Source organism: Cynocephalus volans, chromosome 3 (genome assembly GCF_027409185.1).
Source record: "Cynocephalus volans isolate mCynVol1 chromosome 3, mCynVol1.pri, whole genome shotgun sequence".
NCBI lineage: Eukaryota > Metazoa > Chordata > Mammalia > Dermoptera > Cynocephalidae > Cynocephalus > Cynocephalus volans.
Window position 1 is genome coordinate 4,463,249 of NC_084462.1, and position 67,276 is coordinate 4,530,524.

General features: G+C 40.9%; 1 protein-coding gene across 1 annotated transcript; it reads right to left on the minus strand.

Annotated features, from left to right (window-relative positions):
* Nucleotides 1-27,975: 27,975 nt before the first annotated feature.
* On the minus strand, nt 27,976-58,603 carry LOC134371887 (zinc finger protein OZF-like). The gene is made up of 7 exons (XM_063088799.1): nt 58,590-58,603; nt 50,811-50,935; nt 50,421-50,513; nt 48,784-49,484; nt 48,337-48,510; nt 39,665-39,766; nt 27,976-28,077 (listed from the first exon to the last, which is right to left on the minus strand). The coding sequence occupies exons 1-7, from the start codon at nt 58,601-58,603 to the stop codon at nt 27,976-27,978; spliced, it is 1,311 nt and encodes a 436-aa protein (XP_062944869.1).
* Nucleotides 58,604-67,276: the final 8,673 nt, after the last annotated feature.

A 67,276-nucleotide genomic window follows, 5' to 3' on the forward strand; every position in this document is an offset into this window, starting at 1 on the left:
AACTCGGGGCACAAAAGAAAGATGGCTGGTATGTTATTTCTGGTCATTATACTCTCCCTGAGACACAAGCAAAACAAATCCTCTTAGATTTCCATAATACTATTCACATAGGCCATGAACCCCTGTCACACCTCCTCCAGCCTTTATACTATTACCCCCACATGACCAAATTACTTAAACAAATCACCAAAAACTGCCCCATTTGTTCCGTTGCTCCAATCAGGGTGGCCTCCAGATCCAATCCTTTCCCACCAATCAGGCTAGAGGCTGTACTCCTGGCCAAGATTGGCAAATTGATTTTACCCACAGGCCTCCACACAAGAAAATGCACTACCTCTTAACCTTAGTAGATACCTTCACAGAATGGGTAGAATCCTTCCCTTCCATTTTTGAGGATGCAGCCACAGTGACACAAGCTCTCACCTCAGAACTCATGCCCCATTTTGGCCTACCCACCAGCCTGTAGTCAGACAATGGCCTGGCATTCATTTCCCAAGTCACACAACTCACAGCCCAAGCCCTAAACATCAAGTGGAACTTTCACATACCATATTGGCCTCAGTCGTCTGGCAAAGTAGAAAAGGCTAGTCATCTTATTAAAACACACCTCACCAAATTGTCCGTGGAGCTTCATCTTCCCTGGACACAGCTTCTCCCTTTGGCACTAGCTTACTTATGGGCTGCCCCTCGTAAACCCACTGGCTTCAGCCCATTTGGACTCATGCATGGCAGGCCCTCCACCCTTATGCCATTACCTGCTAGCCCATCAACCTTAGGCCAGTATCTCCCTACTCTTTTGCTTATTAGGAACTTTTTTCATGAACAAGCTTTTACTACCTCATCCTTTCCATACTGCTCCCTCAAATTTAAAACTGAGCCCGGGACAACAAGTATACATTAAAACCCAGACCCCAAAGCTCCTCTCACCGTGCTGGGGGGGGGGCCTTATACAGTACTTCTCACCGCCTCCATGGCAGTAAAGGTACTAGGAAAGACCTCTTGGTATCACCTATCTTTGGTAAAGCTACCACCTGAGGCTCCACCAAATGAATCTATGCACACCAACCCAGAGGGGTCCCTCTGCTCAACCCCTAACCCAACATTTCTTTATACTTCATCTATCTTAGGACCTACAAAATTAAAAATTCCCAGGACCTTCACTCTACCCTCAATTCCAGAGGAGAAATAATCTCCCTTCCTGGCAATCATTCCCTTGCATTTACAGGCCTGCTCTACCTCGCATATACAAGAGCCACTCCAAGACTGATCCCAACCTGCTATAGTGAGTTTGCCATCATGGGACATAAGTATATGCCACCCTGTGTCTCTAACCTTTATTGTGCTGCTTGTCCTGACACTGGCTATAGGCTTGGTGTCCGCCACCCCAAGAGATTGCAACACCACAGAAAAAATTCTCCTGGCACTCCTATACCTCCTGTCAGTAGGATGTTTATTAACAATCTCGCTGAGTCAATGAACCTTTTAAATTAACTCTTTCTGCCCCAGTCCCAATAGAGATGATATTTCCCCCAGCAATTATCCTTTCAGTCTTACAGGCCCGCTTCACATCCTTTATTCAGGATCTAAACTGAGACAGATCCCAGCCTGCCTCCTTTGATGTAGATAGCATCCTTGACTGGGTGACTGAGCTAGCCTGGCAGGGCATCCTCTGTGATTACTCCCCCTACAAATTTGCCTTGTACCCTTTTTTCTATTATGTGTTCTCTCAGCCCCCCCACCTTCATATTTTTCTTCCTTCTGTTTATGCAGCTCTTGCTGTTGACACAGGTATCTGCTTCACCATGCACATAGTGCATTTCCCAGGTCAGAGTCTTTGGGTCGGGATGGATGATTGGTGAACAGGCACTGGCTAGACTTGGGCATGGGACTGTTAAAATTAGGTTCACAGCTATTACACATCTTCCTGCCCCCTGCTGTGATAGGTCCACAGCCACATCATGTTCCCATGAGAAAATAGACTATTGGATGGCTCTTTCCAAGGGGGATTCTGCTGGAACCCAATGCCCTCCAAGAGGCAAATATGTGTGCTTCACTAAAACTACACACCTAGGTTACAGCGATAGGGGAGGGCTCCAGGATGAAACACCTCAAAAACAAATTAAACAAGTCAATAAAATCTTACTCCCACCCAGCCAAGCCGACGTCCTCTTCGGCTCCCTCGACCCTGACGTCCATCCCAAATGGACCCCAAAGTTATACAGCTCCTCAATGCCACCCATCACTTGCTTAATTATACATCCCCCTCATTAGCAGGGGGGTGCTGGCTCTGCCTGCGATCGACCCTTCCCCAATATGAGGCTACACCCCTGTCTAACTTCAATCTGTCTAATTGGCCTACAGATAATCCTACATCAGTCCTCTTGGGGGTGGTGACCACCCACATCACTTTAACTCAGCCAGCAGGGTATTGGCTAACAAATCTTACTGGCAATATAGAGGTGGGCAATCTCACAGTAAAAGATTGCAACCAAACTATTCTGAAGGACAACACATCACCTGTAGCTCCTGGAAGGGGGTGTACTTTGTTTGTGGGCCATTTTCATACCTTCCACAGAACTGGATGGCAACTTGTGCCTTAGCAATTTTAACACCCCAAATTAACATTGTCCCTGGCAACCAGATCCTAGAAATCCCTCTGGTGGCTCATACTCAGGTGAAACGAGCTATTCAGGTTATTCCCCTGCTCCTTGGGCTCAGCATAGCAGCAGGAGTGGGAACAGGAGTGGGAGGCATAGCTAACTCAATAACTTACTATCATAAAGTAACCCAAGAGCTAGCTGATGGAATTGAACAGGTAGCCCAAACTATGATAGCCCTCCAAGACCAATTAGATTCCCTAGCAGAAGTTGTTTTACAAAACAAGTGAGGACTAGACCTGTTGACAGCAGAGAAGGGAGGTCTCTGTCTATTCTTAGAAGAAGAATGCTGCTTTTATACCAGTAAATCTGGCATCATTAGAAATATAGCCCAACAACTCTGTGACCAAATGGCGAAAAGGAGACAGGCTGCCACTGATTCTTGGGAAGGGTGGAGCAAGCTATGGAAATGGACCCCTTGGCTGATGCCCCTACTGGGACCCCTTACCAAAGAACCCTTCCCCTCTCGCCTAGAGATACCTCCCATCTTGAATATGTCACCCCTACCCACAACACCTGCACCAATAGTTGACCTGTTCCCACACACCAGCACTCCCTCCCCCTCCCTGCCTGCATTTTTTGCACCCACTAACCTGTATAAGTGTATGTACTCCTCCTAGCCCTACCCCCGCCATTTTGAGCACAGCCCAGCAGGTTTTTCCTCCTTTAATAAAGCCTGAATGGTGCCCAGCATTTTGGCTCTTTTTTTTCATATACCCCATATCAAAATTTGTGGGATTCTGCAAAAGCAGTACTAAGAGGGAAATTTATTGCAGTAAATGCTTATATCAAAAAAAATGGAAAGACTCCAAATAAATGACCTAATGCTATGCCTCAAAGAACTTGAAAAACAACAATTCAAACCTAAAGGCAGTAGATGGAAAGAAATAATTAAGATCAGAGCAGAACTAAATGAAATAGAGACCCAAAATCAATAGAAAAGATCAACAAAACTAAAAGTTTGTTTTACAAGAAGATGAACAAAATGGACACAACATTAGCTACATTAAAAAAAAAAGGAGAGAGAAGACCCAAATAACAAAAATCAGAAATGAAAAGAGACATTACAATTGACACCACAGAAATATAAAGAATGCTTAGAGACTATTAGAAAAAAACTGTATGACAACAAATTTGAAAATCTGGAAGATATGGGTAAGTTTTTAGACACATGTAAATTACCAAGATTGAACCAAGAAGAGATAGAAAACCTGAACAGACCAATAACAAGAAAGGAGATTGAAACAGTAATTAGCAATCTTGCAACAAAAAAAGCCTGGGTCTGGATGGCTTTACAGCTGAATTCTATCAAACTTTTAAAGAGGAGTTAATAACAATTCTCCTCAAACTATTCCAGAAACTTGAAACAGATGCTACTCTCCCAAACTCATTCTATGAGGCCCATATAACTCTGATACCAAAACCAGGTAAAGACACAACAGAAAAAGAAAATGACAGGCCAATATCCTTGATGAACCTAGATGCTAAAATCCTCAACAAAATATTAGCAATTAGAATACAGCAACATACTTAAAAAATTATATACTATGATCAAGTGGGATTCATCACAGGGATGCAAGGATGGTTCAACATACTAAAGTCAATAAATGTGATACATCACATCAGTAAGCTCAAGGACAAAGACCATATGATCATCTCAATAGATGCTGAAAAAGCATTTGACAAAATTCAACATTCCTTCATGGTAAAGACTTTCAACAAATTAAGTATAGAAGGAAAATATCTTAACACAATAAAAGTCATTTATGACAAGCCCACCGCCAGTATTATTCTGAATGGGGAAAAATTGAAGGCCTTCCCCTTAAGAACAGGAAAAAGACAAGGATATCCACTCTCACCACTTCTATTCAACATAGTCCTGGAGGTACTAGCTAGAGAAATCAGGCAAAAGAAAGAAATAAAGGGAATCCAGATTGGAAAGGATGAAGTCAAACTTTCCCTATTTGCAGATGAAATGATACTATATATAGAAAAACCTAAAGACTATCAAAAAACTCCTGGAGCTGGTTAATAACTTTAGTAATGTTGCAGGATACAAAATAAATGCCCCCAAATTGGTAGCATTTATATACTCAAATAATGAATTAACAGAAAGAGAAATAAAGAAAGTAAGCCCATTTACAGTTGTCACCAAAAAAATATGATACCTAGGGATCAATTTAACCAAGGAGGTGAAAGACCTCTACAATGAGAATTACAAACCACTTTTGAAAGAAATTAAAGAAGACACAAAAAGATGGAAAGATATTCCAAGCTCTTGGATTGGAAGAATTAACATTGTGAAAATGTCTATTCTACCCAAAGTGATCTACAGATTCAATGCAATCCCCATCAAAATACCAATGACATTCTTCACAGAAATGGACAGACCATTAGCATGGCTAACTGAAAAAAGAAGAGAGAAGACTCAAATAACAAAATTAGAAATGAAAAAAGGATGATATTAAAACTGATATATTTGAAATACAAGGAATCATTAGAGACTACTATAAACAACTATATGCCAACAAATGTAAAAAAGTGGAGGAAATGGATAAATTTCTGGCCACACACAAACTACCAAAACTGAGCCAAGATTATGTAGAAAATCTGAACAGAAAAATAACAATAAAAGAGATTGATGCTGTTATCAGAAGGCTCCCCAAAAAGAAAAGCCCAGGACCAGATGGATTCACAGCAGAATTCTACCAAACATTCAAAGAGGAATTAACACCAATTCTCTACAAACTATTCCAAACTATGCCAAACTATTGGCAATTCTCCCAAACTCATTCTATAAAGCAAACATCACCCTGTTAACAAAACCAGGTAAAGATACAACTAAAAAAGAAAACTACAGGCCAATATCCTTGATGAATATAGACGCAAATTCCTCAATAAAATACTAGCTAACAGAATACAGCAACACATATGCAAAATTATACACCACGATCAAGTGGGATTCATCCCAGGGATGCAAGGTTGGTTCAACAAATGCAAATCAATAAACGTGATACGCCGTATCAATAAAATCAAACACAAGGACCATTTGATCATCTCTATAAATGCTGAAAAAGCATTTGATAAAATTCAACACTTGTTCATAGTAAAGACCCTCTACAAGTTAGGTATAGATGGAAATTATCTCAACATAATTAAAGCCATATATGATAAACCCACTGCCAATATCATCCTGAATGGGGAAAAGATGAAAGCTTTTCCGTTAAGAACAGGAACTAGACAAGGATGCCCACTCTCACCACTCCTGTTCAACATAGTGTTGGAAGTACTAGCCAGAGCAGTCAGAGAAGGAAATAAAGGGCATCCAGATTGGAAAAAATGAGGTCAAACTGTCCCTGTTTGCAGGTGACATGATCCTATATATCAAACAGCCTGAAGCCTCTACAAAAAAACTCTTGGAGTTGATAAATGATTTCAGCAAAGTTGCAGGATACAAAATCTACACATAAAAATCAGTAGCATTTCTATTCTCTAAAAGTGAACATGCAGAAAGGGAAATCAACAAAGCTTACCCATTTACAATAGCCACCAAAAAAATAAAATACTTAGGAATAGAGTTAACCAAGGATGTGGAAAAATCTCTATAATGAGAACTACAAACCACTGCTGAGAGAAGTTAAAGAGGACACAAAAAGATAGAAAGATATCCCATGCTCTTGGACTGGAAGAATAAACATTGTGAAAATGTCCATACTACATAAAGTGATACACAAATTCAATGCAATCCACATCAAAATTCCAATTACATTTTTCTCACAAATGAACCAAAAATAAACTAGAAGGCCTTACAGGTCAGCAGCCTGCAAGGTATTCCTGATGCCATAAAATAAATTGTGTCTTTCTTCATTTCCCACCATCTCCCCTTGGGGTACTGGTCGATGACAGCTTCATGGTAATCCACCACCTAGAAACTTATACACCTTTTGGAAACATAAATAAAGTTTTGCTTGGCTAGTGTTATAGAACCAAAGAATTAACTGGACTGATCATCTAAACAATAACTACATCAATGTTTATAAGTTAGGTCTTCAGATCCAACAGGTTAGAATTGTGAGATCAGAGCTATCATATGGGGTATCTCTCTGTTCAGCATAAAAATTGCTTTGTCTGTCATTCATGGACTGGAGAGAGCCAAAGGAAAACATAGTAATATTAACTTTTAAAAAATGCTTCCTTGCCCTCAAACCAGACTGGCAAGCAGAAGATAGACTTTTTAATTAAAATTCAAGGCCATTTAGAGATTTTTTTCTTATACAATTCAGCCAGTCCTAGTTAAAATGTGAACACTTGAAAATTTAATCTCAAACTCATTTGAAACGAAATATGAAAGAAAACAAAAGGTACAAAGCTTTTATTTAAAAGTCAAACTGGTATAAAAACTGCTTCACCCAAAATCTTATGCAAAAGCCTTCATTAGATTACCCATGGGGCAAATAAAGTTTAGCCATTTTGTCAGAAATATACTTTAGATCCAGCTGTCTTTCATAAACTGGTGAATTTACATTACTATTCATGACTAAATTTCTAAAATTCTAAAATGAAAGTTATATTTGTGTGTGTACATGTTTAGTTGTGTTTACTCATATGTACATGTATTAGGTTGTATGTTGTGTCTACATGGTAAACTCTGGTGTAGCTGGCCAAAAATCCCTTTAAAATCCTGTTTTGATTGGATAAGTTAAGCAAGTTTATATAAATATACAGTAATTAACCCAAATGTATTTAGTTTATGTAACTTAATTAAACATTTAATATAGAAGTGGGTTTTAAATTTTTTAAAAAATAAAAATAGAAATGTCAAAAAAAAAAAGAAATTCATTAAAAGTTCAGTGCCTGGAAATATTTACTTCTCTATGGAAATGATCTGCTTTCTTGGTATGGAAATGCAAATCATGTAAAAATTTGTGCTTTTCTTGCTAAAAATCAGGTGCCAAACATATTGGACATAATCTGGTAGTTCAACATAAATGACCCATAAGGCCTTAGTTTTTTATTAATATTCCAAATATTAAAATTCTGAGCAGATTCTGACCTATACATTTTCCATTCCAAGTTTGCCTTGGTATTGACATTATTCTTGATATTTGTTTTCTTCAGATTCAGGCTTTAATCAATGTATACTTTTCCAATTGATCAAACCAATTCAAATCCAATAGGAAAGAAAAGGGGGAATAAACAAGCATATAAAACCTCAGTTTTCAGCCTTCAATAACATAAATTAAAGAAAAAAAGAAAGAATTCACCGGAACCTTGGTCATTTTCGACTGCTCTTAGAAAATGTCCAGTAACTAGGATCTGTGTCTTTTGACTCATTCAGATTGTCACTCAAATTCTGGTCAGAGATCTCAAGTCTCGAGTCAACTGTGTCCCCAGAAATGATGATCTCTTGATCCTGGAACTTTTTTCTCCTTACTTTACTCGATTTAAGGACTCAAAAGCAAATTCACCTTAAGTGGTATATTCCCCTGAGCCAAACACCTTGTCGATGTTGCTATGGATTCTGGGGTAAACAGAATAATACTCCACCTCCTCTGAGATAACCACATTCCAATCCCCAGAATCTGAGGATAGGTAACCTTACATGGCAAAGGCAAATTAAAGCGGCTGATGAAAATATGGTTGCTAATCAACCAACGATAAAATAGGGAGATTATCCTGGATTATCTGGGTGGGCCAAGCATAGTCACAAGTGTCATTATAAATGAAAGAGAGCGGTAGATGAGGAGGTCAGAGAAATGTGATGTGAGAAGGACTCCACCCACCATTGCTGGCATTAAAGACAGAAGAAGGAGGCCACGAGCAAAGGAGTGTGGGGGGCCTCTAGAAGGTGGACAAGGCAAAGGAACTGATTCTCCCCCAGATCCCCCAGAAAAGAACTCACTGCTGCTGACACCTTGATTTGAGCCTGGTGAGAACCACGTTGAACTTCTGTGGAACTGTACTATAAACTTGTGCTGTTTAAGCCACTAAATTTGGTAATTTCTTAACAGAAACAATAGAAAAATTACATGGCATCTTATAAACATAAAATGCCAATATTTAAAAGTTTCCTTTTGTTTAGCAAGCCACAATGTTTATTTATTTAATTATCTATTTATTAATTTCAGCAGCTGGCCAGCATGGGGATCAAAACCCGGGCCTTGGCGTAATCAACACCACGCTCTAACCCAGCTACCTGGACAGCCTCAAACCACAATGTTTACATCTCAAGGCAGTGCAACAGTACAAAGATTGAAGTGCTAAGCAAATGATAAGCATTTTCCTTTTTAATCCTCACCATTAACCTAGCAGTACCACTTCATTAGATCCCATTTAAACAATGGGAGTCAGGGCTGTTTCTTGTCCAGGGTCACACACTTTCTAAGAGACAGAGCTGGAATTCAAACCCAATTGTTTTTCTCTCCAAAGCTCACAACCTTAATGACTGTTGGATTTTCTTAGCCAGACCCCTCACATTAAAAGTTTAGTTCTTTGCAAAACTGCCTGAAAGGGGTTTACTACCCATGAGATCAGACTGCAAGTACTAGGAAGCAATAGTATATGAACTGAATTTCTGAAAACATTTCTTAGAACACTCAATGCATGCACACAGCCACCTTCTTCCACAAACACTGGAATGGAAAAGGAGCATGCCCCAACACTAACCACAAAACAGCAGATCAAAGAAAAGACAAGTTATAAAGACACAGTTTATGATCAACAACTCAGTGGAGTTACCTTCAATTTTTGACTCCACTCCGAGCCACAAATCTTTCTAAGACAATTTCCCAGTAGCTTTCCTAAAACCTCAAAGCCACAGAACCCTGCACCAACTGTTCTTTGACCCCTGGGTACATACAGTACCACACTATCTCCAACCCTAGGATCACTTCACTCTGAGCACCAAGAATACAAGATCTGCCTCCTGCTAGCAGTAGCCCAAGAAAAAAGGTATAAAATTTGAAGGAAGGACTATTCATGGGTAGGAGGATGTGAATGTAACATCTTGGTCCCAACCAAATTTCAAAACTCCCTGTCCAAGAGCCTTCATAGCCTCCCACATAGGAATGGGTAGAAAGAATTTTCTGCTGATTTCTTGGCATTATGCACATTCACTTCAATGTAATCATTCCTGTTGCCCTAGAAGGGCCAACTGCCTTTCCAGAATATACATATGTGCAAATATAAAAACATGGAACTCTACAGGGTTAAAGAGGACATAGAAGGAAATTTCCACAAATTCTAAAAATTAACATTGAAGGAGTTTGTTCGTTGACATCAATGACCAAATTAGAAATCAACGGTAATGAGAAACTCATCAAATTGAAATAGGACCAAAACCCTACGATCTACAAAAAAAAGAAAAACGTTTTCCACAACCTTTCAATTAAAAAGGCAATAAAATTGAAAACTTTGAATCATTTAAGTTTTAAATGATAATGACAGCATAATACATGAAAACCTGTGTTATACAGAAGTATGAGAAGAAATTCAACTTTTGAATATTCATTAGAGATAATTATGGAGAAACTGGATAATCAAAATATCATAATGTGTTACTGAAAAGTGTAATTGAATATATGGTGTAAATCAATCCTATTTAGTTAATGCACATATTTAACGTGACTCTAGTCACCTTGCCATATGTTCAACCACCTGATGTGACACTATTGTAGACATGAAGAAAATCTGTAATTATTTTGTACTATGGAAATGTTTTAAATTAGAAAGTAAGTGACGAAATCAAATGATACCTATGCTTATACAGGTTATCCCAAATGTGAAGATAGCGCAAAAATTTAAAACAAACAAACACGGAATGGTTTTCACTGGGAATCAGATTTTAGGGTAATGAAAATGTTGTTGCTTGTGTCCGAATGAACCTGAAAGGAAATATCCAAAAAAACTGTGCAGTAAACCTGGAGGCAAGAACAAAAAACACATCTTTTATACTAACACGTCACTAGATCATATTTAACTACTTCGTTTGTTAGCTAAATCATAACAGTGGTTACATAGGAAGAAAAAAGAGTTTTAAATTGGTACCTCGAGGAAAACACGGACTGAAAGGAGTTGGACTTGGATCTGCTGGGCGAATATATCATCAAGCCTGTTCCCAGTAGTCAAAATTTGAGCCTCAACCCATCTACTCTCCAGCCGCACACCTCTCCACACACACACAGGCCTCTCCCAAAACCAAGAGAACAAAAGCACCGACTCCAAGTTGCATGTGGAAGACGAACCAGAAACCCCGATTCCTGCCACCCCTTCCTTTCCCGCGCTTCTCCATTCCTGAGCTCCACAGATCGCGAAGCTGGAGGCGACACCGCGTTCACTGATAACAAACGCTCCACCCCAGTTCTCTAATGGCTCAGCTCCATGAGCAGAATCATTCACACGGACACCAGGCCCTGACAGACCCGCGGCCTTTCATCTCTTCAGACCGTTTTAACCACCGACCGCCGAAGGGCCCGTCACTAAAGCCAGGACCGCCTCGGGACTGAACGTAAGAAATCCCCAGAACATGGTCTTCACACACGACCCTCACCGCATCCAAACCCAGAATCCGGCTCACCAGATCCCGCGCTCTCAAGACTCTACCGGCAGCTACCAAAGGCTGGATCCTCCTCCAGAACGACTCCTAATTCCGGTGCTCTTGCAGCTTAGGCCCCGCTCGCTGTCGCTAGGGACGCTGAGGAGCCGCGTGCACCTCTGGGCGTTTCCGGTGTTTGAGCTCGGGACGTCACCAGGACTTTGTGACGTAACGTGGTCACGCCCACCTTGGCATTCCTGACCGGAGGCGCCATAAGGGCTTCTCCGCCATGGCTCAGAGCGGTGAAGTGAAATTGAATCTCAGCACCCGATGGGCTTTGCCTCCTCCTTGTCGGTCTACAGCGCTGTACCGAGTAAGTTTTCAGAGGCCAGAGCTCATCCAGGCAAAACAGAAAGACAGCAATCCTTGAACCTTAGCCATGAACCTCACGGGTGCAGCCATCCTGCAGGAAGTCTGATGTCTGTTCGGCAGAGAAGACCCCAGAAAGCTTCTCGGTGGAGGCATGTCAGGAAGGCCTGGTGAGGTTGGGAAATGCAGCATGGGTGGGAAAGAGTCAGGTGGATCTGGATGAGGTTAGTCAGAGATCTGTTGAAGGGAGGGAAACAGTGGTGGGGATGGGGCTGTATAAAATGCCTACTGGGGCCTGACAATGTAGCTACCTCTAATATGTTAGGCAAAGGTGTGAGGCTTCAGATATACGCACAGATTTCCTTCAAAAACAAAGAGTATTTGAGAGTGATTAAACAAGATGCTATTATCTCGTTTTGCATCATTCCCAAATGAAAACATAAACAGCACACTTAAGAAATGTTAGCTATCCAGTGACAGAGGGTCTACCTAAAAAAAAAAAAAAGAAATTTAGCTATGATTTTATATGGGCAAGAGAGGTGGGATTTTACAGGATATAATTTATGCATCCTTTTTGGAGGACAATTTAGAATTATCTGTATGATTTACATTTATCATTCTTTTTGATCCAGCAATTCTAAGGATTTATTTAAAACTTATATTAACCACAGCAGTTTTGGTAATTTAAAAAAAAAAGTGAACATCCTGAATGTACATCAGTAGGTTAATAGTTTGACATAATGCACATCCCTGCAAAACAACGTTATATAGGAGCCACAGGACCCAAGCTATGCAATCATATGCCCTGCCCACAGCCACCCAGCAGAGGGGTTCACAGGCCCTGCTGAACCTCCCACAGCACAGGTGAGCATGCACAGAGCCCAAGCACTGACCAAAGAGGAGCCAAGGCAGCCCAAAGCACACTCAACTGCAGTGACAGAAGAAGAGAACCTACAAACAGAGGAGGAAGTCTTCTGCCTCCTAACCCACTCCAGAGTGATAGAATTAAGTGTCCTACCAGATGACCAATATCAGTGTAAAAATACTAGATCTACAAATAAACAAGAAGACATGACACCACCAAACGAATATGGTACTTCTCAAGTTCCAAACTACAGAGAGCAAGAAATCCTAGAGATGTCTAAAAAGGAATTCTGAGCACTGATTTTAAGAAACCTCCACTTATTGTAGTCTTCTTTCTTTCTTTCCTTCATTCCTTCCTTCCCCACTCTCTCCCTTCCTCCCTCCCTTCCTTCCTTTCTAGCAGCCAGTTATGAATGAGAACATGCAGCATCTGGTTCTTTGTTTGGCTCTTTCAGAAGAGAGAACAAACCTAAGGCTGTAGATGGCAGGAGGCAGGGACGGAGTTTGGGAAGTGATAGATGGGGCAAAGGGTATAAAGAAATATCAGTATTTGTTAGAATGAATATGCTAATAATAGATTAAAATTTTTAAATAAAAAAAGAAAATGCCAAGAAATAAGAATCAATTAGAGAATACAATGAAAAGAGAAAAACTATCCAGGATATGAAGGAGGAAATTTACAAAGAGATTAATAACTTTAAAAAGAATGTAACAGAATTCCTGGAAATAAAGGATTCTCTCAATGAAATGAAAAACAGAACAGAAAGCTTGAGCAGCAGGTTAGAGCAAGCACAAGAAAGAATCTTAGAACTTGAAGGTGGTCTTTTTGAAATAACCCAGGCAGACAAGAAAAAGGAAAAAGGAATTTTTTTATTTTTATTTTTTTTTAATTTTATTTTGTCGATATACATTGTGGCTGAATATTGCTCCCCATCACCAAAACCTCCCTCCCTCCCCTCTCCCCCCTCCCCCCAACAATGTCCTTTCTGTTTGCTTGTCGTATCAACTTCAAGTAATTGTGGTTGTTATATCTTCTCCCCCCCCCCCCCCGGTTTTGTGTGTGTGTGTGTGTGAGTGTGTGTGTGTGTGAATTTATATATTAATTTTTAGCTCCCACCAATAAGTGAGAACATGTGGTATTTCTCTTTCTGTGCCTGACTTGTTTCACTTAATATAATTCTCTCGAGGTCCATCCATGTTGTTGCAAATGGCAGTATTTCATTCGTTTTTATAGCTGAGTAGTATTCCATTGTGTAGATGTACCACATTTTCCGTATCCACTCATCTGATGATGGACATTTGGGCTGGTTCCAACTCTTGGCTATTGTAAAGAGTGCTGCGATGAACATTGGGGAACAGGTATACCTTCGACTTGATGATTTCCATTCCTCTGGGTATATTCCGAACAGTGGGATAGCTGGGTCGTATGGTAGATCTATCTGCAATTGTTTGAGGAACCTCCATACCATTTTCCATAGAGGCTGCACCATTTTGCAGTCCCACCAACAATGTATGAGAGTTCCTTTTTCTCCACAACCTCGCCAGCATTTATCGTTCAGAGTCTTTTGGATTTTGCCATCCTAACTGGGGTTAGATGGTATCTCAGTGTGGTTTTGATTTGCATTTCCCGGATGCTGAGTGATGTTGAGCATTTTTTCATATGTCTGTTGGCCATTTGTATATCTTCCTTAGAGAAATGCCTACATAGCTCTTTTGCCCATTTTTTAATTGGGTTGCTTGTTTTCTTCTTGTAAAGTTGTTTGAGTTCCTTATATATTCTGGATATTAATCCTTTGTCAGATGTATATTTTGCAAATATTTTCTCCTACTCTGTTGGTTGTCTTTTAACTCTGTTGATTGTTTCTCTTGCTGTGCAGAAGCTTTTTAGTTTGATATAATCCCATTTGTTTATTTTTCCTTTGGTTGCCCGTGCTTTTGGGGTCGTATTCATGAAGTCTGTTCCCAGTCCTATGTCCTGAAGTGTTTCTCCTATGTTTTCCCTAAGAAGTTTTATTGTTTCAGGGTGTATATTTAAATCCTTAATCCATTTTGAGTTAATTTTAGTATACGGTGAGAGGTATGGATCTAGTTTCATTCTCCTGCATATGGATATCCAGTTATCCCAGCACCATTTGCTGAAGAGGCAGTCCCTTCCCCAGTGAATAGGCTTGGTGCCTTTGTCAAAGATCAGATGGCAGTAAGTGTGTGGGTTGATTTCTGGATTCTCTATTCTATTCCATTGGTCAGTGTGACTGTTTTTATGCCAGTACCATACTGTTTTGGTTATTATACCTTTGTAGTATAGCTTAAAGCCCGGTAGTGTTATGCCTCCAGCTTTATTTTTTTTGCTCATCATTGCTTTGGCTATGCGTGGTCTTTTATTGTTCCATATAAATGTCTGGATAGTTTTTTCCATTTCTGAGAAAAATGTCTTTGGAATTTTGATGGGCATTGCATTGAATTTGTATATCACTTTGGGTAGTATGGACATTTTCACTATGTTGATTCTTCCAATCCACGAGCATGGGATATCTTTCCATCTTGTATCCTCTCTAATTTCTCTCAGCAGTGGTTTGTAGTTCTCATTATAAAGATTTTTCACCTCCTTGGTTAACTCAGTTCCTAAGTATTTTATTTTTTTGGTGGCTATTGTAAATGGGCAGGCTTTATTGATTTCTCGTTCTGCATGTTCACTATTGGAGAAAAGAAATGCTACTGATTTTTGTGTGTTGATTTTGTATCCTGCTACTGTGCTGAAATCCTTTATCAATTCCAAGAGTTTTTTTGTAGAGTTTTTAGGCTGTTCGATATATAGGATCATGTCATCTGCAAACAGGGACAGTTTGACTTCCTCTTTTCCAATCTGAATGCCCTTTATTTCCTTCTCTTCTCTGATTGCTCTGGCTAGTACTTCCCACACTATGTTGAATAGGAGTGGTGAGAGTGGGCATCCTTGTCTAGTTCCTGTTCTTAAAGGAAAAGCTTTCAGCTTTTCTCCATTCAGGATGATATTGGCAGTGGGTTTGGCATATATGGCTTTAATTATGTTGAGATACTTTCCGTCTATACCTAACTTATACAGGGTCTTTGTCATGAATGAGTGCTGAACTTTATCAAATGCTTTTTCAGCATCTATAGAGATGATCATATGGTCCTTGTGTTTGAGTTTATTAATATGGTGTATCACATTTATTGATTTGCGTATGTTGAACCAACCTTGCATCCCTGGGATGAATCCCACATGATCGTGATGAATAATTTTACGTATGTGTTGCTGTATTCTGTTTGCTAGTATTTTACTGAGGATTTTTGCATCTATATTCATCAAGGATATCGGCCTGTAGTTTCCTTTTTTGTTTATATCTTTACTTGGTTTTGGTATCAGGATGATGTTTGCTTCATAGAATGAGTTTGGGAGATTTGCGTCCGTTTCAATCTTTTGGAATAGTTTGTAAAGAATCGGTGTCAATTCCTCTTTGAATGTTTGGTAAAATTCTGCTGTGAATCCATCTGGTCCGGGGCTTTTCTTTGTTGGGAGCCTTCTGATAACAGCTTCAATCTCCTTTATTGTTATTGGTCTGTTCAAATTTTCTACGTCTTCATGGTTCAGTTTTGGGAGCTTGTGTGTGTCCAGAAATTTATCCATTTCCTCCAGATTTTCAAATTTGTTGGCGTATAGTTGTTTATAGTAGTCTCGAATGATTCCTTGTCTTTCAGATGAATCAGTTGTAATATCGCCTTTTTCATTTCTAATTTTTGTTATTTGAGTCTTCTCTCTTCTTTTTTTTTGTTAGCCATGCTAATGGTTTGTCAATTTTATTTATCTTTTCAAAAAACCAACTTTTTAATTTTTTGATCTTTTGAATTGTTTTTTGGATTTCAATTTCATTCAGTTCTGCTCTGATCTTAATGATTTCTTTCCGTCTGCTAACTTTAGGTTTGGATTCTTCTTGTTTTTCTAGTTCTTTAAGGTGAAGTGTTAGGTTGTTCACTTGCCATCTTTCCATTCTTCTGAAGTGAGCGTTTAATGCAATAAATTTTCCCCTCAATACTGCTTTTGCAGTATCCCACAGGTTTTGGTATTATGTATCATTGTTTTCATTAGTTTCAATAAATTTTTTGATTTCCTGCTTGATTTCTTCTTGGACCCATATGTCATTAAGTAGAATGCTGTTTAATTTCCATGTGTTTGTACAGTTCCCAGAGTTTCGTTTGTTATTAATTTCTAGTTTTAATCCATTGTGGTCTTAGAAAATACATGGGATAATTCCAATTTTTTTGAATTTATTGAGACTTGATTTGTGACCTAATATGTGATCTATCCTGTAGAATGATCCATGTGCTGATGAGAAGAATGAATATTCTGAGGTTGTTGGATGGAATGTTCTGTAGATATCTGCCAATTCCAATTGGTCTAGAGTCTTGTTTAGATCTTGTGTTTCTCTACTGATTCTTTGCCTAGATGATCTGTCTAATATTGACAGCGGGGTGTTCAGGTCCTCTGCTATTATGGTATTAGTGTCTATTTCCTTCTTTAGGTCTACTAGAGTTTGTTTTATAAATCTGGCTCCTCCAACATTGGGTGCGTACATATTTATGATTGTTATGTCTTCTTGATGGATCAGTCCTTTTATCATTAAGTAGTGTCCCTCATTGTCTCTTTTTATGTTTTTTTGTTTAAAGTCTATTTTGTCAGATATAAGAATAGCTACTCCAGCTCGTTTTTCTTTTCTGTTTGCATGGTAAATCTTTTTCCATCGTTTCACTCTTAGTCTGTGTGAATCTTTATGGGTGAGGTGGGTCTCTTGTAGGCAGCATATAGTTGGGTCCTCCTTTTTGATCCAGTCAGCCAGTCTGTGTCTTTTGATTGGGGAGTTTAAGCCTTTTACATTAAGTGTTGTTATTGAAAGGTGTTGATTTATTCCTAGCATTTTATTGGTTGTTTGGTTGTCTTAGGTGTCTTTTCTTCCTTGCTTTCTGATTTACTGTTTGGTTTCTGTGTTTGTTGGTTCCTTAGGTTGTAGATAGCGTTTTTGTTTGCTTGTTTTCTCTTCATGAATGCCATTTTTATTATACTAGTGGGTATTGATTTTTCTTGGTTTTTTATGGCAGTGGTAGTTTTCTTTCAGGAACCAAACCCAGTACTCCCTAGAGGATTTCTTGTAAGGGTGGTCGTGTGGTAGTGAACTCTCGCAGTTTTTGTTTGTCTGAGAAATATACTGTTTGCCCTTCATTTTGGAAGGATAGCCTTGCAGTGTACAGTATTCTAGGCTGGCAATCTTTGTCTTTTAGTATTTTGACTATATCATCCCATTCCTTTCTATCTTTTAGGGTTTGTGATGAAAAGTCTGATATTAGCCTGATTGGGGCTCCCTTATAGATGATTTGATGCTTCTCTCTTGCAGCTTTTAAGATTCTCTCTTTGTCTATGAGTTTTGCCAATTTGACTATGACATGTCTTGGAGAAGGCCTTTTTGGGTTGAATACATTTGGAGATCGTTGAGCTTCCTGGATCTGAAGATCTGTGATTTTTCCTATACCTGGGAAGTTTTCTGCCACTGTTTTGTTGAATATGTTTTCAATGCAATCTCCATTTTCTTCCCCTTCTGGAATACCCATGACTCGGATATTTGAGCTCTTAAAGTTGTCTGATATCTCTCTCAGATTTTCTTCAATGTCCTTGATTCTTTTTTCTTTCTTTTTGTCTGCTTGTGTTATTTCAAACAGCCCATCTTCAAGTTCAGAGGTTCTCTCTTCAACTTCGACAAGCCTGCTGGTTAAACTCTCCATTGTGTTTTTTATTTCGCTGAATAACTTCTTCAGTTCAGCAAGTTCTGCTACATTTTTCTTCAGGACATTGATTTCTTTGTACATTTCCTCTTTCAGATCCTGTATACTTTTCCTCATTTCATCATGATATCTAGCTGTGTTTTCTTGTGTCTCATTCAGTTTCCTTAGAATTATCACTCGAAATTCCTTGTCAGTCATTTCAAGGGCTTCTTGTTCTATAGGATCTAGAGTTTGAGATTTATTAACTTTTGGTGGTGTACTTTCTTGATTTTTTGTATTTCTGGTATCTTTTTTTTGGTGTTTATTCATTGTGGGCGGGGGTTTCACAGTTCACCGGTTTGAGACTAATGACTAACTAGGATGTTGCTGTGGTTGCCAATTTGGTATGGCTGCCTCCGTGGCTGCTCAGTTGGCCTCTAGTGCCTTGTGTGTGTGGTTGCCTTGGGTCTTGGACTTCTCCAGGGATCCACCTTTCTGGTCAGCTTGGACTCTGCTGGGCTGGTGGATCATGTACCACTGGGTGTGTGATCGCTGTTGAGCTTTCACTTCCTGTGCAGGACTTCTCCCTGTTCCGTGTGCTCTGGCCCAGGCTGTTGGATCGTGCAGTGGCGACCCCACAGGGTTTGTGGTTTCTGTCAAGTTTCCACCTCCCTGGCCGCACATCTCCCCACTCTGTGCACTCTGTGCTGGGATGGGGTGTGTCTTCTGCAACCCTCGTCTATCAGCTGGGTCTTCAAGACACTGCTCGGCACTGCCTCGCCCAAGAAGTCTACCAGGTTTCTGCTAGGCACAGACGACCGGTCGCTCTGGGTGCCTTTGTAGCACTGTGTACATCTTTCTCAGGACTTGTTCACCTTTGTATCCCCCCAGTATAAACCGAGTCTAGTGCCCGCCTGCAGCCAGCTCTACAGCAGGTTCAAGCAGACCTGGGAACTTTCCTACCACACTATTCCCAACTAGAAATTGGTTAGGCTTTTTTTTCCAAACTGGTGGCCGCAGAGATGGTAGCTTCCTCCCAGTAACAGGAAGTTTACCGGGGGCTGGAGTCCAGGGTGTGGTGGAGTGACAGTCGGCGCACCCGTACTTCCTTGCCCTCCCGACACTGGTCGGGGATGCCCCATGCCACCAACCCACCAGAGAACGGTGGAAGGAGTGGGAGGGGAGGCCGGCCCACAGGCTCTGGAAAGCCCCGCGCCAGGCCAAGCAAGTGGGAAGGCTCAGTGGCAGCCGAGCCGGGCGGAGCTGCTAGCACCTGGGAAAATGAAGGCAGCACCGGGGCGGTGAGTGACCTGGTGATGCAGGCAGGAGGTGGGTGGGTGACAGCCCCCCAAACAGGGCTGGTCCAGGGGTCACTCACAGGGTTGTGCCAGGTCGGGTGCTCACTCTCTGTCTCTGGTTTGTTTCCTTCCCTGTTCTCGGCCGCTGCCGCCTCAGGCTATTCAGTCGCGGCGTGGCTCGGGCGCTCCCAGGAATCTTCTTTAATGCCGGCCTGAAACCTCAAATCCTGAATAGGGCAGCTGGCCACCTTCAGCGCGGCCCCGGCCTCCGGGATCCTGTCTGTATCCACAGCAGCCCTGCCGCCATGTTCCCTGTTTCGAGACTCGCTTTTGCAGCTACGAAACCGTTCTTTTCCTGCTCCACACTTCAATGCTGTTGCCTGTAAATGAGGCAGCCTCTCCTGCCGGGGACAAAGTGGCGTTCACCCCCCACAACTGGCCACCAGCAGCAGTCCTCCCTTAAGGGATGGCAAGAGGAAGGTCCACAAGTTTCCCAGCTGCCAGAGGCCCAGTGGCCGCCTTTTCCACCTCAGCTACTCCGCGGCAAGCGCCGCAGCCACCGCCATCTTGAAACCAGGAACCGAAAGTTCATTTTAAGATACCTAATTCTTCCTCCTTAGGATGCTTTTTCTGAAGTATGGCTGGCTGAACCTTGATTTTAAGATGTATAACAATTCTTCTTCCTTTTAAAGATTTTTTTTCTTAAGGATGGCTGGCTGCACAGACTTGCGGAGACAGGGCGGCTGCGTCACTGCTACAGATGCTCACCCAGCAGGACCCCAATGGCCACTGTGACGCTTACACGCACACCTCTGTCACATAGGGGGATCAAAAAGAATTTCTTTTTTTTTAATGAAGAAAATTTAAGACTGCAAGGAGACAACTTCAAACATACAAACATCCTAATCATGGTACACCAGAAGGGGAGGAAAAAGGAAAAGGCATTGAAAACTTATTCAAGGAAGTAATAACAGAAAACTTCCTAGGTACAGGGAGGTGTGAAGTTCATTCCAAGTGTCAACTTGGTTAGATGAAGGAATGCTGAGAAACCTGGTAACACTATCTTTTTAGGTGTGTCTGTGAGGGTGTTTCCAGCAGAGATTAGTATGACAGTCTGAGTGGACTTTGTGGAAAAGTCCCACCCTCATTGTGGGTGGGAACCATCCAATACACTGGGGGTCTGGAGAGAACAAAATACAGAGGAAAGAGGTGAAGCCCTCTCCCAATCTGCCGGAGCTGGGATACACTCTTCTCTCCTGTCCATGGACATCAAAGCTTGAGACTCTTCAGCTTCTGGGTTACAGAAGTTATACCAAGGACACCATCAGCTTCCCAGGTCTTGAAGGCTTTGTACTTGGACTGAGCCATTCTACTGGCATCCAGTTTATAGACGACCTATCATTGGACTTTTCTTCATAGTCATGTAAGCTATTTCCCCTAATTGATCCCTCTCATATAATTATAACCTATCCTATTGATTCTGTGTCTCTGGAGAGCCCTGACTGATACAGGAGAAATGCAGACCTTCAGATCCAGAAAGCCCAAGGATCCCCAAACAAATTCAATCCAAAAAGATCCTCTACAAGACACATGATAGTCAAACTGGCAAAACTCAGAGACAGAGAATTGTAAAATCAGCAAGAGAAAAGCCCCAAGTCACCTGTAATGGAATCCACAGCAGACAAACAGCAGACTTCTCTACTGAAACCTCATGTAAATGAAGAAAATGGTTAGATATATTTAAAATAATAAAAACAAACAAAAAAATTGCCAGCCATGAATTCTATACCCAGCAAGGCTATGCTTCAGAAATGGGGGGGGGGGAAATAGTGTATTTCCCAGGCCAAAAAAATTATGGGAGTTCACTACCACACGACCAGCCCTGCAAGAAATACTCAAAGGAGTCCTGCATCCAGAATCTGAAAAACAATAACCAATATCACGGATTCATAAGAAAGAGCAAAACCCACCATTAAAACCAAAATGCAAATAAGAAACAGAAAGAAGCTAAATCATGTCACCTCAAATATTTCACTAACACTGAAGATGAAAAATTAAAGGGGACAAAAAGGACAAATGATGTTTAAAACATCTAAACAAAAAGCAACATAATGACAGGAGTACAACAATATTTATAAATAATAACTCTAAATATAAATTGATTAACCTCCCCATTCAAAAGACAAAAACTGACTGATTGGATTAACAAAGCTAGACCCAACTATATGCTGTCTTTAAGAGACCCACCTCACCTATAAAGACAAACACAGACTAAAAGTGAAGGGATGGCAAAAGATATACCATGCAAATGGGAACCAATAATGAGCAGGGGAAGCTATTCTTATATCAGAGAAAATAGGCTTCAAACCAAAAACCATAAAAGAGATAAAGAAGAACCTTATATAATGATAAAGGGATCTATCCAGTTAGAGGACATAACAATCATAAATATGTATGCACCCAACAGAGGATCACCTAGATATGTAAAGCAAACACTAGACATAAAAAAGGAGACAGATCCAAATACAATAATAGTGGGTGACCTGAACACCCCTCTCTCAGCATGAGTCAGATCTTTTACACAACAAACAACAAAGAAACACAGGATTTAAAGTACAACTTAGATCAATTGGATTTTGCAGACACCTACAGATCATTCCATTCAACAACTAGAAAATATACATTCTTCTCATCAGCACATGGAACATTCTTCAGAATAGACCACATACAAGGTCACAAATCAAATCTTAGCAAATTTTAAAAGACTGAAGTCATCCAAGAATCTTTTCAGATCATGAGGGTTTAAAACTGGAAATCAATAATGAGACAAATTCTGGAAACTACTCAAGTGCATATAAACTGAACAACAGACTACTGAATGGCCTATGGATCCAAGAAGAAATTAAGCAGAAAATCAAAATATTTCTTGAAACTAATGAAAATAAAGATACATCAGACCAAAACCTATTGGATACTGCAAAAGCAGTGCTGAGGGAAACTTATTGCAGTAAATGCTCACATCAAAAGAATGGAAATATTTCAAATAAGTGACCTAACACTACACCTCAAGGAACTAGAAAACCAACAACAATCCAAACCCCAAAGTAGTAGACAGAATTAAATTATCAAGATCAGGGAAGAACTAAATGCATTACAGACCCAACAAATGACACCAAGGACCAATGAAGCTAAAAGTTGGTTTTTTGAGAGGATAAATAAAATAGATGAACCATTTCCTAGGGTAACAAAAAGAAGAGAGAAGTTCCAAATAACAAAAATCAGAAATGAAAAGGGAGACATTTTAACTGATACCACAGAAATACAAAGAATCATTAGAGATTATTATAAACAATGGTACACAAACAAATACGAAAACCTGGAGGAAATGGATAAATTTCTGGACACATACAAACTACCAAAACTAAAAGAAGAAGAAATAGAAAACCTGAACAGACCAATAAAAAGCAATGAGATTGAGGCAGTAATCAGAAATCTTCCAGTAAAGCAAAGCTCAGGACCTGGTGGCTTTACAGCTGAATTCTACTGAACCTTTAAAGAATTAATATCACTTCTCTTCAAACTTTTCCAAAAAATTGAAAGAGAAACCATTCTCCCAAAATTATTCTATGAGGCCAGCATCACCATGATACCAAAGCCAGATAAAAACACAACACAAATGAAAACTACAGGCCAATATCCTTGATGAACAAAGACACAAAAATCTTCAACAACATACTAGCAATCAGATTACAGCAACACATCAAAAAAAAATTATATGCCATGATCAAGTGGGATTCATCTCAGGGATGCAAGGTTGGTTCAACATACACAAGTCAATAAATGTGATGCACCACATTAACAAAACGAAGGACAAAAAACATATGATTATCTCAATTGATGCAGAAAAGGCATTCAGCAAAATTTAAAACCACTTCATGATTAAGACTCTCAGCAAATTAAGTACAGAAGGAAATTATCTCAATACAATAAAAGCCATTTATGACAAACCAATTGCCAATATCATACTGAATTGGGAATAGCTGAAAGAACAGGAATAAGACAAAGATGCCCACTCTCACCACTCCTATTTAACATAGTATTGGAAGTAGTAGCCCAATCAGACAAGAGAAAAATAAAGGGCATCAAGATTGGAAAGGACAAGGTCAAACTGTCCTTTTTAGCTGATGACAGGATCTTACACATAGAAAAACCTATAGAGTCTACCAAAAACTCTTAGAGCTGATTAACAATTTCAGTAATATTTCAGGATACAAAATCAACACCCCAAAATCAATATTGCTTTTATACTCCAATAACAAACTAGCAGAAAATGAAATCAAGAAAGCAATCCTATTTACAATAGTCACCAAAAGAATAAAATACCTAGGTATCAATTTAACCAAGGAGGTGAAATATCTCTACAATGAGAACTAATAAAACTATGGAAAGAAATTAAACAGGACACAAAAAAGTGGAAAGACATACCATGCTCTTGGATGGGAAGAATTAGCATCATGAAAATGTCCTCTCTACACATAGCAATCTAGAGATTAAATGCAATCCCCCTCAAAATACCAATGACATTCTTCAAAGAAATAGAAAAAGCAATCCAAACATTCATATGGAACAACAAAAGACCCTGAATAACCTAAAAGCAATCCTAAGCAAAAAATAAAATAAATAAAACCAGAGGCATAACACTACCCAATTTTAAATTATATTAGAAAGCTGTTGTAACCAGAACAGCATGGTACTGGCAAAAAAACAGATCCTTGGATCAATGGAACAGAATGGAAATCTCAGAAATCAACCCACATACTTACAGCCAACTGATCTTTGACAAAGGCAGCAAGAACATACATTGGGGGAAAGACAGCTGGGAAAATTGGACATCCATATGAAGAAAAATGAAACTGGACCAGTACCTCTTACCATATATCAAAGTCAAATACAAATGGATTAAAGATATACCTATAAGACCTGAAACCATAAAATTACTATAGGAGAATATAGAGGGAACAGTCCACATAATAGGACTGGGCAAACACTTATGAATAAGACCCCAAAAGCACAATCAACAGAAGAAAAAATAAATAAATGGGATTATATCAAACTATAAAGCTTCTTCACAGCAAACAGAACAATCAACAGAGTGGAAACACAACCTATGGAATGGGAGAAAATAATTACAAACTATACATTTGACAAGGTATTAATATCCAGAATATACAAAGAACTCAAATAACTATACAGTAAAAAAACAAATAATCCAATTTAAAAATGGGCAAAGGAGATGAATGGACATTTTTCAAAGGAAGAAATACAAATGGCCAACAGGTACATGAAAATATGCTCAGCATCACTAGTCATCAGAATTATGCAAATCAAAACCACATTGAGATATCCTCTCACTCCAGTTAGACTGGCCATTATGAAAAAAACCTTGAATAACAAATGCTGGCATGGATGTGGGGAAAGGGGAACGCTTCTACGCTATTGGTGGGACTTTAAATTAGCACAGCCATTATGGAAAACAGTATGGAGTTTTCTCAAACAATTACAGTTAGAGCTACCATATGATACAGCATTCTCACTACTGGATATGTATCCAAAGGAATGGAAATCATCATGTCGAAGGGATATCTGCACTCCCATGTTCATTGCAGCTCTATTTACAATAGCCAAAATATGGAACCAATCTAAGTATCCATTGATGAATGACTGGGTAAAGAAAACATGGTATATATACACAATGGAATAGTACTCAACTGTAAAAAAGAATGAAATTCTGCCATTTGCAACAACATGGATGAGTCTGGAGAAAATTATGTTGTGAAGTAAACCAGACAAAGAAACAGAAATACCACATGTTCTCACTCATAAGTGGCTGCTAGGAAGGGAGGGAAGTAGGGAGGGAGGCAGAGAAGGAGGGAATAAGGAAGGAATGAAGGAAGAAAAGACCACAACAATATGTTGAATTTTCAGAAAGAGAGAACAAACCTAAGGATAGTAGAGAATAGCAGGGAGGGAGAGGGTTTAGGAAGTGATAGGTCGGGTAAAAGAAATAAAGAAATACCACAATTTTAAAGAATGAATATGTTAATAATAAATTTAAAAATGTAAAATACATTTTATTTTGCTCTCTAAGAAAAACAGTATATAGCTGTTAAAAAGCTAATAGAATTATCAGTATTTTTTTTTAAAGGATGAATGTTATTTAGAAGATGAAAGATTGATCTCCAGAGTAGTAGTTATAATCCTCTCATGGGCAAAATTCTTAAGCATGTATGTGTTTCAAAATTTTTTCCAATAGAGTGAAACCTTTAATTTTTATTATATTTGGAGTCTGGACTTAGGGATGGAATCTTCTCTAAGTATAAATTCACTAAACTCTGATTAAAAGTATTTATTAATAGAGCATCAAAATGTTCTGCTCTTCACTCCAACTGAACCTCAACCTCAGTAACTCTATAATGCAAGTCCTTTTCACATGCAGTTCTAGTTTCAGAAAATTTAAAATAAAATAGCAAAATAGAATATATAAAATAAAATAAATAAATTGCATGTCCTTTTTTCCTCCAAATTTACTTCTCCCTTATTCTGCTTCTCATCCAGGACACAGATGTGGGAGTTATCTGCATTATAAGTTACTGGAGCTTGAAGTAAAAAGTCCAAAAAATTAACCTAAAATACAACCATGTGCCATCCTCACACTCATCACATGTTCCTGATGATGCTGTCTCAAAAATACCTCCTTCACTTTCTCTACTCCCACCTCATTGCTTTAGTCCAGTTTCTGAGTTAGCAATGCAATTACCATCTCACTGATCCTATAAGCAGGTGGTTCTCCATCACTTCATTTTTCCACACCACAAAACATCTTTATTATCATACCCTCTGTAAAACCCTGAATTAGTTTACTAACTACAGGCTAAAGCAAGATCGCAGAATGCTTTTAAGGCTGTACACAAGCAAACACCAGATTCTTCATTAACATCTTCCACTACTCCCTGCCTTACATTTGATCCTTAATTTATTCTGCTCTTTCCCAAATGCCTTGTCTCCCATGCTACCAGTGATTGCATATTCTTTTCCCTTCTTGTGCAGTGCTTGGCACAAAGGAAGGAATGAAGCAGTTGTAGTTACTGTTATCTCACGAGTCATTTTAGATGTCACTTCTTCAGACAGCAGTCTGGGATGCCACTCGGGTTGGTCTCAATTACAATAATGCAATTCGTAAATATTAAGTTGCAACTCTATTAAGTGGTGCTAAGGAAAGTAACTATGGAGGGCATCAAAGAGGAGAATAGAGGAAGAATCTCTCTGTAAGGAATGATTGAAGTTTATTTTTCTGGTCATCATCATCTGCTTACTTGACTGATGTCTGAAATGGACCGTGAGTTCTTCCAAGACAGAAATCTAATATTTTTGTATCCCCAGAGCTCAGAAAACAACTGGAACATACCACTTCAATAATGGACTGTTAGACGAATAACTGAATGTGGCTTACAGAATAGTCTTCCCTTCCTCCCTTCCGCTCTAGGTGCTATGCTGCTGCTCAGTAATAATCAAATACAGAAAAGATGCAAAGGATGTATATACAGTATGAGGTTTTTTGAGAAGGGACAAATAATATATACCTGCTTCTACTTATAAAAAGAGCCCTAGAAGGATTCATAACATGTTTACCTGTAGGAGGCAGAAGGTCAAGGGAAAACTAGGACTGAGAACAGGGTAAGAGTGAGATTTGTAAATGTATCTTTTTTACATAGTCCTATGTTTTGAACCATGTGACGGTGTGACCTATTGAAACAATTTCGGTCAGAGTAAAAATAAATAACAAATAGAGACTCTTTTCCCCTAGGAGTAAGAGCCAATCAAAGGATAGCCTAAGAGTGAGATTTTAAAACAAAAACAAAAAACCTCCAAACAAACAAAACAGTTTTAAAAGCCAGAAAATATTCTAATTTAGGTTCTGCCACTTGGTCGCTAAGTAGCATGGGACAAGCAGTTCAAGCTGTCTGAGCTTTAGTCCCTAATTCAACTAAACACTATCTTAACATCTGTGAGGTGCCTGGTAATAGTGCTGTGTTGGAGGTGAAATGATTAGGAAAAATAGGTCTGTTCTGTGCCTTCAGAAAGTTTAGAATCCAGACAGGGAATACACATGTAAATCCAGTGACTGTAAAACTGCAAGTCTCCTAAGTGCTAGGAAAGAAAGCAACATGATTGTGTGGAGGGCCAGAAATGGGAAGTTTGCCTGGTGAACTGCTCTGAAAAAGTGATGTTTGAAGATCATGAAGGATGAGGGAGACCAAGAAGATGGGAGCAAAGAGGAGTTCAAGCAGAGGAAAGAGCATGCACAGAAGCCAGGAAGTAATGAGATGAAGTAATATATGTGGCCAGTGTGTAGGGAACAGGGAGAGGAAGTGGGGAGCACTGGAGAGGAAAGAAAGGGCCAGAACATGCAGACATGACAGCCATTTCAAGGACTTTTGTCATTGTCCAAACTCTGAGCAGAACAGTCATTGCAGGTTTCAAAGTTTAAAGCAACAGAGAGTTTGATGATCAAATACTTCTTCGAAACCTAAAAGAATCACAGGTCTATTAAAATTAAAGGTATGCTACGTGAGAAATCCTTGGCATGGCAAGCCTTTTTGTCATCAAGCAACACTAAGGTCAGACACACCTGCATTCTTGATTCCTCCTCTTGCCCTCACTAGGACTAATAACAATACTTTTATTAATTGTCTTTGCTAAGGCACTATTTTAAGTACTTTCCATCTACTTCTCAAAACAAACCTGGAGCAGATATTATTTTAAAAATAAAATTAAGATGTAGGTATGTTACTTGCTCAAAAGTATACAGCTTGGGCATGGCAGGGCAGGATTCAAAGCAGGCAGTGCAACTTCAGGACTCATTCCTAACCACTATGCGAGACTGCCTCTCACAGCAGGGACTGAGGTTATGGGACCAGATGAAAGGTGATCTTCATAGCAGACAATGCGTACCAAGCTTAGGTGTGCACTGGGCCTCTTTCATCTGGGATGTCAAGAGCTGAAAGGTGAGTTCAGCACCTGGTCCACCGAGCTCAGGGCAGGCCTGGCCAACCCACCCTCAGACCCTGACTGATCAGTTCAGAGAGTGAGTGACCTGACCTCACCATGGCATGATGTGCAGATTCACAGAAAGAGGTGGATGGGATCCGAGGCCCTGGATGGTGAAATACCTATTTCTGGGTTTTTTGCCCAATCCATCTCATTACAATGTGCATGTGTCGGGTGGGGATGGGCAAAGGGGTAATGAGGGCACTAATTCCAGGAGTTACAACAAAGACGTTCAAAATTAAGTGTGTACCAGAAAGCCCTTGTTAGAAATGCAGAGTCCTGGGCCCCAGATCCGAGGTTCTGGCTTAGGAGGTTTGGAGTGACTCAGGAATTCTTGTAAATTTCTTTTAAATTTCTGAGACTTTTGAGCTGGAAGCCCACAGACAAGTAGAAACAGTCCTGGAGTACTCTCTACCCAATGAGTATTAGGATGCCTGGGCCTCTCAGTTTACTTAGGTCTTCACTCAAACTACATCTATCCAAAAAAGCCCTACCTGGGAGAAGGGGGAGGGCATTACTACCTATATATTATTATCTATTATTTGGCTTTTTCTTCTTCCTGACATTATAGAATCCATTTTACTGTTTCATAAGTTCCATAAAGGCTATTCCTTGGACTGTTGCGTTCACTGCCTACCCCTGGTGTGTAAAACAGTGCCCTGCACACTGATGGTACTTTAAAATATTCCTGAAAGAGTGAATTACCCAATATCCCAGCATTTGGATTGAATTTTGAGACAGCCACAGCATGGCAAATTTCCACTTCTTTTGCTATGGGCAGATCTCACTGTTTGTAATATAGATAGTGCATCATCATGGGACAAAGGTGAAGAACTCTGAATAAAGGAAAAGGCTAAGTAAAAGGTCCACTCCCAGAAAAGTGAGAAGGAATGATGAAAAAAAACCATGTCTCAATTCAGCATGTCCCAGAGGAACTGGGAACTTTAAATAGCAACTCCAGTGGGTGACAGCCCTGTGGACAAATATGAATCGTCGTCTCAGAGACAATAAAAAGGAACTCACCTCCTCCCATCTATTACACTCTCCTCCCTTCTTAGAGACTAAGGCTCTCATCTTCCTTTATGTTCTTATTCTAGGGATCCTTTTCCTTTTCTGCTCTGCCCCTTTTCTATTAATAAGTCTAATCAAAACTTTTTTGTGTGATAATTCTGTTCTTTAGAACTGTCATTCCCTTCAATGACAAAATGCACTTTGGTTACCCCATGAGTTCATTCATCAACTCTCACATAGTTTTTGTTTCTATGTGTTCGGAAATATAAAAATCAAATAAATCAGCACTATCCCACTTTCAGGAATGACAGAAATGACAGATTATGACTGTCTTAAACTTTTATTCATTGTCAGTGCTGTACTCTTTGGTAGCCACCACTCACATGTGGCTATTGAGCACTTAAAATGTGACCAGTACAACTGAGGAACTGAATTTTTTAAATTTTAATTCTTCTAAATTTTAAAATTTTACATTTAAACTATTGGGGAATTATCAGGGAATCTGTATCTCTTGGAGAGATAAGTCACAGGCACTGATGTATAACTTATATGTGTTCCAAGGTGCTTAAGTACCATTTGGAGAAGTCCTTCCCTCATCCCTCAAAATAATGTGCTTTTTGAACAATAAATTATCATATCCCCTTTAAGCAGTTACTCCAGGTCCCTATCACCTAATGTAGATATTTACATCCTCTGACTAGACTAGCTGGAGTGTAAAAATACCACTTAAGGATAATCCAACTAACTCAATATTCTGTCCAAGGGATCACTGACTTTTTCCGCTTTGTTCATCACTGTGAACTGAGCTCCTGAAAAAGGACCAGGTACAAAGGAAGTATTTGTCAAATACTTGTTAAATAAATGAATTGACTCATTGTAAGGCTCTTTCATAGGTCCCTCTGCATAATATAAAGTTCTAAAAGTTTATGGCAGACATCCTGGTTTTCAATTAATCCTTCACACTTGTCTAGGGAAACTGAAATGACATGTGCATGTCCCACATCCAACCGATCCAATATTAACCCTTTCCCACCAACCACCTCTTATGTGGTTTTTCATTCACAGATGCGTTCCAGATACCAATTATCTGTTTTAAAAATTCAGGGGCATGGTTCTGAAGGCTTTAAAAGGAGAGTCTGTCTTTCTCTCTGCTCCCTCTGCTTCCACCAACTTGGAATGTGAGACCCGTGGGTCACTGTTGCCAACACCAGGTAGACTTTGGACTTCCCAGCCTCAGAAACTGTAAGCAATAAATTATTTTTCTTTATAAATCACCCAGCTACAGGTATTTTGTTATAAGCAATAAAAATGGACTAATGCACTAGATGTATGTGTTTATGTTTACAGATAGTGACATATATATACAGTTACATATATACTCATGCTTTTGTTTAGCTGTGTTTGTATATATAGACATAGATCCTCACACAGACAAAATAACAGAAAGGCAATATAACCAACCATTCACAAAAGGGTATTAGGAAAGAAATATACAGAGAGAGAATTTATTTTCTGATATGTGCACTTTGTTATATTATTGGGGCTCGATCACACATGGCTCATGTGGCTGACCCTAGGTCCAGCTCTCCTGGAAGTTGGGTTAATAACTTCATCCTCCTATTGTTCTGGAAGTCTGAAGTGTTATAGCATGGCCCAAAGCCCCCATCATAGATCACAATCTGTGATGTGATTATTAGATTATTATTAGATTGTCCAGTGGCCAAAGCACCTAGGCAAATAAAGATACTCCTATCAGGCAGGACAATTCAGGGGCCTAGAGATCACCCTTCAGTAGCCTGAGGGCAAAAGCCAGACTTCTCTTTGTATAAGGTCAAATCTTCACAATACAATGGGAAAGGACTCTGCTTTTTCTGAGTTGGAGACCTAAAGCAAACCTGTAAATTTCAACAATCCAAGCCCTTGCCAGACAACAGTACTTTCAACTCTATATTCAAGTCTGTATTCAAACACCAGTTAGCTATCTGTTCATTGATAGATTGAACTGTTTGAAAATGCTGCAATCCTTCCATTTTGTACAATGTTTAAGTTTTTTTCCTGGGTAAATCCAGACTGCCACAATGCTGATATCAACTGTATTCACTGAGTTAATTTAGTCTATCCCACAGAGGTCTATAAGGAATCCATCAAGAAACAGCCATAGGAAGGAAACCTGATTCTACATTTATGAGAAGGCTGCCATTCAAGATAACGTCCACCATTTCACCTCTAGGAAGAATCATGAAAGAAATTTCCTGAGGCCAAAGTGCCTATTTCCATGAAGTATTAAAATTCCCCCAAAAGTGATATTTTCTCCTCCAAACCAGCACATACCATGTAAATTACAATGATTCTCTTGTGATGTTGGCTGTCAGAGATAGTAAGCTGACAGCTAATGTTACTCACAAGATTCTCCAGTCATACATGATGTCCCAATATTGGATAGCAATTTAGTGTTAATTCTACAAACAGTATATTCCTTATGATGTTGAGATCAAAGACTAAGTTTATTTCTCTCCAGATCCTGCTTTTTGAAATTTATACTTTGGCAGCTGAATGGTACAGGCATCCAAACCTTGATCTTTTGGTTATGAGCACCAGGCTCTAACCAACTGAGCTAACCAGCCAGCCCATTGGAACTGATCTTTTATAGGCCTCTATAAATCCTTTAGGGAACACAGAAAAGAATAAAACAAACCACAAGTCAGTTACCTGGGCCTGGATCATTTTCCTCTGTTCTTGGAAAATAGCTGGCAACTGGGATGCTCTCTTTGTGTGTCTTCTGGTTCTGCTCTAAATTTCTATTCAGAAATCTCAGTCTTCAATCAAATGTTTCCCCAGAAATGTGGATACCCAAATCCTGTAACTTCCTCCTCCTTCACATGATTTTGCTCCAGAGGAGTCAGGACCTGTGGGTTGAAGAGAACATTTGAGTGGTACATTCATTTCCTCTGGGTCCAGATCCTGTCACTGCTCCTTGGCACTCATCTGAACATAATATTCCCAGTTTGTTTACTATCCCTTTATTTGGTGCCCCAGAAGATTTTACACCTCTGGCCAATGTGGTGCATGAATGCCTTTATTGTGTAAAGTTAAAGTAGGATGACTGTGAAGGGGTATGGGAATTGAGATCCACCACAGTACCATGCCTTAAGGTGAATTTTCAGGCAGATCAACTTTACAAAAGAGACCATTTGCAAAGAGAGGATCTGGACTTTGCTTTCCTTTAAATCACGTGTGTTGACATGCCTCTCAAAAGTGTTTGCATCCCTTGTGAGGACATGTACTTCAGTTTGAAAACCAAAGTACTGGGAAAATCATAAGCATCATCTTATAAACAATAATAATGATATTTTAGGAGGTTTTAAATATATAAAAAACTAAAATACACAGTAATAGTATATAAATTAGAAGGTGGTAGATGAAGTTGACATGCTCTAAGACCTTTATATTGTTGCAGAAGAATGTAAAAGTACTAATTGAGAAAAGAATTTGACAAAGGTTACACACTATATGTAATCTCTAGTGTAATGAAAAACTGGTAATTGTTTTACAGTACATAATTTCCATGCTAACAGAAGGGGGCAATGTAATAATAAGAAACTCATCCTAAAGAAGGCAAGAGAAAAGAATAAGAAACAACAAGTAGCATAAATACAATACATTTAGTTAGATGATTGTTGATGGATCTTGGACATGACCAGTGCCACTGTGCACACAATAAGCACAAAATAGCCACCAGCCTTGTCTTCCACTCCACCAACAAACCCCTTCCCCCTTCCCTTTACAAGAAGCCTCATGACTTCAGCAAAATAGAAACCCTTTTGCTTCCACAAGGGCACAGTTCTCCACCCTGGTGGCATAGCTTCTGCATTAGAATAATGAACTTCCTTGATTGTATCAGTCCATATAAGCCCTCCCACCCTCACACCTGGTGCTGTCCTCAATTTTGAGGGCAGTCCTGTGCTGCCTTCCACTCTGAGCACAGCCTGGAAGATTCTTTTCCTTTAATAAAGCTTGATCAGTACCCAGCGTCTCAGCTCACTTTCTTTCATTATCGTGCCAAAACCAAGGAAGTGTTCTGGCTGACATTTTTGGATGATCCGCTGTCTTGGGTTGATTGGCCCTCAGCCGCCCTTCCCAGACCTGCCAAACCAGGTACCTCCAGGACTCTCTCCTTTTGCTGTTTCAGACCAATGCATCAAACATCAGCCTCAATTCAGGGTGAGTCAGTGGGTCTGTCCTGCTTTTATGAGTTTCCCTAACTACTCTCTATGACTACAGTCTCTACAGGTGCCTGGCCAGAGGAACCCTCTCATGACCCCCAACTATTGGAGGACACTTCATTAGCTGGCCATGGCTTTCCTCTCAAAGAGAAGGAGCACAGCAAAGAGGATGCTCTTTGTTGGCTCCCTTCTTCTACCAGGACTGGACATTTCCTTTCTCACCCTCTACATGGGATCTTCACAATCCAAACCTCCAAGCTCTACCCCTTGGCCTCCAGGGATACATTAAAACTTGAGTGCCTTGTTGCAATGAATCCCAGTTGCCACAAGATGGCACTCTCGATTTAGATACTTTCAGAGATATAGACAATTTTTGTCACTGAAATGGCAAAAGCTGAAGAGATTCCTCATGTTCAAGCCTTTTCCTTCTACCTCTGATCAGGTCCTTCTCTCTCTGTCAAAACTGTCTTATGTCTAAAATTCTCCTAGCTCATGCCCAACCTGCCCTTCTGGACTCAGATCAATCTTTTAATCTGTCAGACTACTCTGCTCCCCGTACAGGCCACCCCAACTACCTCAGTATGCTCCAAATCCTTCACCAGCCCCTCCACCTTTTCCCTCTCTTCACCCTCAGCCACCCAACCCCTCTCCTTATTCCCCTTCATCAGGTAACCACCCCACCTCAGCTCTAGCTCCTTTATATCCCCTCCATGAAGTGGCTGGGATGGAGGGAACTATCTGGGTACCTATTCCCTTTTCTCTTTCCAATCTCTTCCAAATCAAAAAATGACTGGGATCCTTCTAGTCTGACCCAGACTCATATCCATCCCCTGAAGACAGGAACAGGTCTGGATAACAGCCCAACAACAGGCAGGCAAGGTACATGCTCAAAATAACAGACATCCAGTTGAAACCATTGCAGTCCCTTGCACAGACCCAAATTGAGAATACTGGGCCAGACACGGGGATTGGGATCTCTGGGATAACATGATCACACACTTGATTTGTGGCCTCTAAAAGGCTATTTACAAGACAGTCAATTATGATAAGCTTAGGGAAATCACACAGAGATCCACTGAAAATCCCAGTGAGTTCCTAACCTGCCTCTCTGAGGCTTTACATAAATACACATGTATAGATCCAAACTCCCCTGCAGGCATGGCCCTTTTACACTAACTTCTTAATGCAGCTTTCAAAGTTTTTAACAATAGAGAAATGGGGGGGGGAGGATCATTACAAAAAGATATCAGGCCAAATACCAACTCTTAGCTAATGCCATCCATGGCTCACATACTCCAAAGCCAGCTGCCTCTAGGGGCAAGCCACCCAGGAACTGCTTTAAATGTGGTCAACTGGGCCACAGGGCACAGGCCCATTCTCATCCCAGGCTTCCTCCCAGGCCCTGTCCTCACTGCAAACAGCCAGGTTACTGGGGGGATTGACCGTTCCTCTTGCCAGAGAGGGAGTGGCCCAGTCCCCAACCCACAACCTTTGGCTTCATGGACATTCCTACTGGAGCTTCTTGGCTTTTTACCAGGAGGAGGACTAATGATGCCCAGGGCCCAAGGCCCCCACGGAGATCACCACATGTGAGCCCAGGGTAACTTGCCTCATAGCAGATTAGCTGATCTCTTTTGTCATCAATACAGGGGCCACTTATTCTACCCTTCCTGAATATGCAGGAGCAGCAACCCCATCCTCCATCACAATAGTAGTGGTCATGAGATCAGAATACCACCCATGGATCACTAAACCCCTTTTCTACACCCTACATCACACCCAATTCATACACAAATTTTTAATAATGCCTCAATGCCCAACCCCCTTACTGGGACAGAACACTCTTCAAATTCAAAGCTACCCTTACCTTAAATACTTTAACTCCAGCCACAATACTCCTGTTACAAGCCACCCCAGACCTGAGCCCTGAAACCTCTACCCTCCCCTTTCCCTCTGACAAAGTTAATCCTATAGTATGGGATACGTCCTCACCCTCCATTGCTACTCATCACCCTCCCATCTTCATGAGGCTGTGGGACCCTTCTTCTTTCCCTAATGTCACAAAATACCCCATCACTAATAAACACCAAATAGGGCTAAAGCCCCTTACAAACTCCTTTCTTCTCATCTTCTATGGCCTAATCATTCACATTGTAACATACCCATCCTTCTGGTTATAAAGCCTAATGGCTCATACCATTTAGTACAGGACTGATCCTGACACACACCATTCCCAACAACTTACTTGGACAGTTTTGCCCCAGGGAATTTTGGGATAGCTCCCACTTCTTTGGCCAGGCCTTAGCTCAAGACTTATCTGAACTTCCTCCAACCTCTAGCACTTTAATACAATATGTGGATGACCTCCTCCTGTACCCCTCCTATGAAGATTCACACACCCACACAGTTGCTCTCCTTAAATTTCTGACCTCCAGGAGATATCAAGTGCCCCCAGCAAGGCCCAAATTTCTTCTCCTTCAGTCACCTATTTGGGAGTCCACCTCACCCCAACACCAGAGAAATAATGATGGATTGCAAAAGTTTAATTTCTGAACTACCAACTCCCACCACAAAGAGTGAAATTCTCTCTTTCCTGGGGCATGCAGGATATCTCCATGTGTGGATCCCCAACTTTGGTGTGCTAGCAAAACCACTTTATGAGGTAGCCAAAGGGATCCTGCCATTCCTTTAGATCCCACAAAGCCCATTCATTCTCCCATCCAGTGACTAAAAGCCACTCTCCTCACAGCCCCAGCTCTATCCCTCCCAAACTTATCTCATCCTTTTATCCTATATGTCACCAAAACCCAAGGATTGGCAGTTGGGGTTTTGGGACAAGAAGCAGGAGATATTTTCTCCCTGGTTGCATACCTCTCTAAACTAGACACCACAGCCTAGGGATGGGCCCCCTGTTTATGGGCCTTGGTGGCAGCCGCCCTTTTAGCACAAGAAAGCTCTAAACCAACTTTTGACAACAAAGAGTCAAGACCTTCTCAGCCATAAGGCCATGTCAATTCTCACCCCTTCCCACCTACAACTTATCCACCTTACGTTCATTGAAAATTCCCAGTTCTCCTTTAAACCTTGCCCTCCCTTAAATCCAGCCACTCTCATCCCAAAATACTCACCACTCTTAGAACACAATTGCATGGAAGCTTTAGGCCTCTTTCTAATTCCCTTCCCACACATCTCCCTTCATCCCATTATGTGGCCCAAACATACATCGTTTATAGATGGGAGTGTGACCTCCACACCTGCCCCCCAGGCAGGTTATGCCATAGCAAATCTAACACAAACTATTGAGGCTGCCCCCCATACCCCTAACACCACTTCCCAACAGGCAGAACTCATTGCCCTTACCCACACTCTCACTCTGGCAAGTAATAAAAGAGTCAATATGTACAGTGACTCTAAGTGTGCTCACCACATCCTACACTCCTGCATAGCCATATGGAAGGAGAGAGGATACATGACCACTCAGGGAGGGCCTGTAAAAAATGGACATCTTATCAAGATACTTCTTGAGGCTGCACAACTCCCAAAGGAGGTTTGGGTTATACTCTGCAGAGGACAGCAAACCTCCAATGACACCATAGCACAGAGAAACAAACTTGCAGATCTAACCACAAAACAGGCTGCTCAGTCACCAGGCTCCCACTCTTCCTCTCCTGTTCAGGTCCTTCCATGACCCCTATGCCCTTACCCCAGTACACACCCCAAGAAATACAACAACTCCAGCAGTTGGGAGCACAGAGGAAGGACAACTGGTATCCTCTCTCTGGTTGCTATGTCCTCCCTACCACACAAATTGAGCAAATCCTTTCAGATTTCCATAATTCAGTTCATATAGGCTATGAATCCCTACTACATTTTCTTCAGCCCTTATATTACTCTCCCCACATGGTCAAGTTACTTAAACAAATCACTCAAAATTGTCTTTTGTGTACTCGTTGCTCCAATCAAGGTGGCCTCCAAGTTCTGTCCTTTCCCATCCACCAAGCCAGAGGATACACTCCTGGCCAGGATGGGCAAATTGACTTTACTCACAGGCATCCGCACAAAAGGACACGCTATCTTCTAACTCTAGTAGATACCTTTTCAAGTTGGGTTGAGGCTTTTCCCTGCACTTCAGAGGATGCTACAGCAGTAACGCATGCTCTCACCTCAGAAATCATCCTTCATCTTGGCCTCCCTACCAGTCACTCACTTGCCTACAAGCTGCTGCCCGCAAGCCCACAGGCCTCAGCCCCTTCAAACTTATGTATGGTAGACCCTTTGCTCTCATACTTCTCCCTTCCAGCTCATTGGCTTTAGGCCAATATCTCCCCTCTCTTTCACTCATTAGGGATCTTCTTTGGGAACAGGCCAACCTTCTATTACCTCATCCTTTCCCCATCACGCCCCTCAGACTTTAAAACTGAGCCTGGGACAGCAAGTGTATATTAAGACCTGAATCCCAAAGCCCCTCTCACCATGCTGGGAAGGGCCTTGTACAGTACTTCTCACCACCCTCACAGCAGTAGAAGTACTAGGAAAGGCCCCTTGGTATGAGACTTTACCCTAAAAATCTGTTAACACAAGCCAGAAGGGTCCCTCTGCTCAACTCCCAACCCAACACCTCCTTACACTTCAACCATTTTAGGACCCACAAAACTGAACATCTCCAGGACCTCCACTCTTTCCCCAATCTATCTCAGAATAAGAATGATCTTTCCCCCAATGATTATCCTCTCACTCCTGCAGGCCTGCTGCATGTCCTTCACACAGGAGCTGCTCCAAGACTGTCCCAACCTGCTATCATGGGTTTGCCATCATGGGACTTGATAAGTATATGCCACCCCGTGTCCCTAACCTTTATTATACTATCTGTTCTAGTACTTGCTACAGGATTGGCCAGTGCTGCCCCAAAGGAGTGTAACATCATAGGAAGATTTCTCCTGGCACTCCTTTACCTGCTATCAGTAGGATGCTTCTTAGCAATTTTATTTAAATTCTTTTGGCTCTCTAACTCTTCACACCCTTCCTGTGTCTTTCTTCCTATCTCAATGCTCTCCCTTACCTGGAACGTGGAGGTTCAAGATCCACAGGGACAATGCAGTCAACAAATCAGACTGGCCACTGATCAAGTGCAAAGGATGTCCTGGGCACTATGCCAGGCTCACATTTTAGCTCATTGAATGCACACCAGAGACTTAACCCTGTTCTTTCTTTAGTCCCACCTGGCAAATAAGGGAACTGGGGCTCAGCTGTCTGAAGCATGGGGAAGATGGTATAGGATTGTGGGAGGGTTGTGGGCTTCCAAGTCAGCCTGCCCTAGGTTTAGATTTTGTAACTTTTTTTTTTAACGGGGATCGAACCCTGGACCGTGGTGTTAACAGCACCAGCCCGAACCAACTGAGCTAACCGGCCAGGCCTAGTTCCACCATTCTTGCTGTGTGACCCTGTATGAGTGACTTGACCTCTATGGGCCTCAATTTCCCCATCTGTAAAATGGGTGTAGGAACAGTACTTACTCCTAAGGTTGCTGTGAGAACTGGACGGGGACAGGGTGAACTCATCTAGGGAACAAGATGTAAGGGAGCACTGAAAAACGTCAGTCTTTAAGATAACGGATATTCTAATGCGATATTTTTTTAAATCAAAATTAATGCACCCTGAATCCATGATAAACAGTTTCAACATTTTATGTATTTATTTATTTGTGTGTGTTTGTCAATATATTTTTGTGTGTGTGTCTGTGTGACCGGTAAGGGGATAGTAACCCTTGGCTTGGTGTCGTCCGCACCAGCTCAGCCAGTGAGCGCACGGGCCATCCGTATATAGGATCCGAACCTGCGTGGTCGGGCCGGCAGCTGGGGGTGCTGCAGAGCGCCTTTGTGGCGGCTGCCCAGTTGGGGGGCGGGCCCGGTGCGGGCTCCCTGGACAGCTGACAGTCTAGAAAGCAGACAAGACAGGATCAGAGGCTGCTCTGCTCTCCCTGAGCATCACAGAGGCCAACAGCCTCCCCTGTTTTCCTGCATCCCTTTCCCAGGGTGTGTGGTGTGTATGTGCCTGCCTCTACCATCGTCCTTCAATTTGGCTCAGTCCGGATCACTCCATCAATCCATCCCTCTGCAGGGGCATCTGGCAGGACCTGAGATCCCCCAAGGGTAGGAATGTTGGCAGTCGGGCCACCCGCTGACTGCCGGCCAAATCTGATTCTGTGCCCAGTCACGGGTCCCCCGAGGGGCATATACTTGGGCATCGCCTGGCTCTCTCACTCACCTGAGCGGCTCTGCAGGGCTGACTCATTCTTTAGGCACTGTGCCCAGGGCTATCCTTTTAGGAGCCCATCAAATGTTTTAATTTTAATTTCTTTTCAAATTAGACAAAAAAGAACTGGCCAGTTAGCTCATTCAGTTAGAGCGGTGTTATAACACCAAGGCCAAGGGTTTACATACATACATACATACATACATACATACATACATACATACATACATACATACATACATACATACATAAGTAAAAAAATAAATAAAAGTGGAAGAAAAAAATAATCATAAATGGGGGCTGGCCAGTTAGCTCAGTTTGTTAGAGCACGATGTTATAACACCAATGTCATGGGTTTGGATCCTTCTACCGACCAGTGGCCTAAATAATAAATTTATAATACCGAACTCAGCCTAGATTATCTTTGCTTTGATAGCAACGTAGTTGTAAACTACACACACACACACCCGCGCACACACACAAAAGTTGGGAGTCCCTCCCCAGGAAGCCCTCAGCCCCACCTGTCACCCCTGCCCTACGTGGGGAGATTGGGACCTATCAGGCCCCTGCACAAAACCTTTCTGTGGATCCTCAGCACCCTCAGAACAAAAACTTCATCCTCATGATGACAGCCAACAAAGCCCCCATCATGTCCCCACCACTCCCCGCTTTCTCTCCACTCCAGCCTCACCAGCCTCGCTGTTTCTCCGGCACCCAAGCTCATTCCTGCCTCAGAGACCTTGCACTGCTGTTCCTCTGCCTGGAACACTTTTTCCTAGTTCTTATCATAGTCGACGTGTTTGTATCCTTCGTGTCTCAGCTCAACGTCACATCCTTTGCGTGGCCCTCCTTGATGCCCCCAGTAATCACATCAGTGATTAAAAAAATTTTTTTTCTTTAATTTTCCTGGCACTACAGAGAAGCCGTGGCTAATAAGGAGTGAACTGAGGGGTTCAGCAACATGACCATTACTATTAAAAAATTATAGAGAACAAATCTCTAAGAAAAAGTTTTATTTCAGGCTGGCCACTTAGTGCAGTTGCTTTGAGTGTGGTGTTGATAACACTAAGGTCAAAGTTTGGGGTGGGGGTTTCAGATCCCTAAACCAGCCAGCCACTAAAAAAATAAATAAATAAATAAAGTTTATTTTGGGAATAGGGCAGTGAATGCAAATACACGTGCCATAGTAAACTATGCACCTATTCAGAGAGGTAAAGGAAGATAGTTTTAAAGGAAAAATGAGGAGGATTACATAATCGTTTTGCAGATAATTATCCTTGGCTACAAGGATCAATAACAAGGGTGATGTCAGTTTCAGGTTGGACAGTTATTGGGCAGATGTCTTCACAGAATGTAAAAAAATAATCTAAGTGATTCATTTTCAGAAATATCTTAGGGTGTTTTAACTGATTCAGGCCCAGCTCAAAAGTAGTCTGACTCATCTAGCCCATTCCCAGAGGGTCTCTGAACAGACAGAGCTCTCCCTGAGATGGTTACCAGCCCCCATTGTTTTCTTCATTCCCTGGTGTTTCTCCTTTCCTGGTGCTTAAGGAGGCCTTTTTTGTGGGATTGTTCTGAGCCCCCAGACAAAGGAATTCCTTGCAAGGGGGTAACAAATTTAAGCAATCATTCAGGAAGATTGTGCACCCCAGAGTACTCAGCCAATGAGGAAGTGGGGGGAGGGACTTGTGTACTAGGGAATAAATTCTTGTCACAGCCCTTTTCTGGGTGTCTGCCCTTCAGACACCTGAAACTTATAAGGCTGTAATTAAAGTCTCACTTAACTGTACCTTGTGTCTCCATGTCCATCCTTTTGCATTGGACAGTTGAGGGCATTTCTCACACAGAAGTATTTTTTGTTAAGGTTGTGATGTCCTCTGTGCATAGTTGTGGTTTTGCAGAGTCTTTTTGATATTGGACCAGGTTCTTGGGTCTCAATGTTACAGAAAAGAACAAAGCACCCAGAGGCATGACAAGCAAGCAACACTTTATTAAAAGGAGATAACTTATGCACAAAGGAGGAAGCAATAAAGAAGCTGTCTCTCAGAGGAAAATTGGGGAAGGGTTTTTAAAGGCAAGGAGTTCCTGAATTGACATCAGCATCTTGCTTTGATGATTTCTGGTATTTTTACGGTAGTTGTGAGGGAGGTCAGTTCGAGAAGCATTTTGCATGTAGGTCCAAAAAGGGTCTCAAAGTTAATCTGTAACTTAATCTTTATGGAAGAGGAGCAAAAAATGGGTACATAATGATGTTATAAACAAAGTAAGAGTTATATTTTAACAATCGTTGAGGAAGGCATTTTGTAATTCAGTAAATATCTGTTCCTCTCTTATCTCAGTTTATTTTATCAGGGTGGTTACACCCAACTGGTTTCTTTCAATCACTTTTCTCAGGGCCATGGGGAAATTATGTACCCTTGGGGTCTCAAGACTGAGGAGTAGAAAAGCACAACTTGTAAAAAATGTCTTCTTTAGGGAAAATGGAGTTAGTTTGGTTCACAAGTCTAGACACATCCTGTCTCACTTTGTGATAGTTCTTGTTAGCAGGCATAAGTGCATGAGAACCCTTCCTTAATGGCCTTTCCCAGCTCTATTTGCCAGGACGTTTTTGTTTTGTTTTGTTTTGTTTTTAACATAAGCAACTCCATCTTGGTTCTTTTTGTTTTGGCAGCTGGTTACAGAGATCAAACCCTTCAACTTGCCATTTTGATTCTGACAACTTTTACAACAGCTATGACTCTCACATCATAGTCAATAAAAACTAGGTCACAAACAACAGGCTGCAAGTAAGTTTGCCAAGCAAGAGGTAGTTTGTTTAAACTTCAGTCTCACAAAATCAAGTAGATACTTAAAACTTGTTATCGAAAGTTTGGGTTTAGAATTCAAATTTAACCTGGAGAAGAGTAGGCTTTATGAACTCTTAGGTGTTACCTGATAGCAGTTACTACTCTGTTAGCAGGGTTTGAAGATAAGTGTCAGAGATAGAGTGAGCAAGGATGAGGCGAGATAAGTCAGATATGTTCCACTTCATTATTTGTGATGGTTAATTTCAGGTGTCAACTTGACTGGATTGAGGGATCCTAGATGGCTGGTGAAGATTGTTTCTGGGTATGTCTGTGAGGGCGCTGGACTGAGTGGGAAACATCTGCCTCAAGGTAGGTGAGCACCATCCAATTGGCTGGGGGCCCAGATGGAACAAAAAGGCATAAGAACTGTGACTGCTCTCTCTCTCTTCCAGAGTGGAACACCCTTCTCCCTCTACCCTTGAACATCACAACTCCAGGTTCTTTGGCTTTTGGACCAGAAGCCTCCCAAAACTCATGGGCCTTCAACCTCAGACTGGAAGTTACACCATCAGCTTCCTTGGGTCTCAGGCATTCAGACTTGAACTGAGGCACACTACCAGCTTCTCTGGTTCTCCAGCTTATAGATGGCTTATAGTACTTCTCAGCCTCCATAATCATGTGAGCCAGTTCTCCTTCTAAATCTCCTCATCCATCTATCTATCTATCTTCTATCACCTATCTGTTTATCTAAATCCCATTGGTCCTGTTTCTCTGGAAAATCCTGACTAATACACTATTAGTGAGATATTTCCTCTACTGGGGTCCCTTTTAGTATTTGAATATGTCAAGGAAAATGTTGCAAGTAGGCATAGCGATTTTTTTGCTGGAAAGTTGTCTGGGGTGAGAGCTTTGAGAGAGAGCAAGGTGTGTGAAGACTCCTGATTTATTAAAATGATTTTCCTACTCACAGGTAAGTGTAGTCAACTAGTACCTGACGGGAGATGGTGGGAAATGAAGAGACACACTTTATGGGATCAGGAGGACCTTACAGCCTGATGACCTGTAAGGCATCCTAGTTTGTTTTAGTTTCCTTTTTATAAGCCAGTGAAAATAACAAATTGTACTGATTAAATCAGTTATGTCTGGCACAAAGCTATTTATAGAACATCTTCAGCTGCCACAGTACTTGAAGGTTCACAGCTAACTACTTATCAACAAAATAAGAGCATATGCTTTTTCATTTACAAAGCTCTCAGGGTCCCGGGTTCAATCAGAGGTCAGACCTCAAGGGGAGGGAGAAGGGGGAAGCAGGCAAAATGGAAAGCCAGCCTTGCTGGCTTATTCCCTAGAAAAGCAAGGACTTTGTCAGCTTGCTATTTAGTACCTCACAGGTAAGAATCTTTGTGTTAAAAAGAACAGTGCCCTAGTCAACTTCTTGGGCTTCACATTCAGGAAAATGGAGAGCTCTCAATCACTCCTGCATAAATCCTTTGGAAATGCAGACAGTAGAATAGTAGTATTTGTTTTGCTAACATATCGTACTTTAGCTTTCATTGTCACCTCTCACACCCGCAACATTCTCAAACCTTCCCCATGTATAAGACTGCTGCCTCCTGGGTTTGGAGTAAAAAGTCTGTCAAGTGTCCCTGGAATTTTTAGCTCTTATTTCAGCTCTGCCAGGAGCAGAAAGCTGAATTTCTCTGCTAATAATCAAGGGGGTCCCAAATAGCCTGCATATATATTAGAATTACCAGGTAGAGTGGACTGAATTGTGTCCCTCCAAAATTTAATGTATTGGAGGCTTGGTCCCCCCATGAAAGTGTTAAGAGGGTGGGAAGTCCTATTATAGTAATTGAGAGGTGGGGCCTCGAAGAGGTGATTAGATTGTACGACCATGCTGTAGTTAATGGATTAATAATGGTGGTCAGGGGTGTGGTTCTGAGGGCTTTAAAAGAAGAGTACATGAGAAGCACTCTCTCTCTGCTCCACCATTCTCTGCCATGTGAGACACCTGCATTGCTGTAAAGCAAAGGAAGACCCTCATCAGATGTGTTCCCTTCTCTCTGGACTTTGTACTTCACAGCCTCTGAAACTATAAGCAATAAATTTTGTTTTCTTACAAAGTACCCAGTTCCAGGTATTTTATTATAAGCAACAGAAAGGGACTAATACACCAGGTGAGCTTTTTAAAATGTCCAAATGCCCAAGCTGCACACCATGTTTTTGTAAATCTCTCCAGGCAATTCCAATGTCCAAGTTTGAGACCCACTATTCTATATGTAAGCTGGTGCATAGTCTGCTAATATATATTTCAGAAAAGCTCACTAGGTTATTGTTACACAAAGTCAATGAACAGACTTTTCAATAACAATGGCCTAAACAATAATATCTGGCTGCTGAAAGAGACTACTCTAAGGAGGAAGAAAGTGGAGGGAAGGAGCTGAGCAACTGTATACTCTGGCTATACACATGTACACAGGTTTTCTTCAGCAGATAATGAAGGTATTTACAAAACAAAAAAAGCCTGCAAATTTGTGATACGATTCCATAATTGAAAAAAGAATTCATTCTCCTTATTCAAAAAATTTTAAAGGAATTATTCAGGTTTTGAAAAATTTTTTTCTAGTTCAGAAAATCACTTATGCAATTAAGCAACATCCAAAAAGATGGTGAATGAAACATGTTTCCAGCACAGGGATATGGTTAACTTGCAGCTGGTCTGTGGTAGCTCTAATAAACACCTGGAACCACGGTAGTGACTGATGGAGTTTGGATGTATTGTCCTCTGAGAACTCATAGAAATCTGATCCACAGTGTGGCAGTTTGAGTCATGGGGGTGCATCCCCTGTGAATGGATTAGTGCTCTCCCTAGGTGGGGGAGTAATGAGTGAGTTTTCATGCTATTAGTTCCTGTGAGAGCTGGTTGTTTAAAAGACCCAGGCACCTCCTCTCTCTCTCTTGCTTCCTCTCACCATGTGATCTACTTGTACTCCCCGGCTGCCTACCACTTTCCACCATGAGTAGAAGCAGCCTGAGGCCCGTGCTGGATACACTTGTCCCAGAATTGTAAGCAAATAAACCTCTGTTCTTTATAAATTACCCAGTCTCAGATATTGTTATAGCAACACAAAATGGACTGATACAGTGACCCTTGATCAAGATAGGAATAAAATATACTAGCTAGTGATTTTATGACGTGTTGTTTAAATACCAAAACTCACCTCAAGGTGCATATACCAGCTTGTCTACATGTTATTTTTTGAACATAGATAGATGATCTACACCTGTTTACAAAGCCTAGTTTCGATTATGTGACCAGTGGATATAAAAGACCTCTCAGTAAACTTGTGCCTTGGTTCTCCTGAAACTGAGATACCTCACACATATTTGGTGGCTTGTGACCTGGAGACAACTCTCTATATGACTAAAAAAGATCCCTGGAATCTGTATCCATATGTCTCAGAACACTTTGATGTTTACCTATCTTTTGTTATTTCTTTTCTTGTCCGTCCACCCCCCATGCTATATTGTAGCTTTTGTCTTTATTTGGAATGTTATGTAAGTATAACATGTAAAATCTCATGAGCCATTTCAACATCTTATCATGAGTAAGCACTATAATTTCAGTCACCTATTTTTTTTTTTTTTTTTTTTTTTGTGATCGGTAAGGGGATCGTAACCCTTGGCTTGGTGTCGCCTGCACCACACTCAGCCAGTGAGCGCACCGGCCATCCCTATATAGGATCTGAACCTGCAGCCTCAGCGCTCCCAGCACCGCTGTGCTCCCAGCACCACACTATCCCAAGTGAGCCATGGGGTCGGCCCTCAGTCACCTATTTTAATGTAAAACATTGTGCTTGAAAAGGAAGCCTATTTTTGTAAAATTAAAATGATGCTCAATGTATCTCAGAATTTATTCCCCACTTAACAAAAAAAAATAGGTGACTTTCCTCCTTCATTCTAGAAAGGTATTAATAAAAACATCTTTAGGGCTGGCTGGTTAGCTCGGTTGGTTAGAGTGTGGTGTTATAACACCAAGGTCAAGGGTTCAGATCCCTGTACCAGCCAGCTGCCAAAACAAACAAACAAACATCTCTAATGTTTGGCTTCTGTTCTCTCAAAGAGAAGCATATCTTGCATACCTTGTGAGTATGGAGAATATAGAAACCTATTTTATTTGGCCATGGGACCAAGCCACATTATCCAATCAAGCAATAAACACCAGGACTTCAGCTCATATTTAACTTCCATCTATCTGATATCAGGGACTGTCTCTCAAACTACTTAGAATTCAGTTTGGGCATAAAACCTGTGAATAGTCATCTTCCTCAACTCCCAAATATCTGGTTGGCTGAGAAGAAAAAAAATCTTTCATAAAGATGACTACTTCTACTATATCCCATTCAATCTAATATAATCTAAGATAACTTTGGTCATATGATGCACCACAATTTTATGTACTAAATCCTCCATTAAAATATGTCAAGCCATTAATTGTATGCCACATTTTAATTTCAGCATTGGTAATATATGGAAAAAATGTCCACCTTAGAACTGATGAAATAAAGTTTTACTAAAGAGAAGTTCAAAATCTTCTAAACCCATTTACAAATACCAGCAGACAATAGGAGAAAAAAGATAATAGAATATTATATTGAGATTCCTTACCAAAACAATGGGCATTGTGGCTCAATTATAATTTATGTAATTTAAATTGTAATTATTAATTATAATTATTTATAATTATTATGTAGTGTTGTAATGATCTGAAAAGTCAATGCAGATATTCTATGGGAAGATTTTTAATGTACATTTATGCATATGTACTGCATATTCACATTGTGAATATGAACAATTTTTTTATAATAAAAATAGGCACAAAATGCTAACACACTCAGATTTTTTTTTGCTTTGTTTTCTGACAAGTGTATTTATTTCCAAATTCAATAATTTCTATAATGCTGCCTATTATATCACAAGAGCAGAAAAATCACTTCCCCCATAAAATGATATCCATGAAAGCTTGATTTCCCAGATTCATTAAAGTATAGAATTTACTCCTCAGTGTTAATTTTCTGATACTGAATGTAGATGAATTTTGGGCCAATAACATCTCCACAGTCAATTCCTATATAGATGCTCCTTCCTGTTTGTTCTCTCTGGCCTACATTCAATTGACATTTATTGGGAAAGGTATTACTTCCTGACTGGCATTCTACACAGCACTATTCCCTGATGGGAAATGACATGCAAGTTTGAAAAAAAAAGCTCGTCCACATTTGTGGTAGTCTTGAGGTTTCACTGATGTGTAAACTATGGCATAATGAGCTATTCCCTCTCACTGACAACTTTTGGATATCCAGTTCATTCATGATTTCTCTCCTCTATGAGCTTTCTGATGTAGAATGAGGCTGAATTTGTGGGAGAAAGTTTTCCAACACTCACTGAACCCATAAGGTTTCTCACCTGTGTGAGTTCTTTGGTGTATAAGGTGTGACTTTTGGGCAAAAGATTTCTGACACTGCATTCATGAGGCTTCTCTCCTGTATGTGTTTTCTGATGTACAACAAGGCTAAACTTGATGGGAAAGGTTTTCCCGCATTCACTGCATCTGTAGTGTTTCCCTCCTGTATGGATTCTCTGATGAATAATGAGGATAAATTTATGAGAGAAAACCTTCCTACATTCCAGGCATTCATAAGGTTTTTCTCCCAAGTGAATTTTCTGATGGAAAAAGAGATAGGACTTCCAACTAAAGGCTTTGTGGCATTCACTACATTCATAAGGCTTCTCTCCTGTGTGAAACCTCTGATGATTAATCAGGTGTGACGTTTAGGTAAATGCTTTTTTACACTGACTGCACTCATAGGGTTTCTCACCTGTATGAGTTCTTTGGTGTAGGATGAGACTAACCTTGATGGAGAACATTTTTCCACATTCATTGCATCCATAGGGTTTCTCTCCTGTATGAGTTCTCCAGTGGGTATCGAGGAGTGACTTGACACTAAAGCCTTTTCCACATTCATTGCAATGATAAGGTTTCTCTCCTGTGCAAGTTCTTTGATGTCTAATGAGCTCAGATCTCTGGACGAAGGCATTCTCACATTCATTGCACCCATACGGTTTTTCTCCTGTATGAGTTTTTTGATGTAAAATGAGGCTAAACTTAAGAGGGAATGTTTTCCCACATTCATTGCAACCACAGGGTTTCTCTCCCATGTGAACTCTCAGAAGAATGATGAGCTGTGAGTTATTGCTAACGTTTTTGTGACATTCGCTGAAACTGTAGGGTTTCTCTCCTGTATGAGCTCTTTGATGTAAAGTGAGTTTGGACTTATCACCGACGCCTCTCTGACATATAAGATACGCAAAGTGCTTCTCTCCTGTGTGAGTTCTTTGATGTTTACTAAGGCACGACTTATCAGTGAAAGCTTTCACACAAGTATTACACTCAAAAGGCTTCTTCTGTCCTGTATGGATTCTCTGGCTGAAGGCCTTCTGACATCTGCTGCATCCATAGAGTTTCTCTCCTGTGTGTGTTCTTTGATGCTTAATGAGGTCTGACTTCCAGGAAAAGGCTTTCCCACAGCCACTGCAATCATAGTGTTTCTCTCCTGTTTGAGTTTTCCAGTGTTTAATGAACTGTGACTTATTGCTGAAAGCCTTTACACATTTATTATATTCACAGTATTGTTCTCCAGTATGAATTTTCTCATGCTTAGCATTAAAAAAAAAATGGCATATCCATTAAATTCAACTTCATTTCTTGCATAACTTCTATTGTGAATAATATACTTTAGATTAGGTTTCAGGTGTTCCCCAAGTGTGTGAAATGTATGATATCTCTGTGCTAAAGGGCCATCAATATTTGAGTTCAGGTAAGGTACTATTTTTCCAAATGTATTGTATTTGTGATTAGTGTCCATAGTTTCAAGACTGCTTTGGTTTTCTTGGTGCCAGTCTGTATTATCATCTACTTGCCAGGCAACTTCTAGAAAAGAGACCAATGAATCTACTGTGATCATGTAATAGAAGAAGAGGTAGAATCTCATACCAAAGCACAAAGAGAAAAGAGGAGGTGAGCCTGAGCAGAGGACAAAAGTATGAGACATTTATAAGTAAAAGGAGAAAAAAGTGGAAGAAATAACAAGAGGTATGGAAGATATGCAAAATGAGAAGATAGAAAAATTTACAAATGCTTGAGTGTACAAGAAAGCTATGACCAGGATTAGGGGGATGGAGACAAGGAGAAAGTAGGTAAGTGAGGATTCCAGGGAGAAAGAGTAACCAGCAAAGCAAGTTCCAAGATGAACCAGAGACAGATCTGATCAGAGTACACAAAAGTAGGAAATGTATTATATCAAAAGCCAAGCAAAAGAGTTCTAATAAGGAGAGATTAAAAAGTTGAGGCACAATTAATGTAGGTGGGGAGCTCATCTAGCTGTTCTGAGTCACACTCAAAGCTTAAGAACATTTCAGAGGTGCCTCCTTGTTTCTGACCAACTGGGATATTACTTCTATTTCTCTCACAGGGCTGGTTTTTCACTCACCTGAATAAATCTGACTGTGGATTTCTTCCTCTATTATCCCTAGTTTTCCTTGCTCCAACTGGAAGAGTGCAACTGCTTTGGCAACTTGATACCCTATCCAAGAAAAATTATAGAGGACCCATGGACCCAAATACTTGGGCTACGAGGCCTCTGAAAAATGGCAAAGATCACATTTAAGGGGCTGAACAATTTGCATCTTGGCCAAGTAGAGGCCTCTTACTTTGGAGGTAAGAGAAAAACACTCTGTTAGAGGTCAGAAAAGTACTAAGTATCTATGATGTATAAAACTTAAGTCTACACAAAGTAAAGCACTTGTGAGGCCTCACCCTTTTTATCACTGAGACAGGAAAGGCAATTATTGCCTACATTACCCAGGGAAGCTCTGCTTACCCACTAATATTAGGTTGGTATAATTTTCTAACATCACATCTTGGTACAGGTTCTTCTGAAAAGGGTCCTGTAGCTGCCATTCCACCAAGAAGAAGCCCACAGCCACATCCTGAATGACACTGAGCCTTGCAACAGAACATTACTGTGAATGAATCCTACTAAATGATTATCATTGGTTAATATTATGAAGATAAATGAAAATTTCTTATAATTTTCCCATGGTAAGTCATTTGGCTGCCTTCCATGTAAATAAATTTGCATTATATTTTGTAGGAAAAAAAACATTTTTTATTTAAAATATCCTGTCCTTGTGCTTCCGTTCAATCATTCAATGACTCACATGCTCAATCATTCATTCACAAAAGAGAAACTGAACATCCTTATATCCTTTAATCTAGAAACCCTCTACAATCTATGTGTATGCACCTATGTGTCAGATACTACATTAGGCATTCCTTTAAAAATAACTCCTTCTTACCCTGAAGGAGCATTCTAGTTTGCAAAGAAAGAAAAAAAGGTACATGAGAAAGTACAATATAGTTATACAGTACAAATAAGAAGTATAGGCCAAAAGAAAAAAAAAAGTATATGCCATCTGCACACCAATGTGCAAAAGGGTAAGCTTCACAGAGGTAAATCTGGAAATAATTCTTATGAGACCAACTTTATGTTTTCCCATGAGTTGCATGGGGAGAGGTGGCATGCATTCCAGAAAGAAGTAACATGAAAGATGGCACAATGAAACCATGAGCATTCAAAACTGCAAATAGGATGACAAGAGAAGATACGAGGATATGCTAATAAGAAAAGGAGATGAAGAGGCATACTGAGGCCGAACAAGAACGTATAGGTCCTATAGCTATGGGTGGTTCATGAAGGGTTTTACATATGAGGGAGTAACATAATCAACTTTGTGTCTTAGACGTAGCTCACTGTAGAGAAGTGCTGTCCACTGATAATAATTTTTTCTATCTGTGCTGTCCAAAATGGTAATCACTGGGCACCATAGCCATCAAGTGGCAACTGAACCCTTGAAACCATAAATGTATAATAAAGATATATAAAGAGAATGAGCAATGAGATTTGTCCCAGGATTATAAGGTTGGCTTAACTTTTGAAAATCAACATAATTCATCATAGCAGAATGAAGAAAACGTATCATTTCAACAGATACTAAAAATTTTTTGACAAGTTCCAACACCCATCCATGATGAAAAAAAAATCAGAAAACGAGGGGGAAAAACTAGAAAAAAAAGGGAACTTCCTTCAATGAATATTGAAAAATAAGAACTGTGTTGTTTTTCTTAAATATCTGACTTCAAGTCTTACATAAAAGCTATAGTAATCCAGAATGTTTGGAACTTGCCTCAGAGTCAACAAAGAAATAGATCAGTGGAACAGGCCAGGAATAGATCAACATTTATATAATCATTAGATTTTTAGACAAAGGAACCAAAGCAATCCAATGAGGAAAGTCTTCTCAACAAATAATGCTGGGACTACTGGATGCACATGTGGAAGAAAATGAACCTTGACTCCTACATTACAACACATATAAAAAATTAAATTTCAGACAGACCACAGTCCTAACTGTAAAAATTAAAACCATAGAGGTTTTAGAAGAAAACAAAGAAGAACTTATTTATGATTGAAATTATAGGCAAAGATGTCTAAGACAGAATACAGAAAATATATTTGAATTTGGGAGAAAGAAATCAGCCAACAAAGGAAAGAAAATATTATAAATTAAAGTGAGCTAAAGAAATACAAATACCAAATCCAATGTGTATACCTGGATTTGATCCTGGGCCAGAGGGGAAAAAGAGGAGTATAAAGGACATTTGGGGGACAATTGGCAGAATTTGAACAGTCTGTAAATCACATAATAGCCTGGTATCAATAATAAATTGTATCAACTGAATAAATAAATTTCCTGATTTTGATAATGTATTGTGTTTAAATGTCCTTTTTTTTAGGAAACACAGACTATAGTATTTATGGGGAAGGGACATGATGTCTACAATTTACATTCAAATGGGTTCAGAAAAATAGTATATATGTGTGTGAATACATATATTTATTTATGTTATCTATTATAAATTATATCTGCATTTATATATTGATACACATATATAATTTTTCTGAATTCATTTAAGAGTAATATGTGTCCCTTAACAATGGGCATACGTTCTGAGAAATGCGCCATTAGGCAATTTCATCATCATGTGAACATCACAGAGTGTACTTACACAAACCTAGAATGTAGCTACCACACACCTGGGCTATATGGTATAAGCCACTATAATCTTATGGGCCCACTGTTGCACAAGTGGTCTCTCACTGACTGAAACTTTGTTATATGGCACATCAACAGACCGCCTATACGACGGTGGTCCCATAAAATCATAATGGTACTTAAAAATTTCTATTCCCTAGTGACAACTGTCACAACATCATAGCATGATTACTTTTTTCTTTAATTTGGTGTAGCCTAAGTGCACAGTGTTTATAAAGTCTGCAATAAAATACAGTAATGTTCTAGGCCTTCACATGCACTCACCTCTCACTCACTGACTTTCCCAGAGCAATTTCCAGTCCTACAAGGTCCATTCATGGTAAGTGCCTATACTGGTGTGGGAAAAACATACACTGCCTTTCCTCTACACACCTACTCAACAACAATCAACACAGAAGACAAACTTTGACTTCTGTGACCAAATGTGTGGGGATGTCTTCCCACTGGCAAGCAAGCCAGCAATTCTTCAGCAGACACCAACTGGGTGTCCTCCAATTTAACTCTGATGCTACCTACATGGAGATAGCATAAGATCCAACAGGTTGGGAGCTCAGTCACCAAGACTGTCCCCCACTCCAGATGTCAGTTGCAAGCTCAGGCCTCTGGAACTTCTGACCAACCAACTAAACCAGGGTTCCCACAACCCCTTCCTTGGGTTTGGTTAGTTTGCTAAAGCAGCTCACAGAACTCAGGGAAACACATACTTACCTTTACCAGTTTATTACAAAGAATATTTTAAAAGGTACAAGGAAACAGCCAGATGAAGAGATATATAGGGTGAGGTCTGGAAGGGTCCTGAGCACAGGAGCTTCCGTTCCCATGATGTTGGGGTGTGCCACTCTCCCAGCACGTGGATGAGTTCTGCTGTCCAGAAGCTCTCCGAATGTAGGTCTCCTGGGTTTTTATGGAGGTTTCATTACATAGGTACAACTGAAGCATGAACTACCATGAAGAAATGTAATTGGACAAAAAGGGCATGATCTAACACTAACAGACTGGGTGGGGAAACCCAGCAAGGTCTGTTTGTTCAGGCTCTTCTTGACCTATCTGTGCAGCGTTCCTTCTTCCTGCACATGGAGCAGGGCTCCTCTTGAAATGGGAGTCTTAATGACCTACAATCAGCTAAGGTAGGTCAGAGAATTTCCTGCCTCAGGGAGAAAAAGAAGCAGGTGGAAGGAGGCAGGAGAAGGTCAGAAAGTAGCATGAGCCAGGAACTGAGACAAAAACCAATATATAAGTATCATAATGTCACAGTGCCCTATACAGGTGTACCATACTTTAATACCACATTCCTACTATACCTTTTCTATAGATATGTTTAGATACACAAATACTTACCATTGTGTTACAATTGCCTAGAGTACTCAGTACAGTAACATGCTGTATCGGTTTGTAGTCTAGCAGCAATAGACTACACCATACAGCCTAGGTATGTCATGTAGTAGATTATACCATGTAGGTTTGTGTAAGTATACTCTATGATGGCCACATGACAATGAAATCACCTAATGATGCATTTCTCAGAACTCAGAATATATCCCCATAGTTAAGCAATGCATGACCATATTTGGTCTCTGCCCTCAATTCCTGACACAGAGCTCCTAAAATGCTTGTAGACGGTAATGCTAGGAGAATCTTTTGTTCTAATATTTGGTCTTTGGCCCTGGTTTCTGACATAGAGCTCCTAAGTGGCTTGGAATTTCCTGTGTGATAGGAGTCTTCTGTTCTAATGTGGTGACTCTTCGTAGGTTGTTGGATAACCTCAGGATCAGACCTGTTTGCCAGGGAAACCAACCATGTAATTAGAGGGTAGGAACTTTCAGTCCCAACCCTCAACTGCCTAGGGATACAAAATGGACTGGGGGAAAGGGGAAGGGGGAGGGAGGTTGGGGATAATTGGGTGGGGGACACAGGATACAATCCCAATTTGTGGTAATGGGCAATGCTGCCAGTATGGACCTGGCCTTCACACCTTGGGTATAAGGGGTGACAGTCAGCTTCGTATCTCATGAATATTCATAACTAGTAAAAGAAAATCACTTATTACTACTTGTTATTGGGATTATAATTTGTATATGCTGATATGGAAGGACTTCCAAGGTACAGGATTAAGTGAATATAAGTTACAGAAAAGTATATAAACTATAACCTCAACTATACCTACGACAATGTGTACACTTAGCTTCTGTGCCATAAAGGATTAACTCAGCAGGTCTGGACTGCCCAAGCCCTGCACATTCCACAGAAAGGCCAGACTTCAAGAGGACTAGCCATTGGTCTGATTTGGGGAGATAACCTCTGAACCCTTGAAACACCAAGCCTGATTAAAGCATCTTTGTATTTCTGAGCCCTTGGGCCATGCCGTATCAGTCTGACCAGACAGTTTATGCTAATAATGTGTTTTACAGTGAACACCTGTTTTTGTATACCTGAGGCCCTGGGCTATGCTGTATCGTCTGACTTCTGCAGGACTGGAGACTAAGTAAAGGTCAGTCACGTACATGCTGAATGCTTACATTGTCTGACCCCCATACAATCCCTGACACCAAGGCTCAGGTGAACTTCCCTGGTTGACAACACTTTGCATATGTTGCCATACATCATTGCTGGGACAAGTAAGCGCTTTCCATGCAATTCCACGGGGAGAGGACAACTGGAAGCTGGCACTTGGTATCTCCCGGACTCTGCCCTGCCTGCCTTTTACCTCTGCTCATCTTAATCTGTTTCTTTTCACTGTAAAATCAGGAACTGTGAGTACAACAGCTTTTTGAGCCCTGTGAGTCCTCTTAGAGAATCATCAAGCCTGAGGGTGGGCTGGGGACCCCCAACTCAAATTCACACAAACTCATATTTAAATGTCAATGCTGACACTAGAAACCAGGAGAATACATGTAGTGATTTGAGATATTTTTACCTTGAGGACTGTGATATCCTTAAAGATAGACAGAAGGGGGAATTTCAAGTTTTGCTCTATAAACTACTGTATTGTTTGAAATTTTGATACTGAATATTTTAAACTTCACTTCCAAATTATATTAAATTGGAATTTTTTTTAAAAAAAAAGAAAAAATAGGTAAGTATTGACTTTGAACACAGAGCTGACACTACATTTTTGAGTGTGAAAAGATAAATGAAGGGAATCTCCAAGACTTTGCTAGTCAGTGTAACTTGGAGCTGCTTTCTAATCAATGAAAACAGGAGGTAACTACCTTGGCACTGTTGACATTTTAGACTGAATAATTCTTTGTTGTGGGGGCCTGTACTGTGCATTGCAGGATGTTTAACAGTGTCTCTGCCTCTATCCACTAGATCCCATTAGCACCTCTCCTTAGTTATGACAATCAAAAGCATCTCCACTGAGGCCCCGAGCCGGGGATCAGACCCTCTGCCCACAACCAGGCACACTGCCAGCACCACAGGGCCCACCCAGGGTCCTGAGGTTTGAAGCTGGCAGTCACCAGGAACTAGGTAAAAAGCATGCCAAAAACATCACCTCCATGTGGGTGGCTCACCACAGCCACCACAATAATCACAGCTGCTGCGAAAGTGGCTAGATGCCACAACCACCATGCGGATGGTCCGCCAGCCACTGCAGTGCATTGACACAAGGGGAGTCACCAGCAGAGACCAAAGAAAAGAAGAGGATGTCTCTCTCCACAAAGCCCATTCCAGAGAGACAGAAGAAGCATCTGCTCTACAATTATATTGGGGGACCTGAACACACCACTCAGCATTGGACAGATCATCTAGGCAACAAATCAACAGAGTAACCATTACTCTTTCAGAAGGAGAGAAGAAATCTAAGGTTATCAGAGTTGGAGGGGTAGAGAAAGGAGGGTGCGGAGAGATTGGACAAGGGGCATAAAGAATAAGTATGATTTATAACAATACATATGCAAGTAATATTGATTTGATCAACATATGTCAACATTGAACCCCAAAAATATGTATAATCAATTACAATTTGATGAAAAAAAATTTTTTAAAAAGTCTCCAGACATTGCCAAATGTCCTCTGGAGGGCAAAATCACTCCCAAGTGAGAACCATTTATTTAAATAAAAAACAATTTTAAGGGTTATTTGTGGAAAACCATTTGATGGTCATAGAATCCATCCATTCTTCTTGCCAATCTGGGTTTTCATCCCAGGAGATAAAATCAGACCACCAGGAAGCCGTGGATTTGGGCCACTTTCTTTTGGAACCCTGAAGTATTCTGAACACTGAGTTTGGCTTTTCTGTTACTGGCTTATCTGAGGCCTGCTCAGACACCAAAGGAAACTTACCATTTTATTTATTAGCAGTGGTTTGCTATTGAGGGCACTGACCTCTATATGATCTATGTGATGATGCATTACAGAAATTTCTTCTTACTTCAGTGACATAAAATATTCACTTTCCTAGAGGAGCTTTCTCCTCAGGGTAAAGGAAACAATTTTTTGTTATGTCTATGTGGAAAACTGTATTTCCCAAAGATGGCCACAATAGTATCTACCATTCCAAAAAAACCTTCTGCAATGTGACCCTGCAACTCCCGTACCAAAAGATGAAGATTATCCCTCCCCCCTTGGATGTGGCTAGCCTTAGTGATTTGCTTGTAACCAAAAGAATGCAGCAGAAGTGACACTACATAACCTCTGAGGCCAAAGCAGAAGAGGCCATGTAGCATCATCCTGGTTCTCTCAGAATCCATCTGTGAGAAGCTCAAGCCACACGAGGAGGCCAGGCAGAGGTGCTCCAATTAACAGCCTCAGGTGAGCCTAGCTTTTGAGTCATACCAGCCTGGGAAACAGATATGGGAATGAAGAAGCCTTTAGATGATTCCAGCCCCCAACCTTTTGAGTCTTTCCAGCTAAGATTCCAGACATCGTAGTGTGGAGAGAAGCTGTGCAGTGAATAATTAACACAGCAAGTCTGCGTTATCCACACACTGCACATTCCAAAGAAAGATTTAACCCCTGCCTATTCCTAGGATGTAACCTCTAAAGCCTTGGAATATACTGCTTTGTTTACCTGAGAGGCTTGGGCCAAGAGTCTATGCTAACAATGTATGGTGGGGGCCTTGGGCCACACTGTGGCAGCTTGACCTCTGAAGTGGGTACAGACTAAGGTCAGCCACTCATGTGGTCAGCTTTGCCTATGTGACTGAGCCCAAATAAAAATCCTGGACACCCAGGCTAAAGTGAGCTTCCCTGATTGGTAATACTCCATGCATGTTGTCTCACATCATTGCTGGGAGAATTAAACATTGTCCACATGACTCAACTGGGAGAGGACAACTGGAAGTTTTTGCACACTATCTCCTGAACCCTGCCCTATGCACCTTTCTCCATTGCTGATTTTGATCTGTATCTTTTTGATGAATAAACTACATTCATGAGTATAACAGCTTTGCTGAGTTCTGTGAGTCATTCTAGCAAATCACTGAACCTAAGGGTGGTCTTGGGAACCCCAGAACACACAAGCCTTCACCTGGGAGACTTACCTCACTTCTTCCATGAGGACGATAAAAAAAATTTATACCACTAGTTTCTGGGGTAGCTTGTTATACAGCAATAGATAACTAGAACAGGGAGTATTAGAGACAAGTTTGTAGCTCATTTTTATGAACTATTTAGAACCTCATGGACTACAATCTATGTTCTAACTGTAAGCAATTTGTGTAAACCTATCATTTATATATTCCCATTGCAAACTGGCTGTGAAGTTCATCTTTATTCTCAGTATTTCCAAATTCTGACATTTATCTATTCATGCTATATCTTGCATAGAGTAGTCGTCATAAATATTGAACAAACATATTATTCTTTCAGTTACAAGTATTACTAAACCTCCTCAAATCCACTGGAAAACTAAGTGGGAAATAAATATATAAATGAACAACTCACTTGGAACTTGGACATTTTCTAGAGTCCTTAGACACAGCCAGCAACTCTAAGATTTGCTCTTTTGATGCTTCTGGTCTCTTCTTTGAAGTGAGTTTCTGGTTAAGGATGAAGTGCTGATTTTGATACCTTCACTTCCTTCCCTCATAGGAACTGTTTCATCCCAGGAAGCCAGGACCTGAGAATTAAAGAAATTCATTGCCATAATAACCTGTGAGTACAAAAGATTTTCTGAGTTGCATGAGTCCTTATTTGTCCACGTGTCTTGGATGTGTACATATAAAAATATCTAAAAGTTAACTGCGCTTTCTTCAGGTAGTAGATTAATACGATAGTTTAAAAGAAAACAAGCCATAATATATATTATGTGAGGGTCAGTTTTATAATAAACATATAATTATTTTATATAAACACCAACAACAAAGTTATTTTCATGAAATGACAGGATTTTGCCAAAAGTATACTCAGAACTAAATCTACATTTAGAGAAAGACAGTTATAAAGAGAGAGGGGCAAAAAAAAAATTAAGTGAGAAATTTTTAAAAGCCTAAAAAAATACAGAGAAACAAGTATGAATACTGGAATATTGCTTGCTAACTTGTCATGGTTACCTACTATGTGCTAGGTACTTTAACTGAATGAGTAGCTATTATTGACTTTAAAAAAAAAAAAGAAAACAAATGGGAAAAGAATCTCAGAGAAGTTGAGAAACTTTCCCAAGTTCACACATTAAGTGTCAAAATCCAGATCTAAACCAAGTTCTACCTAAATCCAAAGTCCATATTCTTTTCTCTGAGTCAAATTTACCTGCAGGTGTTCTGACTGCTTAACTAGAAAACCTACAAGAATCAATTAAAACACATTATTAATTCAGTAAGGAAATAAAAGAAAAAATATTTTTTAAATTAGCTGCTTTTCTATCTACGGAAAATAATTTTAAAAATTCAGGTGGAAAGAGAAGCCATTTGCAATAGCAGCAAAAGTATATATGATCTAGGAATAAATTTAACGGGTAATGTCCTGACCTATATGAATATTTTAGTATGTCTTGTCTACCCAAATTATTGCAAAGATTTAACATAATTTCAATCAACATTGCAAGGAAATCCACATATATCATACTATGCAGATATCAACAAGATTTTGTACCAAAATTCAGCAATAGAAGAACAATTTTATCATGAGGGTTTTTCAAAAAGTAAATTATAAACTGTTTGTGCAGTGTTACCACATCTTTGTAATAAAACAAATCATATAAAAGTATTAGGGGAAAAAAAACAAATTTTAATAATGTGTTTCTCTAGGTATCTGGATTGTGGGTGTGGGAATGTCCCCTTATGTATCAGAAGGACCTAAAAGGGAAGATCCCAGAGAAATACGCAGTAAGTTTGAAGACCAGAGGGCCAGACAGCACAACTTTCATCATAAGCATTCTGCCTTAGATTTGTTTAGACCTGGTCATTTCAAAGCACTGTTCACTGTTGTGGAAAGGATGACTCAGAGGGTGGAAGTTGGAAAGCAAGTTTCAAACGCACTAAAGTAACCTATAAATCAGTGGGTTTTAAAACCCCAACACCCTCCAAAACCCAAAGACTTCCAAAGCTCCAACTCCCACAAATCTCTCGTGTACCAAGGCCTGGCCACATCATACCTAAAATATGACCACACAGCCACCCCAGGTCATTCTAGTGTTGACTCCTATAGGTATATCACTAGCCTATCAAAACCCCCAAACCCAGACCCCCATGACTCTCGGTGACTACTGAAGACACTGAGACGAGAAACAAAGCTGCCCCAAACACTGACCTCCCCACAAGGCCACCGCATTCATTGACTACCCCCAAGAACGCCCCAAACACTGGCCTTACTCCTCCCAAATACATCCCAAACACTGACCTAAGCCAAAAATACCCATTGAATTGATCACTGAGGACATCCCAATCACTGACCTATCCCCCAAGGATTCCTCTTCCTCCAAAGACACTTAAATCGCTGACACACCCCCTCCCCCAAGGCTGTCCCAAGAACTGACCTTCCTCCAGAGGGCTTCTTAGGCACTGACACGCCCCCAAAGACATCTTAACTTCCTTCGTGGGCACTGCTATCACTGAACTACGCGCTAGGTCATGCCGATCACTGATTTGCCTCTAAGACCTCCTCAATCACTAACCACCCCCATAATGGCTAACCCCCAAGCTTCCCCAACAAACCCAGCTCCTGACTCCGCTCCCCGAAAGTGAAACTGAGACCCCTCAAAATATCCTTAGTTCACCAGCTGGGGCGAAAGAGTCAAGGTCCATCACTTCCACTTGAGACTCACAAACGCTGCCGCTCCACCTCTCTGGTTCAGTTTAACCTCTGTCCTACCCGAGTCTGCAGGCGGCCAACAGCCACCCTGGGGCGCATATTCCGTTCAGCTTCTGGGTCTTTTAGACAAAGACTTGGCGAGAGAGTATGGCGGCGCCCTTACAGCCGATTCAAGTGGGAGCCGCCACCTTGGAAAGTGCGCCGTACACTGCCCTCTCTCGCCCAACAGTCCTTGTCAGGGTTGCGTCAAACTCAGGCGTCACAAACGGCAATGCGCATGCTCTAGCCCATCTCCGCAGAACGCGGGTGCAATCCCCTTTAGCAAGACGCACCAAGCTTAACATGGCTGCCTCCGCTTTGCCGTGTTTAGGAACCAAGCAGCAGCGGGCGCGGCCATCTTGAAGAAGGTGTACGTATCCGTACAGAAAAGAGTGCTGTCTTTCATTTGGGCGGTGGGGAGCCAGTGAGATGATCTCCGGGAATGCCTCTGGAGAATAGTATAGGGTCTGGAGATTACTTGGGTACAGAGTAAACAAAGCTAGTTGACAGAAAAGATCTCTACATCAAAGATCAGTAGTGGGGCTTGGGTGACATCTCAAGGGTGAAAGGTGAAGGGGAAGGGCCTGTGGGCGGGTAGAACTAATAATAAGGGCGGGGTTTTGCTATTGACCAAGGTCCAGGGTGCTGAAATGGGGGTGGGGAGAATAGAAGCCCGGAAAGTGTTGGTAAAAATTTCTATGCAGGTTTTTCTCAGATGTTTTCACGTATAATTTCTACTGAATAAATTATTAAAATTGGAATTGCTGAGGTAAAGAGAATGAAAATTTTTGATAAGATAATCCCATATTGTCCAAAAATATTCTATTAATGAACGTGCTTTACTTGGGCTAGCCATCCAACTCTAAGAATTCCAACGGAAAACTAATAGCTATTGTTTATTAAGTGTGTTTATTAGCACATTTTTTGAACAAAGACCTTCGAGTATTTCAAGTGTAATAATTGCATTATCTTAGCAGCCTGAAAGCTGTAGATGATGGAAATAAACGTTACCTCACTTCGCATGTGAAACAAAGACTTACAAAGGCCTAATCTAGTAGGATGCATATTTCCTCACAACCTCACCATTTAGTCCTTGCTATCTTAAGAGTGAATAAAAATCTTTAGTTTTATTTGTTATTTTATGAATTGCTTGTTTACTTGTTTGTTTGTTTTTTTCTATTTTAGGTTTTTAAAAATCATATTGAGCGTATTTATACCTGTTAATTCTACTCCCATTCCTCCCAACTCTAGATTTGCCTATTCTGGACATTTCATATAAATGCAATCACATAATATTTAGTCTTTTTTTGAGTGGCTCTTTTTACTTAGGATGTCTGCAAGGTTCATCCATGATGAAGCATGTCTTGGCACTTCATTCTTTTTACACCTGAATAATATTCCATTATATGGATATAATACTTCTTATTTTTCCCTTCATTATTTGGATATTTGGCTTGTTTCCATGTTGGGCTGTTATAAATAATGCTGCTATAAATGTTCACTGTGAGGAAAGTGGAGTCAGTATAGTCAGGCCCCTTTGCCTCACGTCTGGCTGGATATGATTTAGCACATCCATTGTATAAGTTATGTAAGAGTAGAGTTAGTGTGCGTGCGTGCCCATGTGCACCTTGGCTTGTTGCCATTTTTTTTGCATACTTCAGTATAGAAAGCTGGGCTCTGAACCGCTGGTCAGTGGAGCTCATGTCTAAAAAGAAAGCATGTCCACTTTGCCAGCAGCTACTTGGTTTTTCTTTCAACTACCTGACTCAGGACCTGCACAGGATGGGGTAGAAGGGTCTGTGATCCAGCCTGACTGTTGGCGTAGTTGGCAGGATGAGCAGGTAAGGGAGCCATGAGATCCTCGGGATAGGGAAGAGATGTGGCTACCATCAAGCATGTGGTTCCTGGTAGCAGCGTTCCTGTAGACTTGGGCTCCACTGAAAACATGGGACCGAGTGGATGGGTCCCCCAAAAGCATAGAGGAAGCTCTCAGGGTACTGAGCTCCATGGTGAAAGATGAGGAGTCCCGGAGAATGGCTGGCAGGATGGGCTGGTTGTGGTTTGCTGTACTGCGAGCCAATATGGACCAACCACTACATGAGGCAGCACAGCCAAAGGCAGACATACCAGAGAATGAAGTATGGTGACAGGACACCCCTGCTTCTGAAGCTGAGGACTCTGATGACACTGAGGGTGAGTTGGGAGGACCTATGCGTCTCCTTGTATGACCTGCTGTGCATCAGAAAATGAACCCCTAGCTGTTTGGCTCCTATGGTTGTGGGATCTAGGGGTGGATGATACGTGTACAGTGTGTGTTAGCATTGGTGGATGCTGACATGGGATCTAATGTGATGCATGGCAACCCTGATAAGTTTCCAAGGGCCACAGTGAATGTTGGTGGTTATGGAGGACAGACTATTACAGTCAAAGCTGTGTCTTTGCTGCTGAGCATTGGATGATTGCCCCTTCATGTATGTACTGTGAATGTATCTCCCATATTCAGATACATCTTGGGTATAGATGTACTTTATGGGATATACCTGTGAACAATGGTTGGAGAATTCTAGCTGCAGATACAGACAGTAAAGCCTGTGCTGTGGGGACATGTCAAGCATGATCCGCAGGTGTTACCCAAGCCAAGGCATGTGGTTAAATGTTAAACAGTATCGCTTTCTGGGAGGACATGCAGAGATAGGTGCCACTATATTGGAGTTAGAAAAGGTTGGCATTATTTGTCCTGCACATAGGCCCTTTAACACCCTGGTATGTCCAGTGAAAAATCCTGATGAGACCTGGAGGATGACTGTAGACTATCGGAAACTGAGCAAAGTAGTGCGTCCTTTGCATGCAGCTGTGCCTTCAGTTCACAACTTAATGGATCAGCTGATGACTCAGCTAGGAATTTATCATTATGTATTGGACTTTGCAAATGGTTTTTTCTCTATCCTGATCTTGGCTGGTAGCCAAGATCTATTTGTCTTCACCTGGGAAGGAAGGCAATGGACTTTTCAGGTATTACTCCAAGGCTACCTCACAGCTCAACCATTTGTCATGGTTTGGTAGCTGAGGACCTAGCCAAGTAGACTAAGCCCAGCTCAGTTACAACGTTTCACTATATAGATGATGTGTTACTAAACTCTGATTCTCTTGCAGATTTAACCAAGGCAGTTCCAATGCTGCTAGGTCATTTGGGACAATATGAGTGGGCCATATAAAAGGGTCTTCCTCTTTGGATATCTACTTGAAGCTATCAGCAGTGGCTGGTGGGTCACCACCCACCATGGGGACAAGCTGTGTAGCAAGAGTTATGGTAATTGGGACATGGAAAGGAAGTAAGTCTTTTCCATGTCACAGGACATTTCCCCTTAGCCAGTCCAGGCAATGATGAAGCTGATGCACTGACTAAGGTAGGATGGCTGGGGAGATCTCCAGCAGCTGATGTAGCTGGGTGGCTACATTGGAGAATACAGCATGCTGGCTGCAAGACCATGTGGTTGATGGCCTGCTGGGTGCCACAGAAACCCAAGGATGCAGCATGCTGGCTGCAAGACCATGTGGTTGATGGCTCATCGGGAGCCACATAAACCTGAGAAAGCCATGTGGTTGATGGCTCATCGGGAGCCACATAAACCTGATGGGCAGATGTACCCTTGATGTCTCACCAGGTGCCACATACAAATAAGCAGAAAACCCAAGAGGAGGATACTCCTAACATGGTAGCAGTGGATCTTGTGGGATCACTGCCAAAGTCAAAGAGCTACAGGTATATCTTCACAGCCATTGATATGGCTACTGGTCTTCTGTTTGTATGATTAACAATGCCCCAGACCAGGAAGGCACTATTAAGGTCTTGAATAGCCTTATGGCCATGTGTGGTCAATCCCTGATCATAGAGAATGGGAATTGAACCCACTTTACTGGACATGAAGTACGGAAGTGGGCTTCTCAGTTGTCCATTCAGTGGACATTACATGTGCCATATCATCCCCAGGTGGTGGCAATGATTGAACACTACAATGGTATTCTGAAAAAGGGACTAAGACTATCCACCCAACCCCTGTCCCTGAAGGGGTGGACATGGCATTTATGGCTGACAGTCATGATCTTAAATGAGAGACCCTGCAAGGGCAGTCCCTCTCCAGTGGAGGCTCTGTTGCATAGACCTGTGCACCTGTTCCACTAACCATTCTTTCCAAGATGGTAAGCTGGCGTGTATTCTGCCAGAGGGACAAGAACTGCCTCAATTGGTGCCAATAACCTTTTTGTTTTTTCACCCATAGTATTGTAGCTGCAGGCACCAGAGTCAACTGGACACATACATACATAAATGTGGCCAATATTTCAGCTTGCTGAATATGCACCAAGTTTCCTACCAGTTTGGCTGCAGGAATCCTGTGGAAAATCACCCCAATGATGACTACTAACTGGACATGTGTATGGGTGGGGTTTTCATGCTTGAAAGGGTAGAACTATGGGGACAAGCCTCAAGGTGTATTGAATATACAATAAGTATGGAGGTTATATTGATGCAAGGGTCAGCCATCCTCACTAAGGAAACATTGAGGAAAATTAAAATGCATAGATTGTATGGAGAGAGATCCTGAAGGGGTGGAGTGTGAGGAAGGTGGAGTCAGCATAGTCAGGCCCCTTCACCTCATATCCAGCTGGGTATGATTCAGCACATCCATTGTAAATAAGTTATGTAAGAGTAGAGTTAGTGTGCATACGTGCCCGTGTACCGGTTGTCTTGTTGCCATTTTTTTTGTGTGTACTTCAGTATGGAAGTCAGCAGCTCTGAACTTCTGGTCAGCAGAGCTTGCTTCTAAAAATAAAGCATACTCACTTTGCTGGTGGCTACTCAGTTTTTCTTTCAACTACCTGACTCAGAACTTGCACAGGATGGGGTAGAAAGGTCTGTGATCCAGCCTGACATTCACGTAAAAGCTATTTTTCTTTTTTCTTTTTCTTTTTCTTTTTTTATCTTCTGGCTGGTATGAAGATCCAAACCCTTGACCTTGGTCCTTGCTGTTATCAGTACCATACTGTAACCAGGTGAACTCACCAGCCAGCCCCATGTACAAGTTTTTTCGTGGCCATATATTTTTACTTCTCTTGGATATAAACCTAGTAGTGGGGGCTGGCCCGTGGCCCACTCGGGAGAGTGTGGTGCTGATAACACCAAAGCCACAGGTTTGAATCCCTATATAGGGATGGCCAGTTAGCTCACTTGGGAGAGCGTGGTGCTGACCACACCAAGTCAAGGGTTAAGATCCCCTTACCGGTCATCTTTAAAAAAAAAGAAAGAAAGAAACCTAGTAGTGAAATTGCTGAGTCATATGGTCAATATGTTTAATCATTTGAGGAACTGCCAGCTTGTTTTCCAAAGTAGCTGCATAATGTTACATTCCCACCAGCAGTTCTTCCACATCTGCACCAACACATGTTATTCCATATAATTAAAATCATATAGTCTGTACTCTTTGTCTGGCTTCTTCTCCTCACTGTAAGGTTTTTGAGATATATCTTTGTTATGCATGCTGTAAAGCTGGGGCTAGGTCTCACAGACCCCTCAAGCCCATTGCCCAGACTGGATCACAAACCTTCCACATGCAGGTCTATGAGCTAGGTAATAGGAAAAAGTCCTTGGATCCTTGGGTGAAGAAATAATAGGCTTTATTCAGAACTAGGAACAGTCAACCTAATATGGCTTCCTGGAGCATCCCCTAGAAGCCTTGCATATCAGAGCTGTTAGTCCTTTACTCAAGTCCACAATCCAAAACACCTTCAGGGACACAGAATCCAACCCAAGGATGTGAAGAGCAGCATTAGAATCACCCTACTGTCTGCAATATCCATACAGCAGATGCCGGACTGGGCAGAACTGCACATGCACAATCACATTAGACAATAACAAGGAACACCTGGGTGCACACACCCAAAT

Excerpts from the sequence above, each read along its gene's own strand:
- LOC134371887 (XM_063088799.1), bottom strand. Across the intron at positions 49,485-50,420 it reads CCACAGTCAGATTTATTCAG|GAGAGAAACACTATGATTGC; the intron begins GTGAGTGAAAAA and ends AAACTCAAACAG. Across the intron at positions 28,078-39,664 it reads CTGCCGGCCCGACCACGCAG|GTTTCGAAGAAGTATTTGAT; the intron begins GTTCGGATCCTA and ends TGATTCTTTTAG.